At 37.6% G+C, this 72,089-nt stretch overlaps 2 protein-coding genes across 4 annotated transcripts; both read left to right on the forward strand.

The window, feature by feature from the left end:
- The first annotated feature begins 3,087 nt into the window (after positions 1–3,087).
- LOC113287107 (protein CHROMOSOME TRANSMISSION FIDELITY 7-like) lies at positions 3,088–5,617 on the forward strand. Of its 3 annotated transcripts, XM_026535790.1 has the most exons (7): positions 3,088–3,139; positions 3,631–3,898; positions 4,074–4,326; positions 4,433–4,522; positions 4,624–4,698; positions 4,797–5,143; positions 5,297–5,617. In XM_026535790.1, the coding sequence occupies exons 2-7, from the start codon at positions 3,723–3,725 to the stop codon at positions 5,427–5,429; spliced, it is 1,074 nt and encodes a 357-aa protein (XP_026391575.1). In that variant the 5' UTR covers positions 3,088–3,139; positions 3,631–3,722; the 3' UTR covers positions 5,430–5,617. The 3 variants fall into 3 exon arrangements, with proteins under 3 accessions (XP_026391575.1, XP_026391571.1, XP_026391584.1); XM_026535786.1 differs by lacking the exon at positions 3,088–3,139 and having other exon boundaries at positions 3,346–3,898; XM_026535799.1 differs by lacking the exon at positions 3,088–3,139 and having other exon boundaries at positions 3,346–3,898; positions 5,352–5,617.
- A 21,929-nt stretch (positions 5,618–27,546) lies between these two features.
- On the forward strand, positions 27,547–29,476 carry LOC113287126 (U-box domain-containing protein 4-like). The gene is made up of 2 exons (XM_026535809.1): positions 27,547–28,695; positions 28,901–29,476. Exons 1-2 carry the CDS (start codon positions 27,715–27,717, stop codon positions 28,988–28,990), a joined length of 1,071 nt encoding a protein of 356 aa, XP_026391594.1. The 5' UTR covers positions 27,547–27,714; the 3' UTR covers positions 28,991–29,476.
- Positions 29,477–72,089: the final 42,613 nt, after the last annotated feature.

The raw sequence follows: 72,089 nt of genomic DNA on the forward strand, positions 1-72,089 counted from the left end.
CAATGGAGGAGAACCATCAGCTAGCTCTTGCATCAGACATACCCATGACTGATCCTGCTCGTTATAGACGGTTGGTGGGGCGACTGATTTATCTAAATCCTACACGGGCGGATCTGTGTTACTCTGTTCATATTTTGTCTCAGTTTATGCAACATCCAACTCAATCTCAGTGGGATGTTGCACTTCGAGTTGTGCGTTATTTGAAATCTAGTCCTGGACAAGGTATTTTACTTCGGGCTGATTCCAATTTAGTTCTTGACGCTTATTGTGATGCAGATTGGGCTAGTTGTCCACTTAGTCGTCGTTCGCTTATGACACACTTTATCTTTCTCGGGGGTTCTCCTGTATCTTGGAAAACGAAGAAACAAACCATAGTTTCTCGCTCCTCAGCTGAAGCAGAATATCGTGCTTTGGTTTCAACAACTTGTGAGATTATATGGTTAAAAGGATTGCTCCGCAGCTTTGGTATAGGACATCCGAAACCAGTTTCGCTTCACTGTGATAGTCAAGCTGCGTTGCATATTGCTAATAATCCGGTCTTTCATGAGCGTATGAAACATATCGTGATTGATTGTCACTTTGTGCGTGATGAAATACTTCGAGGTACTATCGTTCCATCTTATATTCATACTACTTCTCAGCTAGCTGATATTTTGACTAAAGCTTTGGGACGCCGGCAGTTTCAAACTCTTCTTCTCAAGTTGGGCATTTCGACTCTTCATGCTCCAACTTGAGGGGGGTATTAGATGTATATTCTCGTATATTTTGTAATTACTTTCTTACCTAGTTTGAGAGATATTTACCTCTGTTAGCATATCACATAATATATATTTTGTAATCAAACTCCCCTATATAGGGGTCCTTTGGTAATGAAACAAGGTAGTAAGATCAAACATATTTCTCATCTTCTTGTCTCGTCTCGTGTCTAAAACCTACACTAACGCTTTGAAAATATTTCCTGCTTCACTGCAGGAAAAGATCATTGGCTCTGGTAAGGAGGTCCAAGAAAAGAAGGAAATCTATACTCCATACAACATTCTTCCATTGGATGTTGCTGGGGCATCACAGTCCATCATGCAGCTTGAGGAGGTAGGTACTACCACTATGCTTCAGTTGTGCATGCTAATGTTTGTTTAGGGGGTCGGAGAAAAATGGATGTGGCAGTGGAATAGTAGTAGCATTTTAAGTCTTTGATTCACAGTTTACTTTATGCTCATTCCATTTGACCAGGTTAAAGCTTCCGTGGCTGCTCTCTGGAACATCATGTCTTGCTTGGCCTTATTCGTTTGAGCAGCAAAGACAAAAGGGAGGAGACTTGAACATACTAGATTGACTTTGGGAAATGTTCGGCTTTCAGGTCAGATCTAACTAAGGAAGTATATATAATAGTTTAGCGGCTAGTCATTGTTGAGAGCATAATTTTTTTATCCACGATGGTCTTTGCAGAAAGACATTGTTAGGAATCAAAGGGAACATGATTCTAATGCTTGCAAATAGTCATATGCGACTCCTACCCAAGGCTGAACCCCTTAACAAGGTATACGAATGAATCTTTTCCTACTCACGTGGTTAGCTTTGCAGTGGTGACTTAGCTTGATGATGTTAGCATAATGCTTTGGATTTGGTCTAAATATCCAGATAAACTTTGTTATTCCACAAGAATGGTTGGTAATGTTACTAATGTATCTTACCTGCATTTCTGTATTACATGGTTATAAATCTTGTGATTATGCACAAGAAACACTCAAAAGTTCGATAGCGTTAGTAGTTGAAAGGCTTCAAGGGCCATCCTCTGCATCTCAATTGTGCTACGATGTTTATTTAAAGTACAGATACCTGATACCGAAGTTGCTGGGTTAGTTTGACATAATCCTTAAAGATGCCTTGTTTGAACCTGTTACCCATCTGCTTTCAGTTAATAATAAATATAATCATCTCAAAACTTGTAACCAATGTAGAACAAAAAGATCATTTAAGTGGAGTAGTTCACCTGTTATCTAACCTGGGTCACAATAGCATATAAAGGTAAAACAGTAGTGTATAATCTTCTGGTACTGTTAAATTATCATGGTCACAATTGTCTTTGTATCTTACTTTCCAACACTTTACTTTGCAGCGGTGGTGTAAGTGGTGCTGAACTATCACAATCTGAGTGCTCGAAATGGGCAAGGTGTGATTGCAGCAGCCTTATTTTTACAACGACAGCCAAGAAAAATCTGATTTATATGAGAAGAAGGATTAGGTAGTAGGAAATGGTGCAAAGTCAACCTCAAAACCAAACTGGCATAGGCAGCCAAACTCGAAGTGTGCCACTCATGCGTAATCCCGTGCTTACTCATTCACAATCAGAAAGAGGACGTTTATATCTTTGTGGTCATCTTTTACCAATCATACATATCTTCTGTGCTAATGCTCTTTTTTGAAACTAGAATAAGTTAGGCTCTTTTTTAAAACGGTGATGGCAAATAACACGCCTTTAGTCGTTTTTAAATTGCAGTTACAACAACAGCGAAGTTATATTTGTGGTCAGTAAGAAGAAAGTAGCAGAACACAAGGAAGGGACAGTTGAAGAAACAAATTTTGGTGACTGTAAAAAGTCTAAAGCACAAAATGTAATTTCTTTTTAATTTTTACAATTTCAGAATGTTTTCTCCCTTTTATGATTGTACTTAAGGCCAGAAACAAGTTATGATTGTGCTTTAGCCCCAAAATGAAAGCACAAAATGTGAACTTTTTGGGTTAATTAAAGAATTTACGGCAGGAAAAAGTTTCCTCCAATTTTGATGTTCCTGAGGATTTTTTTGAATGTCAGAATAACTTCCTTCCAATCTTTTTTATTAATAAAGAATTTGGCACCGAAAGGTTTTAAACTCAGGTCTTGTATTACAGTAACACCGGCAACGGGCAATCTCCTTCCGAATCGAAGTTCCTTTCCGGAACTGCTTTCTCATTTTAAGTTACATTTTTAACTTTCCCGAAGACGGGGAGGGTGCCCAAGCCAAATTTTGAGTGCGGTAATCGCTAAAATCCAAATAACCCGCGAAAGTTCCCGCTTATCTCTTATTTCTTCATCTTTTCACCATTGTACTCTCCCTCCTCCCTCCCTCAGTTTTTTCCCAGTGGTGAAGAAAATTAGCAGGTATTCTTCTTTCTTTGTTTCTTTCCTCATCATCTCTTCTTGCTTAACTTTGTTTTCCTCTAACCTAGAACTGATTTATCACTTCGATTTATATAGAATCTATAAATAATTTTCATCTTGATAGACACATAAACCTAATTCCTTTTTAAGTATTTGTTAATCCCTAATTCTTTTGAGCTTTCTCATACTTGAATTCCAAAAAGAAATATTACCTAATTATTCATCTTTAACTTAGGATTTGAATGTTGAACTGATCCATGGAGTGGATTGATTAAATGGATTTATATGTTTGTGGGAGATTCAATAAAGCTGTTTTTCATTTTCTCGTCTATTTATGTTTGGTTCACTGATCTATGTTTTTCTTCCAACTTGATTTTAGGGTTTGGTTTACTGATATGCAGGCTAAATGTTTGCTTTAATTTTCATCTCAGAGACGAATACTACTCCTGTTGGTTTGAGTAAAGTGCTGAAGTTCGAAACTCTTTTTGCAGGCTGATTTGGATATGCAAAGAGCCTAAGACTAGAACGTTATCAAAAGTTTGTCCCTGGCTAGGCACCTTAAAATCAGAAAGCAGTCTGTTGAATGCACTCAGCTTCAATGCAACCCAAAATCAGTTCTTTCTTTAAGCGCTCCGCAGCCAGAACCTTTGACCCATCTGAAGTTTCTGCTCCCGTTGAAGATACCACACACTTTGATATTCAAGAGCCAGAGATTCGAATAACATACAAGCGTCGAACACCTAAAGAGGAACCAGACAGGTATGGAATTTAATCCTGTTACTTTTAAGCTCCAAATTGCTTTTGCTTAAGCTCCAATAGATATCTCAGTCATAGTTGTTTCATCTCCGAGATAGCAAATCTACATTGTTGTAACAATTTTTATTTTCCTCGAATTCTCACACTCAATGAACAAATTATTGGTTTTCCTGCACAGAAATGGTGAATTCACTAGTACAGACATTATAGAAAGACCTCAAGTTGCCCCACCCAAACTGCTACCTTCTGGTTCAAGCAAAAGTTTGAACAAAAAGAGAACTTACGCGCAGTTTCATTTGGAGTTGGGGCAGTCAGATTTTCTTTTGCATACCTGCTCTACATGTGGGTTTAACTTTGCTATAGGAGATGAAGGGGATGAGAAGGTTCACAAAGAGTTTCACAAGACCTACACCCATGGAATCCAATTTAAGGTATTTTACTCGAAGTCAAGTTGCTATTATTGTTTAATCAGCAGTAATATCCGTTTACCCTTTTCTGGCCGTTGTATCTCACTTTCTCATGTTTTATCATGGACAGGGTTGGCGCAATGAAAGAGTAATTTTAGCAAGTGAGGGTGCTCGTGTTATTTCAGTGTTAGACGGTGACCCACCAGGTCAAATGAAAAAGGTTCCACTTCTTTCTCATAGTTATTTCTGTCTACCAGATTAGTTAAAGGAAAATTGGTCTATTAGAATTTGATTTTTATGAGGGAGATCGTCTACTGTCAGGTTCAAGAGGTTGTAAAGATGGTGGAGGATGAGCTTGGTTTGGGTGAGGGGTGGCTTCTCCACAAACTCTGCAAGGTACAAACCATGAGTCTTTTTATGGAAAAGCCGCCTCCTATGTATACATCAGATGTTGTATAGAAAATCCCAACTCCTTCATATCATCTTGTTTTCAGGTATATCTGTTCGTATTGAACCAGAGAATTGCTGGTTGTCTAGTTGTAGAACCAATAAAAACTGCGCACAGAGTTATTTCAAAATCTGTAGTGCAGAGAAGCTCCACTTCAAATGAAAAAGCAGCTAGACCAAACTCTGTTGTACTGCGTTTTGGGAATGTTAACTTTAAGCAGGAAATAGTAAAGCATATGTCTTCTGTCGATGGACTTGATGTGTCAGAAGACCCAAGTGGAGTAATTCTGTGCGATAAGGATGCTGTTTCAGCCGTCTGTGGAATAAGAGCTATCTGGGTCGCACCCTTTCATAGAATGAAACATGTTGGCACCAAATTACTTGATGCTGCAAGGTTAGTATTTTCTCAATCACCCATCATCAATATTCCTTATTATTTAAGTACACATCTGTCATCGTCTTCCGGTCTTTGAACTCGAGCAGGGAAGGGCCTAAAGCTTCATGGTTCACAGCTTTATAGTGTTTCATTTTCCTCTTATTTATGTAGGAAGAGTTTCTCCAAGGGTTACACTATTGAAGCCTCACAAGTTGCATTTTCTCAGCCTACTACTGCAGGAAAGGTGTTTGCATCGAAATACAGCGGCACTAACACTTTCCTGGTGTACCATACACAAGCCTGAGCACCATACCGGCCTGGTCGGCTGGGTATGACTCCTTAAGTTTTTTTCTTATCCATTGAAATAGAAGTTACAATGTTGTGACTTTTTCAGAGTCTAGGGATAAAAGCTGACTTATTTTTTGTCCAAAGTGTAATTATTAGGGACTAATATGCAGTTGTGGAATTACAGACTAGTACATTATATTGGCACTTCAGCTTTTTCTTCTATGCTGGTAACCAGGTATTACAAATTAATACAGAAATGGCATGCATCATCATTCTAACTCTGAGATTAAAGAGTACATTCGCCATTTTCTTGATAACAAATGTGAAGGTGTTGCCACTCCTTCAGCAGCATGGGCTTCAGAAGGTGTTGCCATTCCTTCAGCAGCACGGCCTTCAATTTGTGACATGTACTAAAACAAAACCGACTTAATAGTGTAGGTATTACATTAACTCCCATAACTGGAATCAATCCGCAGTCAGAAAAGCAAGACCAAATTTCGTTTGTTCAGGGTGGAGGTAATTGACTTGACACCCAGTTCAACTCGAGAAGATAAGAAGCTATAATCTAGTTTCTGCAGAACCCAATCGAAGGTGGGGGAGAAAAGCCTTCAAAACCTCTTCATAGATAAGTTTCTTGAACTCCACTCCAAATCATGAGTCACTCACCAATGTACCAATGCATGGCAGGAAAGCAAGTTGGTGAATTGCAAAACATAATCGGCAGATTTAAGATTTTCTAAGTTTGAAAGCAAAGTTCAACCGTGGTCTAATGAGCTTAACCCATAAACCTCTGGAAGCAGTCCTGACAATTGCATGTGAGGAAGCAAGGCCTGTTACCTTGTACAGAGGATATCAAAAAAAAAAAAAAAAAAAAAAAAAAAAAAAAAAAGAAAAAAAGAAAGAAAGAAAGCATGTACAGAGGATGCAACCAAACCACATGATGCCGGTCCCAGCAATCAAAACCCGTCTACCTAACGAGTGTATATACATATCTCTGCTTGCATTCCTTGGATAAGGTGATGTTGCTTGGCGCAAATAGTACTAAAAGCACTAGTGTACGTAAAACCGTTAGGTAAACAGATCTTGGTGGGAAAGAACTTTTTGAGCAAGATTTACTCTACAGCATGATGGGAAAGAACTTTTTGAGATTGGCAACTGGAGTACGATCAATGACAGAGATAACCACAAAGCAGTCAACTTAGCTAATCTCAGCTCAAACTGCAATTTTCACAGACAATGGGATCAATCTTCTATTCGGAACCTGTTCCCAGTTATCTCAGGCGACATAAATAGTAGTAGAATTAATCTTTTGAACAACAGCTTTCCCTATCTGAACAATTGAAATGTACAAATGAACCATGAGAGGACTGGAAGTCTGCTCAGCAGCACCAGCTCTCAATTTCTGTAGGCTTTGAGGTCTCTTTTACCTCTTATAAAAAAATAACAGATCTTGGTGCATCAGATACACAATTATGTAGGAAAATGTCAGCTGTCCTACAGTACTGATGATTTGCCGATATGACTTATGAATGATGTATAATGTACCTTGTGTTTGTTGGCAATTCATCAATCTGTGTTTACGACAACCCCATATTCTCAAATTTAATGGGCATTAAAGTAAAGTGGATGGTTATGGTCCTTATGGACTGACTACATGTTGCGTGGATGGCCAGTGCTAAGGACTCGTGTCTTTGAACATATGCTCATTACTATTGCTGGTGTCCACTTTTTGATACTAATCCCTGTGGAGGAGGGCATTGTTTAACCACTAATTCACTCCCAATTTTATCACTTTAGCTCCTACCATACGCTAGCACACTCGGTTTGAGATCCTCAAGGCCCGAGAGAAGTCATGATTATGCCTTGGCCTTCAAGCCCCGGAATAAAAGCAGAAAATGCTGGAAAAAAAGTTTTCTCCAATTTTTGCTATGAATTCTTTCGATGAAAAAATTTGTTTCTGATGAATTTCGAACTCTGGTCACTCACACTATCACCCAATGACTTTAAGTACTATAGCAATACCGCTAACCTCCATTCAAATTGAGGTTCCTTTTCCGAGCTGCGTTTACCTCTTATTTAGAGCTGCAACTGCAGCTGCCCAAAGGTGCGCGACGGAGTTAACTGACGAAAAAGATAACAAATAGTATATTACAACACTTATTTGGGGCCCTGGAAAATAATTGGGGGCCTCACCAAATTTATACCCACACCAAAAAAGTTAGGGGGCTTCCAAATGATGGTGAAAATACCATTTTAACCTTCTCTAAAAACTAACCCTAAAATCCTATTAACACTTAAGATAGGCCCCCAATTTTCATTCGAACCCAAAACTCTTCTTTTTCTCCTCCCCTCCCTCTCCATATCGTCCCCATTTTCTCCATTAACGATTGTCGAGAATTTTTTTTTATCCGATTTATAATTGCAATTTCAGAAAAAAAAAAAGGTCGTTAACATCGAAGTTTTGTTGCTTAACGATTTTTGATATGCACGTGGAATTTATGAAAAATTGTTAACCATTAGTGTGGAGGTGAAAACGACCCTACCAATAATTTTTGCCCTAGTTTTGAGTCGTTAATTACGAAGTTTTCTTCTTAACGATTCTTGAACTACATGTTTCATTCATGATAAGTCGTTAACCATTAGGTGCAGGTGAAAACAATTCTTTCGACGACTCTTTTTAATCATCGAACCACCTATGTTAACCATTAAGTCGTTAACCATTAGGTGCAGCCAAACCACCTCTCTGTTTGAAAAAAAAATGAAAGGGTCGTCAATTAATAATAATGTGTTAACGATCCTATGTTGACGACCAATTTATGAAATTAACGACTCAGTACCCTTCATATACAACTCCTCTGTTAACAAAAGTGTAAGGGTCATCAATTGAAAGCAATTGAATCGTCAATTTTACTTTGAGAATCGTCAACGAATAATCAGAGTCGTCAATTATTTCTAAGTGTCGTTTTAGCTTCTTTTTTTTTCCCTAACGACTCTCATTTAACATGAAATGGTCGTCAGTACATAATAATGCTAAACTGACGACCCTTAGAGTGATATCTACAGAGAGTAAAAGGTTTTTTAGTCGTTTGGTTCTAAATATATTGAACTAACGACTCTAGATGACCTAAAAGATGGAGTCTTCAACTTTTTCAAACTTGATTAACGATTTTTCATAACTGCTTTCAAACTTGATTGACGATTTTTCATAATTGAAGATTGGAGTCGTTTATTTTTGTGCCAAGTAACGGACGACTCATAAGGGTCGTTAGTTTATTAACTCCCGACCTAACGACACTCACTCTGAGTAGTTACATATTGACCTCGAATCGACCACTTGGAGCACCATTCATACAATTACAAGAGTATAAGAAGTTTATCTTATTGTTTTGAGCTTCGAATTCTTCATTTTGAGGAATGGTTCCTTCATTTTGAACAATAGGATCTTCATTTCCACCATTATTCAAGGCTTCCTCTATTAACATGTCTTCATCAAACATCCAATCCATATAATTAGTTGACACAATCTTACCATCAACACAATCATGTATGTTGTTTGAATCTTCACCTACATCATTACCTCCACTAGAATCATTTCAAATAACCCTAAAATTTTCCCCAAAACTCACTTTCTTTCTCTTTCCAACACAAAAACACAATTTTTTTGTTATCAAAATTTAATCCTTAAATCTGATTTTAACCTAATTAAATTAATTACTTAACTTAATTTCTAATTACCACTAATGATTTGGAGTAGTTTAGCCATTTGAAAAATTGGGAATAAGGGATAACCCCAACTATTATTGCATGACCTTTTCTGTCCTGTAGCTAGGGGTCCCCAATTATTTCCGGGGCCTCCAATTCAGGGGTGATATATTATCGTAAAACCTTTGCTAATTTCTCGACATAGATCATAACAATGTCATATCCTGTTTCAAGATTATGGTATGCACGTTGTAGTTCGCACCAAAAAAAAGAAAAGACGGTGAAAAACATACATGTGCAGTTACCGGTTCGCGAGTTATAACCCCAAAGGAGTCACTATCCAACCACAAAAAATCCGCCAAAACAAAAGTAACACAAAAATCCCAAAAAAACAAAATTTTGATGAAACCAAAATTTGGTTTCATCATAAAATTTGATGAAACCTCATAAAATTTGACGAAACCAATTTTTGGTTTCATCATAAAATTTGATGAAACCTCATAAAATTTGACGAAACCAATTTTTGGTTTCATCATAAAATTTGATGAAACCAATTTTGAAATTTGGGGTTTTTGTATCAATTTTTTTAAATTTTGGGATTTTTGTATAATTTAGTTTAAGATAGAGTTTTAATGAATCCCAACATTTGAGTGGGGTTTTTGTACCACAATTTTGGTCACCTAAGATTTTTATGACTAGTTTTGATTAAAAAAATAAAAAGAAATCTAAAAGCTGAAGATAATAACTCCAATTTCCTTTTCTACATCCCAACGTCACTTAATTCCAATTCAATTTAAATATCTCCGGCACAAAAAAAAAAAAGATTGGCGCCAAATTCACTGTTTGGGACTATTTCACGCTCCATAACTCTTTATTCGAAATATGATCAAAATAAAAGATAGTCAACACAAAATAAAAAGAAAACGACGATAAGGTTGTTGGTGAGAAATAGAGGCTGAAAATTCAATACATAGTTTGTAACAAACGCATCGTAAGCCCTCAAAAGCTGAAAATTGTTTTCAAAAATCTTATTCGAAATGAATTTTCCTGATCATGACGAAACGGAATGATGGCCTGATAGGGAAATAGATTCAATATTGGATGACTCACGACTATTTCTGAAGTTGATAGTTCATAATTTTCGTAGCCACAAATAATTTTGATAACCGGAAGCATGATGTATGCAGCAGTGGCACCTTTTATTTTCCACCGACCAGACAAATCAGTCTGGACAATATCATAAAGCCTGACGGTAAAGACTAAAGAGTACACTATGCATTGCCATTCCCCATGTCACCAAATGAGCATTCACTGTGTTTTTTTACCGAAGATAATTTCAGAAATTTTATGCAAGATCACGATGACGAAGGTTTGGCATATGAATCTTGCAAGGTCGCATCTAGTGGTGTAAAACGTGTCGGACCGGCCCGGCCCAGCCCACGAAGTCACATGCTTAGCGTGCTGCGTGTCGTGCTGGGCTGTGCCAGAGATTCAGACGTGCTGTGTTGGGCTGTGCTAAATGGCGTGTTGTGCCAGAAAAATAAACGTGTTGTGCCATGCTGTGCCGGGCTAGCACATTTATTTTACGTTCTCCAAAATAAATATTTTTAAGATATTTTAGTTCGTACATGTATTATTACAGAAATAAATTAGCATAACGAAAATATAATGTCAGAAATTGGCTAAAACAATGATTTCTTTGTGAAATACGCATCAAATGTGATGTATTGTGTAGTATTTTATGCATGACGTGGCGTGCTTTCTTCGCGTGCTGTGCTGTGCCGCTGTGCCTATTTGTCTGACACAGCACAGCACATTAAACAAACGTGTTGTGCCGGGGCTGGGCCGGTCACGTGTTGTGCCGGTGCTGGGCCAGTCACGTGTTGTGCCGTGTTGTGCTCAAATTTTAACGTCCTGTGTTGTGCCATTAACATGCTGGTCCGTCCCAATTTACACCTCTAGTCGCATCCAAGTTGCATGCTATCATGTGAGACGCCTCGAGTATTCATATGCCTCAAAATCCCCAAACTAGCTAGTTATCTCATTTTGGTGAATATTATGATCTGAAAATGAAGACGGCACAGTATCATGTATCCCAAATCTATTCCTTTTTTATTTTCTTTTGAAGAACAATCCTTGTAAAAGTAAATTATCTGGTGACAAGTAACAACAACAACCACTAGCCATATAAATCTGTGGCAAGCACTGCCACAATATATATGACACGGTTACGTACTATTCAATCTAACATAGTTGATGACAGCTAATCTAACCCATTTTCTCTCTCCTATTTACTTGTTTTTTACTCAAAAAAGATCTCCCTCTCCTTTACAACTCGAATGACTATTTATAAGGAAATACATAGTGGATGACAGCTAATCTGTCATTTATTTTCAGATATGGTTTGCGACATTCTCGCAACCTTACAAATGTTAATTTCGCAAGCTCTCTAATTTTCGCAGGACTATCACATCTTTCTCATGATCCTTGCTGACGTCGTTTCTGAAATTGTTCAGCGACGCTATTGTGCTATACCATTGATAATTTCGCTGAGACATAATTGTTGCGAGATTCTGATCCTACACCAAATGAGCATTCACTGTGTTTTTTTTACCGAAGATAATTTCAGAAATTTTATGCAAGATCACGATGACGAAGATTTGGCATATGAATCTTGCAAGGTCGCATCTAGAGGTGTAAAACGTGTCGGCCCGGCCCAGCCCACGAAGTCACGTGCTTAGCGTGCTGCGTGCTGTGCTGGGCTGTGCCAGAGATTCAGACGTGATGTGCTGTGCTGTGCTAAATGGCGTGATGTGCTGGGCTGTGCCAGAAAAATAAACGTGCTGTGACGTGCTGTGCTGGGCTAGCACACTTATTTTATGTTCTCCAAAATAAATATTTTTAAGATATTTTAGTTAGTACATGTATTATTACACAAATAAATTAGCATAACGAAAATAAAATGTCAGAAATTGGCTAAAACAATGATTTCTTTGTGAAATATGCATCAAATGTGATGTATTGTGTAGTATTTTACGCATGACGTGCCGTGCTTTCTTCTCGTGTTGTGCTGTGTTGTGCCGCGTGCTGTGTTGTGCCGCTGTGCCTATTTTCTGACACAACACGGCACATTAAACAAACGTGTTGTGCCCGTGCTGGGACGGTCACGTGTTGTGCAGTGCTGTGCTCAAATTTTAACGTGCTGTGTTGTGCCATTAACGTGCTGGCCCGTCCCAATTTACACCTCTAGTCGCATCCAAGTTGCATGCTATCATGTGAGACGCCTCGAGTATTCAGATGCCTCAAATCCCCAAACTAGCTTGTTATCTCATTTTGGTGAATATTATGATCTGAAAATGAAGACGGCACAGTATCATGTATCCTAAATCTATTCCTTTCTTATTTTCTTTTGAAGAACAATCCTTGTAAAAGCAAATTATCTGGTGACAAGTAACAACAACAACCACTAGCCATATAAATCTGTGGCAAGCACTGCCACAATATATATGACACGGTTACCTACTATTCAATCTAACATTTTTGAAAACAGTTTCGGTTACATGAAACCGCAGACAAAATCGATAATTTCATATTATGAGTCCACCTCCTATCTTACCTAAAATCTTTTAACAAAATACTTAAAGTTGATAGACCTAACTCATAATGCAGCTTCCAAAAACGATGGTCCCAAACTGATCCCCACACTCTATATAGAACATAAAGATCGATTCTGATTTTTAAAATAAATTAGTGTGAACAATATTATGTCCTTGACATATTTTTCTCCCTTGATATTTCAGATATTCTTCTTCTTTCCTTCTATGCATGTGTAAAATTTTACTCCCAAATTATATGACCTAAACTAAAGGACTATGGTATATCTAAATAGCTAATCATTTTTTGGCACAAGAAAATTAATGCAGAAGACAAGTATATCACATGTTTTGATTATGGTGTCACATGGAAGTAAATTTTATTTTGATATGGTTGTCTGTCTTTTTGATACTCTCTCTGTTCTTTAATTATATGCTGGTTTCATGTACAAGAACGGACGGAGTAGTAAAAAAGAATGAAATCTTGTAAGGGTTTGTATATGTGATAAAATGTAGTTTATGTTTCTTGTTCAAAATCGTATGTTTGTGAACCATACTAAATTGACAAGCCATGCCAAAAACAATCACGTACTCACCTGCAAAAAGATAGTGAAAATGTTCCATATCTTTGTTTCCACTTACCGGAGACCTTTTTTAAAGAGACCGCAAACTAAGAGGGACTTTTGAAGAAATTTCAATGGCAAGAAAGAAGAGATAAATCGAATAATCAACTGTCAGCTAGCAGCATAGTTTAACAAATATTTCCTCCGTTCTACTGTTAAGTGGTTTAGTTCAAATTTTCACAATTTTTAAGACAAGTAATGGAAAAGAGTATTTTTAATCATATTTTACAATTATAACCTTATGGATAATAATTAGTGAAATTTTGAAATGATTTATCTCTCAAACTACACCATGGATGCTCGCAAACTTTATACCATTGAAAAACATTTTAAAACACCAGCTAACTAATATAAATATGCCTATCAAATTATATATATTTCATATATTTCTTATAATCAATTAAAAGAATAATTTAAGAAATATCTTCTTATTTAGTGATATAGATCACTTAACAATGAGACAAAATCTAAAAGAAGATAGGTCACTTAATAGGGAGACGGAGGGAGCATAAGAATACTTGATTTGGATCTATTTTTGACCCATCCAGAGCTGCAACTGAAACTGCTCGTCACAAATCCTTTCCATCTGAAACAACAAGGTATGTAACAGAGTTGACTCTGGAAATCCACGAAAAAGGTAAGAAATATTTTATCGGACAAGGCAAAACCTTTGCAAATTTCTCGATATAGATCACAGCAATGTCATATCCTGTTTCAAGATTATGGTATGCACGTTGTAGTTCGCACCGAAGAAGGCGAAAAACATACACTTGCAGCTACTTATTCGTCATCATTATCTTATCTTTAACTCACTTATAGCTTGATTAATCCAACTAATTAGGAGTTAAAATGTGCTTTGATTAATTATAAGCTTTTTGAAAAAATCCCGTTATTTGATTTTTGAAAGTGATTTTTCAACTCCGGAAGATTATGAAGCTACCACGTGTAACTCAATCGTAAGGCCTGAAAATGGCTTAGAAACGTCCAATCGCTAGTACCATCTTATACACGTAAGCGTCCTATCAGTAGTTCAAAAGTTCCAACACTATGAGAGCCAACCACCACTAAATAAACCAAGTCTCAGAAAATTTGAATTAAAAATTGAGCTAAAAGCTTAAGATATTGCCTCCAATTTCATTTTTTATAAGTATATGCTAAACGTCACTTAATTTCCCATACATTAAACCTAAATATCTTAAGCACAGCGCGTCCAAAAAAAAAGGAAAATGGGTCATTTATTCAAATATTTTTAATTCACGATTTAAATGGACGATTAAAAATAGTTTGGGTGAAATGGCCAAAAAAAATTAGTAAGGATGAAATTGGTTTCATCCTAGCTTAAATTTAAAAAATAACAAGGATGAAACTGGATACATCCTGTGTAAATTAAAAATAAGAAAAAATATTTGAAAATGGGCATGATGAAACTGGTTACATCCTGCCTATTTTTACATTTTCGTCCATTTAAACAGTATCAAAATCTAACTGTCCATTTCACCCAGAAATTGTTGATTTTGGTTTTTTTAACCAATTTTGTGGAAAAAAAAAGGTATATATTAATACAAATTTATTGGCTAAAAGTAGTATATTAAAATTAACAATCATTCTTAACAGACCAAGATCAAAATTATCAAAAGAAGAGACCTAAATTTCTGTAACTTGTAGCTCTAGTAGCAGCTAACATATGGCGAAATTCCCCGTTTTGATTGTTAAAGAAAATGGAGAAACATTTTGAAGTTATTAAGGAGTTAGTTTGGTTAGGACAGTTTCACTCGTACCATAACTCTTTGTCACACAAACAAATTTGAAATATGATCAAGATAGAAGATAGATCAAAACCAAAAGAAACTCAACGATAAGGTTGTTGGTGAGAATCTAGAGGCTAAAATTCAATTAGATAGTTTGTACTCCCTCTGTCCTAAAATTTATGTCCTCTATTCTATTTTCGTCTGTCCTAAAATACTGTCCAGCTTCCGTTTATACTCATATTTTTTAGTAAAACTCTTAAATATATCCTTCCAACTTTTACAATTATAAAATTATTTTAAATATCATCAATCTAAATATTAAATGATATCTTCCTCAATAGGGAAACAAATCTAATAAATTAATCCATAAAGATTTTTATTTTTATCTTCTATTTAAATATTTCTATATATATTATAATTACCAATATATTTTTCTTACATACTCCATATACTCCTTTTAATTTTAGTAAAAATGTTTCATATAATAGGGGTAGTTTTGTACACTCATACGGTCTTTTTAATATCTTGACTTAGTCAAAGCGGACTAATAATTTAGGACGGAGGGAGTAATAAACGCATCGTATGCCCTAAAAAGCTGAAAATTGTTTTCAAAATCTTATTTTCATGATCATGACAAAACAAAATGATGGCCTGGGAAATAGATTCAATGTTGGATGACTCACGACTATTTTTGAAGTTGATAGTTCACAATTTTCGTAGCCACAAATATATTTTGCGTCTATTTGTATGACTAGAAGCATGATGTATGCAGCAGTAGCGCCTCTTATTTTTCCACCGACCAGACAAAGCCGTTTGGATATATTATAAAAAAGCCTGACGGTATAGAGCACACTATACATACCCATGTTACCAAATGCTCTGCGAAGATAATTTCAAAAAAAAAAAAAATGTTATGCAACTGAGCATTGAGCATGCGCTCTTTGGATCATGATGAAGGTTTGGCGTTTGAATCATGCTAGGTTGCATTGCGTGCCACATACAAGTTACATGCTAGTACCTTAGATACACTGAATAATCAAATGCCTTAAATCTCGGAAGGAATAGTTACTATTTGAATGAATGTTATGATTTGAAGATGAAAATTGTACCCTAGTACAAAACAAGAACAACCTTGCATTTGGTAAGACAGATTTAGAGACGAGTAACTCAATTCGCAGTAATTTAAGTACCGTACTCACCTTCGACGAATATAAGAAAAAGAAGAAAAAAACCTAATGACCCCAAATCTATTTCTTTTATTTGTTTCAGGAACAATCCTGGCGAAAGTATCCGTTAACAAGTAACAACAACCACTAAATAACACGGTTACATACCTGAGAGTAGACCTAAATCAACCTCACATTTTAAAAACAGTTTCGATTATACGAAACCGCAGACAAAATCGATATTTCATATTATGAGTCCACCAATTAGCCACCTAAGATCTTTTAACAAGAATACTTAAAAGTTGACCACCAAACTCATTGTTTGTTTTCTTTTGATAGACCTAACTCTTAATTTAGCTTCCAAGAAGGATGGTCCCAAACGGACCCCCACACTCTATGTCTCTATATATCATAAAGAAAGACTGATTTTGATTTTATTAAGTGTGAAAAAGATGTCCTTTGAGCAACTACAGTCGACGACTAAACCCAAATTTGGTGTCGAGTGGGCTGGCGTAGTGGGACGAATCATCGATTAAAATTTGATCAAAGAGTAAAACCCAGACCAAATTTGGTCAGCGATCAAGACCAAACCCAAATATAGTCGGGCGTTTATATAATGTCCGCCCACCCGACGGGCGTTGGTATAATGTCCGCATGTAGCCGCGCGTTCGTAAAGTTAACGCCTGATGCAGGGGCGTTGGTATAATGTCCGCCTGGATGGGGCGTTGGTATAATGTCCGCCTGGATGGGGCGTACGTAAAGTTAACGCCGGACACCCAGGCGTACATAAAGTTAACGCCTCTCTTGGGGCGTTGATATAGTCATGATCCCACCATTAACTAGTTTTGAAAACTTTGCTTGGGGCGTTGTCTTTATCAACGCCCCTTTTTTTTTTTTTATGAATCCGGGCGAACGTATAATCTTCGTCCCACACACCAGGCGTTGCTATAGTTCACGCCCCATACCAGGCGTTATCTTTATCAACGCCCTATACCAGGCGTTATCTTTATCAACGCCCCATGCCAGGCGTAATCTTTATCTACGCTGGACGATAAAGCGGACTTTATATCAACGCGCGACCAAATTTACTCGTCACCCGCTACGCCACAGGACGGACTAAACCCAAATTTGATCTTTTTTTTAGTCTTTGGTCTTTAGTTATACTCGCACCACTGTGGACGCTCTTAATAAATAAAATTTGGGTCTCATTTCCTTCTACTTTCCCGCTTACGCATGTGTAAAATTTTACTCCTAATTAACATGGCTGCTAATGGGAACCAGAATTAACAGGGATACCGTTTGAGTGATCCGACGATTAGGATTGGATATAATTCTTTTGTCTCATATGAAACGGTACCTCCTATTGATTTCGGTCCCCCCACTAACAGTCATGCTAATTAACATGACCTAAATGAAGGACTATGGTATATTAGCTAATCATTTTTAGCTGAAGAAAAATAATGTAAAAGACAAGTATACCACATGTCTGATTATGGTGTCACATGGAAGTAAATTTCATTCTGATATGGTTATCTCTTAATAGCAAAAAAAAACACTCTTGGAAATTATTGAAATTCTTGTAAGGATTGTGTTGGAAAACGATTAATAAAAAAATAATTTTTTAAAGTTTTAATAAAAAATTATAATTTATTGTTTTTCTTTTGTGAATGAAACCTTTTAGTCCCACATTGTGGAGTTTCCAATTTTTAATAGTTTTAAGAAACTATATAAACTTATTAGTCCCACATTGTGGAGTTTCCACTTCTTAAATTGTTTTATTCCATTATATAAAGAAATTCACTACTTTTGTAAAATATATGGGAAAGGGGTTGCTCTATATTTTAGAGGGACCCTTAAGGGAAAATATTTTATAGCGTTTCTTAAGAGTTCGTGATTTTCCTTAACAGTTTTTTCGGAGTTGCCAAGCTCAAGTTGAGCATCTACTACATATGCTAGTAGTAGGTGTAGTAGGGTGTTTTATCCTGGAGATATCCGTCCTGTGAGGGCTATAGCATCACTATTGAGTGTAGCCGGGCGCTAATGTCTTAAGGGCAACGTGTTGAACACGTGGCTCACTCTGTTTTTCCAAAGTTTTGCCTTGTTGCTGTTGCGGAGATATAGGGAGCTCATTCGTTTCATTAAATCGATCACTTCCATTATAAAGGAGCTAAGTATCAATAACTTTTACTTATTTGATTTTTCCTTGTTTTTTATTATTGCACCCAACAATCTTAAGACATTATAATTTGTAATAATCGAAAATGGTTGGTTGGTTTGTGAATCATGGATGTTAATTGTGGAGTGAAAAACAAAAACAATTTTTTGGTCAGATGTAGAGTTTCGAGATTATCTCTTAAACTAGAAGGAATTTCGATGAACCCTTTTGACACAACGTATTAGACATCCTGATAGTTACCCACGTAAAATTTAAGAATTTTTGGAGTTGTAAAAGTATTTTTTTGATATTTTACAAAACAGACTAATGTTCCTGAAAAATTCTGACGGACAAACTTTTGTTGTTAACTAAAGTATTTTTTATGGGGTAATCATGAGTTTTTTGATATGGTGGTTCAAATGAAGTTTGTAAATATAGATATTTTCTTCAAAACTTATACTTTATCTTCCGTTTCGGAACTAAGGTTTGTGAGATGTGGTGTATTAGGTGATTGGGAAATTACCGTGTCCGTGGTCAGAGTATAAAAGAAGATTGTGACATGAAATTGAAAAGGAACATGGCTACCAGGCGCATGTGCATGAACACAAGTCTTCCAAAGCTGACAAAGGCGGGAATATCAAACACAACTCTAACCGTAGTCTTCATAAGAAAGGTATGTTTCGTAAAACTGAATCCGGCGTTACTTTAATTAAGGGTGATTGTTATGTTTGTAAAATTCCGGGCCATACGGTAGTAAAGTGTAGACAACATAAAACCTTAATAAGTAGAAAGTTAATGCTAATTTAGTTGAAACAAATTAGAACGAGTTCATTGACATGATGCCGGAAGTTATTTTAACAACCAATGTGAGAGACCAGAAGGTGGACTCTGGAGCCACCAAGAATGTTTGTTGAAACAGAGACCTGTTCACCTCCTATCAGAGGATAGGGGATGTCGAGAAACTCTTTTTGAGTAACTCATCTGCAATAGAGGTTGCATAAAAGGAAAAGGTCGAGCAGAAGCTCATATCTGTAATACTCTCACATTGAATGAAGTTTTCATGTTCCAAGCATATGCAAGAATCTTGTATCTTGTTTTATTGTAGATGGAAAAAGATTTAAGATCTTAATTTTTTCTGGAAAACTTGTTGTAACAAGGCAGTTATTTTTTTAAGCAAGAGTTATAGGACTTTGGGTCTATATAAGCTTAACGGAAAAAACTGATGATGTGAACATAGTTGATTCTTGTGCTTTCTTTATGTGATTGATTGTTTTATGTGGTAAGCTTGTAACCGTAAAATTATAAGTCAATGCTTAACTGGATAGCATAGGATGCGTACCCAAATTTAGTTTGGACTTTGAACACAAAAGTGAAATCTGTGAAGAATCAAATTTGCTTTAAAACCTTTTAGCACAAATGTTCAGAGTAATTCTAAGCCTTTAGAATTAATTCAGTTAGGCATAGATGACATGAGTTCAACCTAAAGTCACTGTGGTAAAAGATGGTTTATAACTTCCTTAGATGATTGTACGAGGTATTGTCTTGTATACTTGCTTAGGGATAAGGATGATGCCTTAGAAGCCTTAAGATGTATAAACTTGAAGTTCAAAACCAATTACAAGCCTTGAACATAACAACTGTATCCTTAAGAAGATGATAATTGTCATGTTGATTAGTTCAGGATTACCTGCGGCCTTGTGGGGGGAGGCAGTCATGTTAACTAGTATATCCTGAATAGAGTACCCTTAAGGATCAGATAAAACTCCATATGATTTATGGATAGGAAGATGACCTTCTTATGAATGTGTCAAAGTTTGGGGGTGTTTGACTAAGATTGTCATTCCTCTTCCTAGAAGAACTAGATAGAAACCAAAAATGGTGATTGTGTCTTCATATAAGGTATGTTGAGAATACTTCTACATATAGATTTTTGGTTGTGTGTTCTGATTTTTCATACTTCTGGTGTGATTTTTCTGACTTTGTTTTGAATACTCTTACATAATCTAGGGATGCTGAGTTCTTTGAACATGTTTATTCTTAAACTTGTACCTCATTAGAGATGTGTTGTTGATCCCTAGATTTATTTTCAAATAGTCAGAACTTATCTTAAAGGAAGATGAAGTTAAGGTTGAGCCTAAGATAAGTAAAACAATTAGACTTGAGACTTCTTATGAAGCCGACTTCATAACATGCCTACCGTAGTCTAAGCCCTGGACTTGTAAAGAAGGCTTGATATCTATTGAAACCCCATTCTGGTAAGAAGCTTCATTTAGTGAAATGGACTCAGTCCGTCGGAACCTGACTTGGGAGGTTTACAGTTTACCTCCAGAGAGTAAGACCATGAGATGTAAATGAGTCTTTAAGAGGAAACATTAGGTATATGGAACTGTAGAAAAATATTAGGCTAAGTTGGTAGATAAAAGCTATAAACTAAAAGAAGGTGTATATTTCCTTGATTCTTATTCACATGTGACGAGATTTACTTACGTTGAGATGCTAATTGTTATTGCTGTCATAAAAAAATTAGAGATACATCAGATGGATGTTAAGACAGCTTTTCTAAAATCGTGAATTAGATAAAGAAATTTACATAGACCAACCTGAGGACTTTGTAGTGAAAGGTTATGATGACAAAGTTTGTAAGTTGAACAAAATTTTGTATGGTTTATAAAATAAACACGTAAACAGTGACATGGAAAATTTGATCATGTGATAATGTGTAGTGGATTTAAGTTAATGAATCTGACAAGTATATTTACAAGTAACTTGTTAAGGATGCCTGTGTGACTGTATGCTTGTATGTTAATGATATGCTTATACTTGATTCAAACATAGATGTGATTAATTCCACTAAAAACATGCGTTGAATGAGAACGTTGACTTGAAAGACTTAGGCCATGTTGATGTAATCTTAGGGATGAGGATTAGAAAATAATCTAACATATGTAGTCTTAGTCATTCTCATTATTTTGAATTTGTGCTTAAAAGATACAATCAGTGTGATTGTAAGCCTTCTTGTACTCCGTACGATTATTCTTGTAGACTCAAGAAAAAAGGGTGATGGAGTATCTTAACTTGAATACTCAAGAGTTATAGGATGTATGTTGAATTTAATGAACTGTAAGTCCAGACATTGCCTATATTGTGAGTAAGTTAAGTAGATATAATTTTAGTCCAGAGCAATAGCATTCAGATGCACTGAATAGAGTATTATGGTACCTAAAATACTCTATTACCTTTTATTTGATTTATCAAAGGTATCTTGCTGTACTTGAGGGACTTTGTGACGTAAACTGGATAGTTGACTCAGAGGAGTCTAAGTCTACAAGTGGATATGTTTCACTCTAGCATCAGGGTTTTTTTTGGAAGATTTACAAACAAACATATATTGCTCAATTCATTATGGAATCTGAGAGTATTGAGTTAGATAAAGCACGAGAGGGGGTCGAGTGCCTAAGATGTTTTTTAGAAGACATTCCTCTCTGGCATAGGCCTGTGCCAGCTATATCTATAAATTGTGTTAGCCAAGATATAATAGCTAAATCTGAAAATAACTAATCTCAATCGGCGTTATTTCCATTGATTGGATAAAGTCCAAGGAGAATATCGCGCAATCTTTGACGAAAGGTTTATCCCAAGAGATAGTTAGAAATGCGTCGAGGGGGAAGGGGCTTAAGCTCATATATTAAACTTGCCATGAAGGATACTCAACCTTGCTGACTGGAGATCCCAAGATCAAGGTTTCGAATGAGACAACTAATTTGTGGTGGGTAAAGGTAAACACTATCAGAGAATTTTATTCTCTGTCCCTTCCCTATGGTGTAGACGTGATAGTGTGACTGCATGTGAAGGATGACTTTTAAGAAGTCTTAACGAGTTCTATAGTTTCAATTTAAGATTGAAGTGGGGTGTAGCAGTAACACTCTTTATGGAAACTCACCTATCTGAATGAGGAAGTGGGCCGCTTCCTATGAGAATATGTGCTTTGATTCTCTAGAGCATTCTGAGAAACAGGATATGTCCAGGGCCAAATTGGACAAAACGGCACGAGCTTGGCAGCAATCTTGGAGATATCACCCGTGGTTGTTATCGCGAATTACATCAAATGCTAGCAGTTCAAGACATAGTTCACTGTCTCTAGCAATTAATTCCGGTAATATCTCACTAAGCAAAGGTTCAAGACCTCATGGACACCTCTGCCTAAAATGGTATTTCCTGCGCTTTTTATGTGATTTTCGTTTTGATGGTTTTGGTATTACTGGAACTTAGGACCTAAAGGTCACTAAGGGTTCACTAGTTCATGCTTTTTCACTTTGGTGAAAGATACCTATAGTCTCACCATGTGAGAACTAAAGATGAAATCTCTCAATATTATTATGATTTATGCAATCCATAGTATGACCCTGGGGTCAACACACTTTTGTGTGAGGGAGAGGACGTCGAAATGACTAGTATGATTTCAACACTTGCACGATCAGTCTGTTTGGATCGTGAGGTTGGGATGTTGATTTACCAAGATCTATCTGTGTTTTCATGTTTTATTGAGTTTTCATTCATGTGGGGGATCAAGTTGAGCATCTACTACATATGCTAGTAGTAGGTGTAGTAGGGTCTTTTATCCTGGAGATATCCGTCCTGTGAGGGCTATAGCATCACTATTGAGTGTAGCCGGGCGCTAATGTCTTAAGGGCAACGTGTTGAACACGTGACTCACTCTGTTTTTCCAAAGTTTTGCCTTGTTGCTGTTGCGGAGATATAGGGAGCTCATTCGTTTCATCAAGTCGATCACTTCCATTATAAAGGAGCCAAGTATCATTAACTTTTACTTATTTGATTTTTCCTTGTTTTTTATTATTGCTAATCGTTTTCCAACAGATTGCATATGCAATTAAATGTAGTTTCTGTTTTCTTGTACAAAATCGTATGTTTGGGCTATAATTTGGAAACCGTACTAAATTGACAAGCCATTGCCAGAAATAAAATGGACTTGCAAAAAGATAGGGAAATGTTCCATATCTTTGGTTCCACTTATCTGTAATCTTTTTAAAAGAGACGGCAAACTGAGAGGGACCTTCTAAGAAACTTCCTGACTAACAAAGAAACAGAGATATGGAACAATCAGCTAGCCGCATAGTTTGACAAATATTAGTATACTTGATTTGGATGTGATCACTGCATTCCAAAAATCATTAGTGCAAATGATAGTTTGGGAATAATTGTTTGTAAGCCGAATTGTCAAAGTGATAACGGATTATTCCGGCAATGGATGCACATGAAAACTCATGTATAGCGCAAGCGAGAGCAGTTGATAACTTGAAATCAATACGAAATCACTTTTTTCTTTTGTTTCTTTTTTTTGCTGTCAACTCCTTGAGTCCGTCACTGAGATACACCTCCAATTCTGGCCATATAATCGGAAAAAGCTAGTAGAAATCTAAATGTAATGTTATCATGTGTTCGGGGTCCATATCTTGTTTGTATTTGTCTAAATGTCTAAAGTTTGTGCAGTTTGGATTTGTATAGTACATAACATTCAACAAAAATATAAAATCAAAATGTCTATTTTTTGTGCGGTTTGGATTTGGACATAAGGCGATTTTGACCTCCATTTAATAGCGTATCGTTAGACAAACATGACTGCATAATTTGATATTCAAACCAAGTGTATCTCTCATTTGTCGCAATCCAAAATCCATAACATAACAAAATTCACCTCATAGACTCTATAAGTTCATAACGAAGACTTCGAAGGTAAGTAGATAACTTTTTTTTAAGGTAATTAGTTAACTTTTTTTTTTTTTTTTTTTTAAGGTAAGAGAAAAATTTTGTATTGAAAAGAAAACAGCAAAAGACAGATCACAAAAGCAGTGTCACAATTAACACTGAATCCACAAAACAGACTAGTTCTGTAATATAACTGGCTGCTATCTGCATACTTAAAAGTATTCGTATCACAGCTCCAAAGAACCAAAGATTGTTTAACATGAACAATGACTTCTTCCACATCCTTAGGTCTTCCGCCAAAAATTCTATGATTCCGTTCATTCCAAACGTTCCATATAATAACAAAATGCAGCAGATTCCAAATATGTTTACACTTCCCAGTCAACGCATCGCTATCCCAGGCTTCAAACAAGAGTAAAACTGTGGTAGGCATTGTCCAGGGAATGCGCAAAGACTTTAAGAAATAATCTCACAGTCGAAAGGTGTAGGAGCAGTGCAACAATTAGTGATCGTACGTCTCCAATTCTTAGTTGCTGAGTGGGCAAACAGTGATGTCCAAGTTAACTCCTCGATGCGTAAGCATTGCTCTTGTAGGCAGTGAATCGTGAAAGACATCCCAAAGAAAAAACTTGCTTTCGGAGGGATGTAATTTTTCCATAGAAATTTGGAAATTGACAGTCCGGAATAGGTCCAGCAAGAGTATCATAACAAAACTTGTTATTGTAGTTGGGATTAAAAACTACCTCATCATCTCCTTCCACAAGAGTAGGTACAGCACCAAGATCTCGACACATCAAGTCCCATTCCAACTGTTCGTTGGCGTTCAGCTGATGCTTAAAGTTTCCATGCCAATGTCCGCTTCTAATCATCTGTGCAATTGAAGCATTCTTCTGAGAACAAGCTCTGAAAATTACCGGAAACAAATCTTTTCGACAGCCCCTATCCATCCAACGGTCCATCCAATCTCGCCCCCTTTCCACTTCTAATTTTGAAAGAAATCATGATGTAAATTTCTGGAACCATCCTGGTCACGTTTCTCCATAAGCTCCTCCCTTGAATTGTGTTTTCATCAACCAACATGATCAAAGCAGCATCCGCCTGAGCCTTCTGATGAACAATAGTTCTCCACAAAGCCCGTCTTTCCTTAGTATACCGCCAAATCCATTTAACCAACAATGTCTTGTTAGTTATGCGAAAATTCTTCACACCTAAGCCACCTTGTGCCTTAGTCAAATTGATCTTGTCCCATTTAACCCAGGCCATTTTCGTTCGCCCTTCAACAACACCCAAAAGAAAATTTCTCATCAACTTTATCATCTTCTTCTCTACACAAACTGGCAAGTGAAAAAGATATAAGAAATAAACCGGTAAGCTTGATAGACAACTCTTGATAAGCACAAGCCGACCTGCTTTGTTCAAAAATTTCTTCTCCAAGACGCTAACTTTTGTGCCATCTTTTCCAAAACTGTATCCCAAATTGAAGTACTTCTCGAGGTTGCACCAATTGGCATGCCAAGATATTTGATTGGCAAAGTCTATGTTTTACAGCCAAGCCAAGTTCCTTTGCCAAATCACCAATAATCCTATCCGCACCAACACTTATCATAGTACTTTTATCCAATTTAAGCTTCATACCAGTAATGGACTCAAACATTACCAAAATAATAAAAAGTCTAGTTACCTCATTCACATTTGCGTCGATGAAGATGATGGTATCATTCTCAAATTGTAAATGAGAGATCATGCTCCCATTTTCTGCAACTTTAAGGCGGTAATTTGACCTCTTTGCACAACATCATTCATCAACTTTCCCAAAATTTCAACCACAAGAAGAAAGAGATAAGGAGAAAGCGAATCGCCCTGTCTTAAGCCTTTAGATGACTTGAACCTTTCCGTAGAGCCTCCATTCACCAGAACCGACAGTTGAGAAGTCGTGACACACCACTTTATCCAGGAAATCCATTTATCACCGAAACCATGCTTATGAAGAATACACAAGAGACAATGCCAATTAATATTGCCTGAAACTTTCTCTGTGTCGATTTTGCACAAAATTCCAGGCTTCTTCTACTTAAGTATACTGTCAACACATTCTTTAGCGATTAGGACACCATCCAAAATTTGCTTTTCATGGATAAAAGCTCCTTGGAAATCCAAAATAAGCTCTGACATTACAGTTTTCAGCCTCTCAGCTAGAACCTTCGAGAGAATTTTATACTGCCGATTAGACTTAACGGTCTAAAATCCTTTGGAGTACACGAATATTCTTTCTTTGGGATGAGAGTAAGAAACGAGAAGTTTAACCTCCAATCTAACGACCCAAAATGATGAAAAACATTAAGCATATTCATGAAATCTACTTTGATGATATCCCAACACTTATTATAAAATTCAGATGTTAAACCATCTTGACCTGCGGCTTTGTTTGAACCCATTTTCTTCACAACATCTCAAACTTAATCTTGTGTGAAACTCCTCTCCATCCAAACTTTATCATGTTCTCCAACTACCGGAAAAGGCAACTCCTCAAGAGAAGAGTTGATATCATTATGAGACGAGAAAATATTGATGTAGTAATTCCGTATCTCCTCTTTGATTAAATTCTGATCCAGACAACACCATTGATTTGAAGTTTAGCAATTGTGTTTCTTTTCTTCCGTGCGCTTGCAATTCTATGAAATAGCCTGTGTTGGAGTCACCTCATCTAAATCCGTTTTGTTTCGCCCATAATTGCCATTTCCTGGCCTCCATTCTTTCGATATCTCGAAGCTTCGTCTTGCATTGAAGTCTTAGAACTTGTTGGTCAGGTTGCAGCACCGTAGTTTCTTCAATAATGTTTAACTCACCTATCTTCTCTGTTAAGACAAGTTTTTCTCGTTTTACACCTCCAAACAAGTTTTTCTCTGGTAAGTAGATAACCCATAACTTCGTATAGTCAGAAGTTTATATCTTTTTTTCTCGCAGCCTTTTTTAGACATTATTTAGAAAGTTACTTTTCGATTTTTAGTAGCAAAAGAATTACTTTTCATGAAATAAGTTATCTTTGTTCCTGATTTTTGAAATTGACTTCTACTTCTAGCACACTTTTATTTCTAATATCCAAACACCATCATAATATTCCGGTGTAAACAACAACTAGATTTGCATTTTCTCTCTATCTGCCCTAACATATGCTAGTTTACTGGAGCTAAAATCTTCAAGATCACACTTTACAGAAATCCTTGAGACTGTTTGCACAAACCGAGTTAATCCCCTAAATTGACAAATTCCCCCCTCTTCCGCTGTATTGCCGTCAAGAATTTCCACCAGCACGCGTCGTCCCACACGTGCTCTCACGCAACTGAGATTCTTTCTACTAGTAAATCCTGCAGTATATATGCACGTGTCGGCTCCAACTCCGATTCTCTCAAGTCTCATCTCTTCTCTCCTTTTTACTTTAGTTTCTCCCCATCAGAAGTAATAAAGCTATAGAGAGAGTACATGGAATAGAATAGAAGAGACCAGAAACAGAATAAAAGAAGAAGAAGAAGCCCGTCCCTAAATCTAAAATCAGTACCTTCTTCCTTACCAAATTCAATTCAGGGTTCGTCATGGCAACTGAAAATCCGACAAGTTATAGGTATATGGGAAGAAGTTTCGGTGATATAGTAGGAGATCATTCTTCATCAGCTTTCAGTGATTGTAACAGTGATAGATCTGGTGAATTCCCGACAACATCATCTCAAAGTAGAAGATTGTTGATTTCTTGTGCGTCTGATAATTCTGATGAATTAATCCGTCAATTCATTTCTGATCTTGAATCTTGTTCTATTGATATTCAAAAACAAGCAGCTATGGAATTGAGGTTATTAGCTAAGAATAAACAAGAGAATCGGTTGAAGATTGCTGAGAACGGAGCTGTGAAACCATTGATTTCGTTGATTTCATCGTCAGATTTGCAGCTGCAAGAATATGGAGTTACAGCGATTTTGAATTTGTCTCTGTGTGATGAGAATAAAGATTTGATTGCTAGTTCAGGAGCGATTAAACCGTTGATTAGAGCTTTGAGGATGGGTACAGCAACAGCTAGAGAGAATTCAGCTTGTGCTTTACTTAGATTATCACAGATTGAAGATAACAAAATCACAATCGGACGATCAGGAGCTGTTCCTTATTTAGTTAATTTATTAGAAAATGGTGGTTTCCGTGGGAAGAAAGATGCATCAACGGCTTTATTTACACTGTGTTCGTTGAAAGAGAATAAAATTAGAGCAATTCAATCTGGTATTATGAAACCACTAGTGGAATTAATGGCGGATTTTGGTTCAGGTATGGTTGACAAAGCTGCTTTTGTATTGAACTTGTTAGTTTCAATACCAGAAGGCAAAACCGCTGTTGTTGAAGAAGGTGGTATTCCAGTACTAGTTGAAATTGTTGAAGTTGGTTTACAACGGCAGAAAGAAATCGCCGCCGTAATCTTATTGCAGATCTGTGAAGACAGTACAGTTTATCGTACTTTGGTTGCTCGTGAAGGTGCAATCCCGCCGTTAATTGCTTTATCACAGTCCGGCACCACTAAAGCTAAACAAAAGGTCGGTTTTCTAAAACTTCATTTTTCCGTTATGCAGTTCCGGTTTTCTGTTGATTTTCTCCGGTTTACCGTTAAACCTTCATTTTCATGATTAGAACCAAAAAAAAAAAAGAAAACTTAATTAATTAATTTTGGCATATTATTTTGTGTATTAATAATTTTTGTATTCTGATGGCGGCTTTTGTCGTGTTTTGTTGTATACACAGGCAGAAGCACTAATTGATATTCTGAGGCAACCAAGATCTGGCAATGCCAATAATGCATACTCGAGGACGACATCTGATGTGGCAGGGTAGTGTACTGTTTTGGGTTGAACCCATGTACACATGTTTTTGCCAGTTTATTTATTTATAGATGATACGTGATGAAGATTTGAACACTGTGGGTATGTGTGGCATGTGCCCCCACCTACCGGTTTGCTAATCTCATCCTTTCACATTCCAAAGGGCAGCTGAAGATATGGAGAAGGGAAGAAGAGGTTTGTGGGAAATTTGTGGTTTGGTTGGTTGGTCTTGTTGTTGGTTGTACCTATTAAAGTGAGATTGGGGTTTTACAAGTTGAACAAAGAAAGCAAAAGAAAAATGTAAATAACTTTTCATTTCATGACAAAGTTTGTATAATTGAGTCATAACGGTTCTTTTAATTTATCTTCTTTTGTTGTCTATTTTTTGGTGTAAGAGTTTGGTGAGGTTTTGGGTGGACCTTATAGTTTTCTTTTGGTTTGTAAATATAGGTCTGCCATTTTTTTGGTTTTCCTTTGAAAGATACGTTTGCATTTGGGAGGGAGTTTTTTTCAAGACCCCTAAGAGCATCCACATTGGGCGAGTATAACCAAATTTATGGGATGAGATCGTAACACAGTGGGACGGAGTAAAGATCAAATTTGGACCAAAGATCAAATTTCAGACCAAATATGGTCGCGACCAAATCCCAAATTCTATTATAGTCGGGCGTAAATTTAAAATACGTTTGTTGTTGGGCGTAAATTTAAAGTACGCTTGTTAACAGGCGGAGATTTAAATTACGCCCGACGAAATTTTAATTAAATAAAAAAAAAAGGAATGAGGCGGACTTTTAAAGTCCGCCTGTTAAAATTTGCAAAGAGAGGGGCGGACTTTTAAAGTCTGCCTGATGGAATTTTAGTGAGGCGGACTTTTAAAGTCCGCCTGTTAAAATTTATAAAGGATGGGGCGGACTTTTAAAGTCCGCCTGATGGAATTTTAATGGGGCGGACTTTTAAAGTCCGCCTGTCGAAATTTTGATCATGTACCGTTGCGTCACACCACGGACTAAACCCAAATTTTGGTCTTTTTTTTGATCTTTGATCTTTGGTTTTGATCGCACCACTGCAGTTGCTCTAATAGGGGTACCGGATTGAGGGGGGTGTATCAAAATCAAGATAAGATAAAATAGGTTTTTCATATCACAAAATTGGTTAAAAAGATCGAAATCAACAATTCCTGGGTGAAAAGGACATTTAGATTTTGATACTGTAAATGTAAAAATAGTCAGGATGTAAACAGTTTTATTCTACCCATTTTCAAATACTTTTTCTTATTTTTAATTTACATCAGGATGTATCCAGTTTCATCCTTACTATTTTTTAAGTTTAAGTCAGGATGAATCCAGTTTCATCCTTGTTATTTTTTAGTGTCCATTTCGCCCATACTAATTTTTACTCGTCCATTTGAACCATTTTTTAAAAATATTTAGACAAATGATCCATTTTTCCGTTTTCATATAGGACAAAACAAGTTTTTTCTTGGCTTGATACACCCCACTTAACCTGACACCCCCGTTAACAGCCTTGGTTTTTCTTCCATTTTTTTTTTTGGTGGAAGGTGAAGAAGTTGGCTCGACCCATTAACAGCCTTGGTTTTTCTTCCATTTTTTTTTGGTGGAAGGTGAAGAAGCTGGCTCGAGGTCAGGAGTCCAAACAAGAGTACTATTTCTATGGATAGGCCTTAGAATAAAAGAATAATAAAATGTTGTCCCATGAGCTATAAACTGTATCACAGAAAGGAAGAAAGTTTTTTTCTCCGTGGCGAATGTTGGAATACGGGTTGTTGAAAGAGGGATGAAACACAAACAGGAAATTGGTGTAGTACTGATCTCAAAGCCTTTCGAATTTTTCGATAAATATTTCGACTATTTTCAATCAATTGACGAGTACAATATGTCAATGAAACATTGTTTTCAGGATACAATGAAATTTGAATTCAAATTTGTACACCCTTGATCCATCCAAGAACACATAGTAGAAGTTTTAGATAATGCTTAGAGAAAATAGAAACACAATTTTGATGTAGTTGAATGAGATTGAATTCAATCTTTACTGAAAACCCTAAAACCTTCTCTTTCTCTTTTCTAAGAAAACCCAACGAAAACCCTAAAAGATTGATCGATGCTTGCTCAGATCGGCTCCTTTGGAGCAGGTCTGAGCAGATCGAACAACACTATAAGCCAGTTACCCTCTATCACTCTTCCATGTTCTTTTTTGCAACCTTTAATTTTTGGATTTTGGTTTTTATTGGCTCTGTTCTTTGGTCTGTTTAAGATTTTCTTTGGTGGGTTTTGGTGGGCTAGTGCGAGTACGTCTCTTCACCTGATGAAGAACAAAAAACAAGGTATTCAATCTTTTCCACGACTGACCTCCAACAAAGTCGAAGAAACATCATTAGCTCCGGTAAATCCGAATAAATCATCTTGTGTAATTGTTTTCGACTATGTTTTTGTTTCACTTGATTTAGGCTTACTGTATTATGATTCTCTTCATAGTGTAACTGTTTATTTTTTGCCCGGTAGACTAGATCTAGTATTCCTTTTGTGGAACAACTTGTCCGGTTGTTTTAATTTAGTTTTGGTTTTTGCTAGTGCCGATGTTAAGATTTCAATTTATCCTGATTTCTGTTTTGCTTGTAAGGCTAACAATTCAGTCATTGTTTTAGATTTAGAATTTAATGTTTTAGGATTAGTAATTAAGGAAAAGACAGCAACAATTCAATCAAGATTATCATCAAGTTCATCTACAATTGTTACCACATCTCCAATGCCGAGTCAGCCACCCTATTTGTTCTAATACAGGCACCTAATGACCGATTCAGATTACCACTGTTACTTAAGACACCTTGGATACTATGTGAGACACTTTGGTTACTTTGTGGCTACTGTTGCTACTAGTTGGGTCACTGATACCTTGATTGTATTAGGAAATCTAAACTTAAAGAACTCTAGTTCACACTACACCATTTTTTTCCGATTCGAAACGGGTTTTCAGTGTTACGAATCGGGGTTGTAACGGTTGCTGACCGTTATGAAAAGGGGTGCTACCATTTTTCGCAAAGGTCCACTAGCCGTTACGAATTTTTTTCGTAACGGCCCTTGTAACAGCTTGGAGCCGTTATTACGTGGCATTGTTGTAACATGCTCAAGCCGTTACGAATTTATTTAGTAACAGGACGTTGTAACAAGTTGAAGCCGTTACGAATTTTTTTGTAACTGTAAACTGTAAAAAAAAATACTGCCGGTCAACCTTGACCTGGTCAAAATCAGTCAGCAATGACCAATTTTGACCGGGTCAAGGTTGACCGGCAGCTCATTCTTGGCCGGAATACGCCGGAATTCCATATCTACACATTTCATTCTACCGATCATCCATATATAACAATAGTTTCAATCAATTCATACTATACTCAATCAAATTCATATCTATACATTCATATAAAAAACACTTGTTAAGTATCAAATTCTGAGGGAATACATAGATAGAAATTTACTAAGTTCCAAAGTTCAGTTCATAGAAATTTAAAAAAATTTCTAAGTTCACAACTTATATCTAAGTTTTCCCATGTTACAGGCTAACAAAAATAGAAACACGACTCACATAAAAGCCTTCTCATGCCGCAGACTGCTGCATCTGTAGGATTGGAAAAGCTGATGGAATCCAACGCGACAACAGCTATGCATCTTCAACCCAATGGCTATTGCTCTTACAGGATCTCTCTACCAAGAAAGAAGCAGCTACACAGTACTTCACCTACAGGCACAAAACACTGTTAACAACGGTTTAACAGCGACGTTGTTAGACATGAAAATTAGGCAAATGCAAGAGTGTAAACCAAATTTAGTTGGTTAGAGATAGCACATAACATCACGCATAGGAAAATACAAAAAGGATAACAGAATCAAAAATCAGAGACTGGTGGAACATGAAATCATGGAAACATGTATAAAGAGCTCGAGGGATTACCAAGCTTACAAAGAGGGGAACTAAAGCTATCCAGAAATATGTATGCAACCTGCACATTGAAAGGAAAAAAAAAGGATTTTAAGACAGTTTGTAAGATCAATATGCCAGGAAAATAATTAGCAGGTTGAATTTTAAAATCAAAGACTTTTAGTTGTTTGTAACTTACTAATACAGATTTATCTTCTTGGTGATTTCGTACTAGATTGCTTTGTGCTTCTTGTTGTTTGATCACATATCCTTGCTGATAAAAATACAGTAGAAATTTAATAAAGAAACTCGTATCCAAGACTTCATCATGTCGTACGCCTTGAATACAATATCTATTGAAGGAACAATATGCACAGAAAAAAAACAAAAGAAAGCAAGTTTACGTTGAGTAATAAAGAAAGAAAATTTAAACTGAAGGCCTTTATGAATACTTAAGATAGAATATGCGGACACATAAAAACCAACAGGTACCTGCATCCGCCTCCTAACAACATATAGCCGGTATGTAAATGTGTGACCAAACAACCCAGTTACACCCCCACAAGATAGACGCAAGATATGCTGAGAATATAAACTACACAAACAATGACATATACTCTTTTTAGGACTTGTAACCTACAAATCTTCACAAACATGACTCACATAACATCACGAGATCCAATTTCAATTATTAAAGGAACATCCTGATGACAAGAAAATTCATTTCTAAATATTATGAGAAGAAAATACTAAGAATATGAAGGAGAAACAACTGGCATGTTCAGCCAAACCACGCAGAGAAAGCAAACATTTGAAGACTGAAACTCAGACACATCAAACATTGGAAGATTACAATACCTTTAATTTTTTTTCCACAAAAGCATATTGTAATTACAAAAGTAAGAATTAAAAAAAAATACTATTATGAAAAAGCATTCAACATATATCTTTGATTGATCATCTGAAATGTATATGGAACTGCATTCATATACTTTGGCAATATGCGACTTGAGAGATCGAGTACCTTTTTAATTTTTATCAGCACCTTCATCAAACACATCAGAACTTCCAACTCTGAAATCCAGTTGCTTCTGATGCTTTAATCTACAACGCTCATTAAAACTTTCCCACCCTTCAAACTGCTTGTGTGACATAATACTTGGATACATAAGACTATCACCTCTTGCACAAGTTTTAGATAAAAAAAAAACAAAAAGAATCAAAAGTCAATATCTGACTGAGAATATCAACTGTGATTTCTGTATTATGAAGATCAAGAGTCGAGAGCTGGGTGCACAGTTTGAATAGCGTCGAAGGAAGGGATTTGAGGCCATTATTACTGAGATGCAGAGCCTACATAAACATGCGACTAAGTAAATGATGATATGATTCAGATAATTGAAAATGGTAGGAAAAAATAAGATTGGAGTACCTTAAGATTCCGTAAACTCCCAACTGTGTCAGGCAAGTCTACCAAGAGATTTGATGCAAGATCAACCTGCACCAAGAATTTTTTTCGGATCACAAATCCAAGTTATATATATATTTTACTTGTAACAAATACGAATTTTTGGATAGTAAAGTAAGATCAGAATACCACCTCGACTAGGGAGACACAATTCCCTATATACGGCGGAATTAAGCTTATCCTGCCACCAAAGAAATAACATGAATAATTTAGAGAGAGCAATTACTTTAACTATGGTAAAATTCACAAAGTGAAAATGTTATAAACGTGAGTATTACCTGTTGTTATTTACTTTCAATATTTCCAGACGAGTTAGAAGTCCAATTTCAACTGGAAAGTTATTCAGCTTGTTGTTTGCAACATGAAGTTGCTTTAGAGAGACCAAACCACCCAATCAAGATGGTAATGAAGTTAAACTACACAAGATACATATCGCACCACAAATTACAAACATAATAAAATTACAATCCCCTTCAAATCGAATAAAACCATTAGTATATGCTAAAGCGTATACCTGATTGAGTTTAAAGAACCAATCTGAGAAGGCATTTCATGAATAGAATTTTTACTTATATCCAACACTCTTAAGGAAGACTCGCAACCCCACACTTTTTCAGGTATGACCTTCAATTTAAGAGATCTCCTCAGCAACAAACTGCTGCTCCTCACCCTTGTATGATACCTCAATCATGGGCTTGTCAGCTGGACCGGATAGAACCTTGAATGGCCATTGCTTCATATCACCCTAGACAGTTGTGTTACTGAATCTCCTACCAATCAAAATCTTGGCATCTGTAAAGCCAAACAATACATTAGCAAAAATTTTGACAACACACATATTTGGCAAACTACCATCAAAAAAAATATAACTAAACTCATGTATTATCATATCAGTGCAATTGACTGGATTTATGAATACATGTGCAAAAAATATTGATACTTGATTCATACACTTAAAGATGAGTTACATGAAAAGATTTAAACTTAAGCAATGAACCCTACCTATCATGTATAATTATTAAAGACATAAACTTTACACTAAACCCTATTTATGCAATGAACAATACATACCACAACTAAAATTGTAAATCAAAATCAGAAATCTAATATGCTCTCAGTTCAGATTGACTAATCATAAATAATAACTATGTATATCATATTGAGAAGGTTTATAATCTGTTTACAATGATTCAAATCAAACCCTAACTAAATATGGCTTCGTCTGCAGAGAATTAAACCTAACCCGAAGAATTTCAATACCAAATCAAACGAGTAACAAGAAACCCTAAAATCGATTAAAATACTAAAAACTTAAAATATAATTTACAAACTGAAATCCTATAGATGATAAATGTTTACAGAGAACTGTGAAATCGAAAACCTAAACTCGTGTAACAGATGATTGAAGATCAATTCTTCAAAGATCGGATGATTTGATAACAGAATAGATAAAACCCTAAAACTGATGATGACGAAATTGAAATCGAAACCCTAAACTAACTGATGATGATGATTAATAGATGATTGAAAAACTAGAATCTTCAGTTGAGAAGACTTAAAATCAGATGTGGTAATCTGCACATCTGAATATTCAGGGGGGAGATAAGAGATGGGTTTACTCGATGAGAAGGGGGAGAGAAAAAGAGAGAGAATGGAAAAAGAGAAATGGGGTTTACTCGATGGTAATGAGGAGAAAAATATTTATTCAAGGGTGAAATTATCCTCTAGTGTAATCCATGTTAAGTGGAAAAAAATGGCAAACGGCTGAATGGCACACACGCAAATACACCTGTTACCCGACTCTAGTGTGACCAAGCATGTGACTAGCACACGTAAATAATTATCCTGTTACGATTCGTAACAGCTGACACCTGTTACGAATCACAAAAAAAAATTCGTAAAAGCTTCAACCTGTTACAACTAGGTTGTAACGGCTTTTTGTAACTAACAATTTTATAACGTTTGCTGGGCCGTTATTAATTTTAGTTACTATTCGGGAAAAATGGTGTAGTGTTATGTAATATACATGTTTTGATGAACATTGGGTTGGATTTTCTCCAATCATTGCCTTGTGCTTCCACTCATATTGGTTTTGCTTACAAAATCAATTCGTCCCTAATTGTTTGGAACTCTCTAACGCGAGAGAGAAGGTCTCCTGAAACTGTTTTTAGCTCTGTATGGATAGATTTGTTAGGCAAGAATTTGTGGAGATACTACAACATGTATGAATGCAGTCTGATCATGAAAAATATCTGTAAGGTTTTCGATTTCCTAAATCGGATTTCCATGTAATGTATCGAGGTTAGACTCTTTTTCGGAAAAAAATTTAATCTTTACTACTTATAAGGAAATTTTCGTGTTTATGTCCCCTAGACCCCCCACCCCACCACGCACACACACACCCGTCACCTCCCCGACGTAGCGGTAAATATATTTGAAAAATATCCAACATTGAAGAGAGATTTACTTTATGGAGAACAAGTTAAAATTTGTTAATAAAAGAAAAGAAAAAAAAAGATGAGGAACACTGAGGCGATACAAAAAGAGACACAAGCTGACTAGAAACACATCAAAGAAAAAATACAAGACTATAAAAACCAACTGCAAGGCAAGAAAAGCCTAGCAAACTCTAATAAAAATAGAAAACTAGTTGTAGTTACCTAAAATCGGTGAGAGCTAAAGTGAGATTCTAGGGTTTTTGAAAGTGGGTTACGGGAGGTTTAGCACGAACAATCTTCGCCTAAACCACGCACAATGGCCGTTCAAAGGCTGCTTCAGTCACATGAGAGGTTAGGGTTGGTCTTAGGAAGGGAAGCAGATGAAGAGATAGATCAGATAATTCTAAGTTTTTAAGAAAAATTGATCTGAGGGTTTATGAGAAAATTGTGTTAGATAGCTTGGAGAAATATAAGACATTTTTATAGTTGAATTCTCTAATATCAGGTCGGTGATGATAAGAGTTTCTTTTCGTGCCGTGTGGAGCACTTATCCTGTCTCTTCATAAATCGATAGAGATAAACTAGGTTTAGTTTATCTCATTATTCCACAACCCTTACTCTCTTCTGTGGTGAGAAATAGGCATGGTATTTGTCACACGTGTCGTAGACCGTTAGACCAAAACCCTAATTGATATCCCCCAGTTGTGTGAAGTTGAGTCAGCCTTTGTGATGATGTGTTGAGAGAGACGGAAAAAGAGAGATAAAAATATTCTCTTTAGCCGAGTTGGCCAAGATTGAGAGGTATTCTCTGATTTGTGAGAATGACTAGCATGAGTCACGTGAAAAGGCATGGAATGCCTCAAAAATCGTGTGTAGAGTGTGAAAGAAGCTGAGGGTGAGCTCCCTCTCTCCATAGTTGGTCACATATGTCATGTAGAGACCCTATTATTGCTTGTGGGCCCCTTTGTTGATCGTGAGAAGCTCAAGAGAGATTATCCACGTTTTTTAATAGACATGTATAGTTCAGGCTCAATTTACTAGCCGTGAGTGTGTTTGAGAGGCTGAGAAATAAACTTGAGCCCTAGGTAAGGCGCGTGTGCCTGAGTTCATGCGTATATAAAACTCTTTAGACGATATGGCTCAGTTTAGATGAGGCCACCTGAGATTTGACTGATGCGACTGAGGCTGTCAGAGATTTATCGACGGGTTTGAGGTCGTCAGAGATTTGGCCGACGGGTTTGAGGCCGTCAGAGATTTGGTTGACGATTTTGAGACCGTCATATATTTATCCAACGAGATGGGGTCTATTCAATACTTGGCCAACACAATGGAATCTCTCTAAAGTCAGCTTGGACATGTTTGGGAGAGAAAAGAATGCTTGTACGCCTAATAATGTCTCTGCGAGGCTTCGACCCACTTGTCTTTGACTAGCCTATATTGTATATATGTGCTAGGAATCAATTGTGTCTGTATTTATGGGTCCGAAATGACCATTGTATCTCGAAAGGATGTTCTAGGAGTCCTTAGAAACCCAAGAGGCATAATAACCAGCATATCTCACGAGAATGTCATAGTAATTATTGTGAAGCCTCGATAAGCCGAGTCAGAGCCTAAAGTAGACATGACCAGTGTATCTCGCGATGATGTACTGGGAATCAGTCCTTGATCTCAAATAGGGTGAGTCGTTCTTACATGAGACATGAAATTCCCCGCTCTGGTTCATAAGTCCGCCGGGAACGTTTTTACGCATCTACATAGCCTACATGACCAGAAATATCTCGTCGAGGATGTATACAAAGAATCAATGCATCACAATCAGCTACATATCGTGAAGACATGATGAAATTGTGTCTATTCTGGTTCATAAGTCTGCCAGGGACGTTTTACGCTCTACAGAACCTACGTGACCAGCAGTGTCTCGAGGGGATATATGCTAGGAATCACAACATTACGACCAGCAGTGTCTCAAAAGGACATATACTAGAAATCGTGGCTATGGGTGCCTTGACGACCAAGGTATTAATCTCTCCCTTGAGAGTTAATTTTTCTCTATGGTCTTGAAATGACACTTTTCCCCTTATCCAAATTTCACCATCTACACTAGCATTCTAGCAAACAAAAAAAAACTACAATTCTAAAATGATATGAGGCTAAGAGATGCACTTTTTAGTTTGATATATCTTTTCCATCACCCAGGTTTTCTTGTTAGGATTTCCATTCCATTGTTCCAAATAAGCCTTTTATCTTTGAGTTCGTGTCATAAGACATAGTATGAGGCTTCTCTTAAATTCAATGTCTTCAAATCACCACAATCGTCTTCTATTCATCAACAATTACTTTGTCTTCTAACTTTCTTACAGGATCCTCAATTTGGCTTCTGTAGATTGGAAATCTGCTACCTTCTTTAAAATCACTTAAAATAAAAAAGGGATTCTGTTTTGGAGAAATCACCTGTTTAACAAATTATTTTTTTTTTGGGTGGGGGGGACTTAGCCTGTTTAATTTTATGTTGGCAATAGTCTTTCCTTTAGCAGAGATCTAATTATCATGTGAGGCAACTGAGTTATTTGACTTCCCTCCACCAATGCCAGCCTTCAAGTCCAATCCAGATGGATTAATAACTAGAGGTCTCAAATTAACTGCTCCATATTTTTCCATTTATCATCATCCAAATCACCAATAGACTTTGAGGATGTGTTAACCCCATTCCAGATATCCCTTGCATCTTGTTTTCTCCCCACCTCCATCATTCTGATACTTAGTGTTTTCACAAGCAACTATCCTTCCAAACCTGATACCAAATCAGTTGAAATACCATTTGTGCCAGCTTCACATGTGATAATACTACTCTTTCATCTCATTTATTTTCTTTGTTGATGAAATTTCTGCAATACCAACATGCAAACCCTTCCTTACATCCAAGGTATCCATTTCAACTAAGCTGTTAGTGATTCCTATCTCAAAATTGACCTTCTTAGGGTCTCACTTTGTCTTTTTCTACCTTGGGAAATTCTTAGTTGTACGCCCCAAAACCAAACAATCCTCAATTATATTCTATCAGGAAAATGTTTCATGATTTTTTTTTGTAAGTTGGCCTATAAACGAGACTAGACAGAAATTCTAACAAGCATTGGTGAGAAACACCCATTACATTTATAGATGAGGAAGAGGGTTAGAATTTAATGTGAGTGCAGGAGGAAGATTACGAACAATTGTTACCTAAACCAAGAAAATAGTTGTGAAAGGGCTACTTCAGTCGTAGATTGAGACATAAGATTGGTTTAGGTAGAGAATATGAAAGAGATGAGTTCAGAGCTCTTAATTGTAGAAAGTTATAGACGAGTAGTCTCTGGTAGATATTCTGTAGAAGTTTATTGTTCACCGTGAGTTTTTTTTCTTCTTAGAATGAACGATAGTTGTTCTATTTATAGCTCTGCAAAACCCTAATCTCTAGTCGGTGGGATAAGGCTGAGGAGTAAGGATAAGCACTTCCTCTTTAATCTCAGGAGTAACTAAGGATATATCAAGAATTTAGTCTATCATCTGCAGCTGATTCTTGTGACCGACTATTCTCTTTCTATTTGAATAGGTTTATACCCACGCTTGACGTGGACCGCTAGACTAAATCATAAGTTTATCCCCTAATTTATGACGTAATCAACCTTTATGTGGGAGGTATCATATGACTTCGTAGTACTCTCCAGAGTTTCCGTAACTTTCGTGAAGTTTAATGTACATGTTTGTGTGTGGAGGGCGCCATCCTGAGTCATGTGAAGAGCTATAAGAGGATTTACATAGTTGTGTGTGTCATAAGGAGAGCATAAGCATGGATGAGGTCAAGCATGACCCTAGTTCTATGAAGAGGCCTAGGAAAAGGCCGGTCATGAAGAGACGTTATGACCTGATACTGATCAAGTGTTGACCTTGGATGCATGAATGTTTGTCGACATATAAGCAGAGGCATGGCCATCAATGTAGAAAGTTTAAAACCTGATATTGCTTGTCTAGTCAGAGGAGCAAGTCAAGCCCTTGTTCAATCGTAAGAGCAAATCCGAGGCTAAGGTTGAGCATCAACCTAGCGTGACCGTACATCGAGTGAAGAACGAAGGAATGATCATGTGTCTATGACGGGACGAATCATGGCCGAGCCGGAAGAGGCGTTATGGAAATTCCGGTCTTAAAGAGCAGAGGCTTATCATCTGTAATAATGTTTCATAGTACCAAACCACCAAAGATTCGGGGTGAAATTAAAGGATCTTGAGTTTGACGAGATACTCGGGGTCACGTTTTAAAATCTTTATATTGATAGAAAGACCTGAATAAAGCCGCTTATAAGAAAGGAATAAATCAGCTAAGTGATGAAGGATTTCTTCGGAATGACAAAGGTTTTTCTCTTTGAAGTGAAGTGACAAAATATTTTAATTAGTTTAGGACGACCGAACCTCTCCCCCTTATGCTGACCCAGCTTCTCCGGCTTAGGAAATCTTTTGTTGTTTGAAATTCGAACTTCTTCATGTACATCATTTTAGCTGGAGTTTGAGTTTCATCTTGGGTAAAGCTTTACCTTATGTTTAGGCTCAAATACTTAATCTTATAGATTTAATAACTAGCCGTATTTAGGAAACTCTGGTACGTTTGACTGAGTAATTTGACTTGTACCAGGCTACTTGTTTTTGCATCATGACTATTTTTCTCTTAATAAAAAATCACAATTTGCATCCTTATGAAAAAAGTTGGTAAAAAGCTTGGCATATTTCTTATTCAACTGCTTTCATGTACCATGTCTGCTACAACTTTTACCAATTTTATCAGCAACATTATCTGCTTCTCTATATCTTTGTGATAACTTTATTTATCTTAACGGAGCTTTCAAGTTTGAAGGGAGATCTATTCACAATTCTACTCTCACATTATCACACACTTTGAGAACCATTTTCTTTAATAAATTTCGTGGATATGTTCATCTTACAAAACTCTACATATCTGCTAAAAATGAGTACATTCTGACATGACAACTTTCACTATCTATAAATCATATTTTTCAAAGGTTGAAAATCTGATAATTTTTAACGACAAATTTTCAAAGCAACGGATGGACTTCCTTGATGAGCCCAAAAACATCCCAATTTTTAGAATTGCTATATCTAAACTACTAATCACAACTAAAAAATTAGGAAGGAGATGCACCCAAATCAAGAAGCTTAATTATATCCGTTGACCGCGCGGCATACAATATATAGGCAGATCCTCTGTGACAGAAATATACCTGTCCCTTTGTCCCTACTAATCAAGGAATGCCATGTCTCATTATTCCTTTAATGGTTACCGAAGTTTATTTGCTCATAATTAGTTCAATTTATTTATGTGAAATGCACAGTAATTAAAAAAAAAAACAAGATTCGTCTTCTTCTTCTCTCCATTTTTCTAATCTCAAGAGTTACAAGTTAATTTCACAAACTTTGTGCATAAGATATAATACAAGCAGTCAAGCAAACCCCATTATTATCCACATCCTTATATTTTTATAAGACTTTTGATCCCCAAATAACTTACAAAGGGTAATGAATTAACAACCACGAATTTCTGCAATTTGTAAGATTAATCGAAAGAAAAAAAGAACGAAATAAACCTTGATAGTTGTTAATAAAAACCGAGCTCTGAGATAAACTTAAGAATAAAAAAAAATCCGTAATTGTTATTCTCTGAAGTGATCGGTGATCCTGTTGGTGATGAATCATTGTTCTTCCATAATATGTGTCAAATAGGGATTCGACGGATCATTTCTTCAGTCATCTATGATAACAAAATGAAGAAAAGCGTTCTCAGTGTTAGATTATCACGGAAAACTCGTTTGGATTATATTTACTAGCAAGACCACGTGTGCGATGCACATTCTTGAATTTGATTCTTTAAATAACACGAAATTCGATGATGATTAAAAAAAAATTCTTAAAATAAAAATTTAATATTCTTGTTTGTACTCATTGCGCAAGTAATTCAAAGAGCTTTCCAAATATACAAATTTTGTAAAAATCTTATGTGTATTTTGGAAGATATCTAAATTTAAATTTTTTTTACCTATTTTTAAAACAATGGTATTCCTATGAATATACAAACATCAATTCAATATACATTTTCACCTTTGAATACATATACATAGTAGTGGTTGACACCAAAAATAAGGCTTCACCAAAAAGGAGTCTTTTCTTTATTATAGTAAGATATTTCCATTAAATAATATTTATCACAAAATTAATCACATAGAGTGATGGACGGCAAATTGAACGGTGTTAGTATTTTATCCACGTGGGGTCGTTTGATAGGTAGGGATAGAGGGACAGGTAAATTCACGGTACAGAGGATCTGCTCCCCAGTGGAAGTGTAGAATATACCGAGTCATATGATGCATAATCATTTCTTCTAGTCATCAAGTGTTACGACCTAAACGCTGCTTAAAACACGGATCAAGAGTGCAGCCATATACTTTTAGAATTACACTGGACTGGACCATAAGGTTACAAAAGCATTGCACATCTTCGGGATTCAGTCTTCTTCTAGTCCCAAATGGTAGATAAATATCATTTTCCGTCCAAAAGTGTAGCAGTAGTGCTAGCGCTATTTTTCACTCTTTTAAGCTGAGAAGTAAAAAGAGCTTTGACTGCAAGTCGACTAAAAACCAACTCTTACTCTGCTTAAGAGGAAAAGCTACTCTTTTGGATGAGTCTGTCTGGACTCTGGAGATGATGTGGGCAACGCGTAATACTACATTTCAAAGGTCAAAAACATGCAGCATGACGGAAAATATGGCCTACGAATGAGCTTTTTAGTTTGCTTTTCTTTTGTACTAGTCCGTATTTGTTAGTAGTTGACTAAAAGGATTACAACTGAAAAAGGGGGGAAAAGGTTGTGTATCATTCATTGCTAGCAGAACAGATTCTTCGGTTTTGGGCAATCGTACTGGACCAACATTTATTTCTGGATAATTTTGGAAAATTACAAAATTCTGATTTTGGATATATTGATGATGCAGCAATAAAGATATAGAACACAAATGTTCTGATTTCCTTTGAGATACAATGTATCAAATAGTGTCAATTCATCTTGTTTGAAAAATTCACTCAGTGTTGAGTTTTCGATCTTTTATTTTAGTGTTATTTTTGTTTGTAAAATCGGACGGAATCTGCATTCAAAAGTAATTAGGATGTCTATAGACGGTTCAGGTCACACTACAAAACAAGTAGCTTCGGCTGTCTTGAAAAAACCGTCCCTAAGGATGGATATTTGGGACTATGATGGCCTTAACGTCCCTAATACATAAAATATTTAGATGAAGGGTAAACTATGACCGCCCCAAAAAGAAAACATGGCCAATTAGTATTAGTGACGGTGAAACAGGAGACGGTACACAAACCGTCCCTAATACCTCTTGGGACGGTTTTTTGTCCTCTTGGGATGCTATTTGGCGTTTCCAAGAAGCCTTCTGTTTTGTAGTGTCATGTACGGTAAATCACTTGCATACATCCTTTACCTCTGGAGTCTGGACAATTTGTTCCAGATTTTTTTCTTCTGGAAATGTCCATCGAATATAAAATTGATATGCCGGCCAGAACAAAAAGTGATAGAGCCCCTAATGAACCTGGCATATTTAGGGGCGACCCAAAAGGAATTAGGGGCGATACAAAAGACAAAATAGATTGAAAATACTGTTATGTCCCTTCATAATCAGTAGGTTAGTTCATAATCGGTAGGATTTTTGCAAAATCTCATTTTTTGGGCAGTTATATATTCGGTAGTTATATGAACTATTTTGACTACCGATTATAAGCTTAACCAAATTAGAAAAATAGAGGATTTTTGCAAAATCTCATTTTGGGGCAACTTTATATTCGGTAGTTATATGAACTATCATGACTACCGATTATGCCAGGATACTTTCATTTACTGTCGATTATAGGCTCAACCAATGCAGTTGAAAAAGCTCGATGGCGGCATGGACGCGGGATAACTACTATGACGGTACGCTATACATGGGGTCTGGGGGGCGTAGCCCCTCCAGGAATTTTTTTTTCTATGAGAAAATTGATTTTTAGTCCGTTTTGAATTTTTTTCTGTTTTCAGTCCACTGCCGGCACAATCATTTAATTCTCGAGAATAATTGAATGGGGGGTAAAGATAACTTTATTTACTACCGATTATAGGATAATCGAAATTCGAAAGATAGTGAGTATTTGCAAAATCTCATTTTGGGGCAACTCTATATTCAGTAGTCAAGATAACTTTATTGACTACCGATTAGGTAAGATTTCGGCAAAGAGTCACTGTATAATCGGAAGGCATGATAACTCTTCCTTTCCTACCGATTATCAGCTCTACCAAAATTCAAAAAACAGAGGAATTTTGCAAAATATAATTTTGGGGCTACTCTATATTCGGTAGCATGAACTATCTTGACTACCGATTATGATAAGATTTCAGCAAAGAGTCACTGTATAATCGGAAGTCATGATAACTCTTCCTTTCCTACCGATTATCGGCTCGACCAAAGTTCAAAAAATTGAGAATTTTTGCAAAATCACATTTTGGGGCAACTCTATATTCGGTAGTTATATGAACTATCTTGACTACCGATTATGGTAAGATTTCAGCAAAGAGTCATTGTATAATCGGAAGTCAGGATAACTTCCTTTCTTACCGATTATAAGCTTAACCAAAATTCAAAAAATTGAGAATTTTTTCAAAATCACATTTTGGGGCAACTCTATATTCGGTAGTTATATGAACTATCTTGACCACCGATTATGATAAGATTTCGGCAAAGAGAACTATTGTATAATCGAAAGTCATGATAACTTCATTTACTACCGATTATAGGCTCGACCAAAATTCAAAAAAAAAAAAGAGGATTTTTTTTGCAAAATCTCATTTTGGGGCTACTCTATATTCGGTAGTTAAACTATCTTGACCACCGATTATAATAAAACTTCCGATTTCAAAGGGTAGTTTGGCCATTAAAAAAACGCGATTTTAAGTTATCTAACAATTGTAGATTAACCTCCCGATAATGACCTATTTTGTCCTTTTGTCTCGTCCCTAATTCTTTAGGGTCGCCCCTAAAAATGCTAGGCTAATGAATGAGAATTGTATTGACTAAATTAATTTGGATTTGAAGGTTGAACAACTAATTTCAATGTCTGATTAGCGCCGGTACCATCTTCTAATGTGACATCTATCTTTTTTTTTTAATGCAAACCACAACTTGTATTACTAAAGGAAAATTACATATAACTTAAGTTGGCACTATGATCAAAAAAATCTTCAGGAATGTTACAAGTATGATCAAAAGAGTGTCTTCTTAATCTAGCATGTTTCGATATTACATGAGCAACTGTGTTAGATTGTATTTTGACATAATTTACATTATAGCAAGATAAAGAGGATACATGATGCCTTATTTCATTTACAATCCCTTCATTCTCCCAGTGAACTGAAGATTTGGCATACTTAACCGAGTTGAAAACATTTATACAATCGCCTTCAAAAGTTACTTTCTGTAGATTTTTTTTCCATTGCCCATTTGACTGCCTCTTGAAATGCTAGGCATTCTGCATTCTCTGGATCTAGTCATGCATGGATGAATCGCCCCCTGATGGATTTACAGGTTCCTGCAGAATTGCGGATTATCAGGCCAATACCAACACAAGTAGAATTATGATAAAATGAAGCATCTATATTAATCTTGAGTTCTCCAGGAGCAGGTGGTGTCCAACAAGTAACGTATTGTGAGGCACGGTGATTAGATTGATCTGTGCATTATTTTAGCATATGATAAATAGAAAGTATTGTAGTATGTAGATTCTGGTTTTTATTTTCAAATTCCTTGAGACACCTGTTCTTCCACAAGAACCAAGTTGTGATCATTGCAATTGAAATCCAGTCCTTAGAAGTTTGCACCTTTTCTGTATTTTCAGAAGTGAACCAGGATATAATCCAATCCTTTACTGGGATGTTTTGAGATTGCAGTGTTGAGATATTAACATTTAATCTTAGCCAGACAGATCTAGAATAATCACATTAAAATATAAGATGATCTAAAGTTTCATTTGACTGCATACATCTCGAACAAGTGGGTGTAATTTCACTATTAATACTATGTAACTTGGCTTTGGTGGGAACAATTCCTTTAAAACATTTCCATATAAAAAATTTTACTTTATGTGGAACATCCATCTTCCACATTTGTTTCCAGACTGAGCTTGATACTTCAGTATTCCTGTTTGCTATAGGGCCTCGAGATTGTTTTACCAACTCTTTATAAGTAGATTTAACAGTGAATTCTCCCGACCTACTAAGCTCCCAGATTAACTTATTTGTTCCAAACTGCACTAGATGCATGTTTAAAATGAGTTTAGCAGTATCTGGTGGGAACACTCTGTGAATCAGTTGAGCATTCCATCTTTTTGGGTTTTGAAGCATAAGATCGGAGACCTGAACAATTTGAACAGAGTCTGAGTAATTGTCTTTTGGAACTTGTGGAGTATCTAGGCCTCTCACCCATTTGTCATACCAAACTAGGGTTTTGGTTCCACATCTGACATCCCATCTCGAAAACTGTCTAACATATTGAAGACCGATTTCTATCCCTTTCCAGACCCATGATGATTTTTTATGTGACTCTTGCAGGTGAAGGAAGTGGCAGTGTGGTGAGTATTTAGATCTCAATAACTGAGTCCAAAGTTTATCCTCTTGTACACATAATATCCAAGCAAGTTTAGTAATAAGAGCAATATTGTAAAGTTCTAAATTTCTAAAAGCTAGACCCCCTTCCTCTTTAGAACAACAAAGTGAATTCCATGCAATGGGAGTATATCCTTTATGTGTAGTCCGTCCCCACCAAAATTTCCTTTGGATCAGATCTAGCTTAGTGATGATACACTTAGGAAGCTTAAAATTGCTCAGATAGTGCGCCGGTATTGAGTTAAGAACTGATCTAACCATAGTGGTTCTTGCTGCTGAATTTAGTTCGAGCTCCAACCTTGGAGTTTATGCTCATAAGAATTTTTAATGGAAGAAAAGGCAGAAACTTTAGATTTTCCTAATAGTATTGGTAGTCCTAAGTATTTGTCAGAGGAGGAAAGCTGTTTAACTTCTAGTTGAGTTTGAATAAAATTCTTCTGATCAGCTGAAATGTCACCTGTAACAAAAGCTGATGATTTATTGAAGTTAATCATCTGACCAGATATTTCTCCAAAAGTTTGCAAAATAGCTTTCACATTATTAAGACCATCATTATCAGCTTGAAAAAATAACATACAGTCATCTGCAAATAACAGATGATTGATAGTTATTGAGTTATGAGCCACGTTGATGCCTCTTAACTTTTCTAGAGGTTCTGCCTGCATTAAAGACCTTGTAAGATATTCCATTGATATTATGAACAAGTAGGGAGATAGGGGATCTCCCTGACGAAGCCCACGAGAAGGAATATAAGATTTACAGAGGCTCCCATTAAGCCTCACAGAAATAGAAGTTGTAGAGATACATTGTTGGATTAACTTCCTCCAATCATCACAAAATCCTAAAGATAGAAGCATTTTATCTAGAAAAGACCACTCAATTCTATCGAAATCCTTAGATATATCCAACTTAAGTGCAACTTGACCCGTTTTTTTCTTTGATTTTTCATAGAATGGACTATTTCATGTGCCACTACAATGTTATCATTTATGTAACTTTTTGGCACATAAGTTGCCTATGTGGGGGAAATAATTCTTTCCATCAGTGGCTTCATCCTGGAAACAAGAAGCTTAGAGATGATATTGTAAGTGATATTACAAAGACCAATTGGCCTGTAGTCACTAGGTGTTGCAGGATGATGAACTTTTGGAATGAGGAACGTGGTAGTTTGATTAATTTGGGTTGGCATCTGTTTTGTATGAAAGAAAGATTGGACTAACTTTATTATATCAGCTCTAACAGTGGACCAATGGGTTTGATAGAATCCCGCTGGAAAGCCATCTGGGCCTGGTGCATTCCAACTTGGCAACGTTTTTAACACATTGTATATTTCTTCTTCAGATGGAATAAAGGTTAGCTGGTAGTTCTGTTCACTAGTAACAACCGGTTGGATGATATTAAAAGAGTCAGGTTTGAATATAGGGTGAGTGGAAGTTGCAATTGAAACGAAATGAGATGTGAGAAGGTTCTCTAAATTAGGATGTGTGTAATGCCATCTTCCATTAGAATCCCTTAGGTCAGATATATGGTTCCTAGTTCGCCTTCTGTTTTCTTTTGCATGGAAATAAGTTGTGTTATTATCCACCTCTTTGACCCAATGATCTCCAGATCTTTGATGCCAAAAATTAGATTCCACTCGTTTCCAATGGTCAAGCTTTTGTATAGTGTGGAAAATTTCATAAGAAATTTGATCACTATAAGGTAAAGCTTGCAAATGAGACAAATGCTGATGAAGTTCTTGAACCTGAGTTCTTATATTACCGAAATGTTGTTTATTCCACCTTGATAGATTCTTCCTAAACATCACTAGTTTAGAGTTGATATCCACCCTATCATGCAGAGAATTCCAAGAGCAGTTGATTAATTCTGAGCAAGAAGAATCTCTTAACCAACATATATAAAATTTCCATGCATACTTAGGTGTCACCATTGTAGTTTCAGTGTCAAGAAGTAACGGGAAATGATCTGATCCTAAAAAAGGTAGATGAACCACCTTTGAATAAGGATAATCAGTAAACCAAAAGGAATTGCTCAAGGCCATATCTATTCTAGATCTCTTATAGACTTTTCCATTAGTTCTGTTTGACCAAGTATGCTTCGACCCTACATATCCCATATCCATCAGTCCAGCACTATTAATAACATTACAAGCCCAGTTGTCTAGAGAGGTACTACTTGTAGAAGATCCTTGTTTGTCTAGGTGTACATTAAGGTCTCCTAAAACAATCCAAGGTTGAAAAACATTGTCACTAAGATCTTTTAAAAATTCCCAATGCCTTTGTTTCAACTCGTAGTGAGTCGAACCATAGACACACGAGAGTATCCATTCCTGCTGTAAGGCATTAGTCGAGATGAGTAAATGAATCATATTATCATTACTACAAGCAACTTCACAGGGAAACCCCTATTTCCACAATAGCACTAAGCCTCCGGAAAGCCCTATAGAACTGATAAATAAGGATTTTGGATAACAATATTGTTGGGTTAGGACCCGAGCTCTTGCATCAGATACTTTTGTTTCCATTAAGAACACTATATCAGGATTATGCTTCTGTATTATATCTCTTAGATGATCTATAGTTTGTCTAGATTCTAAGCCTTGTACGTTCCAAGATAATATTTTCATGATTTCGTTTAACTGATTATCACGAAATAATATGAGTAAAAGTAAAGGCAAAAAATATTTGGAAAATTCTGAATAGTGAGAGAATGACAAACGTACCTGAATACCAGCGCCTGAGGTTGAGGCTTTGAAACGTTTGGATAGGTTTTTCTCAGAAACTGTCCCATGAAAGGAATGATAAGAGTTAGGCGATTGCGAAGTATCATCGAGATTGACACGAGCACTAGCAGAGGACTCTTCATCAGAAGTCTCAGAAAGATGGGTTGAGATATTGGCTTCAAAATGAGCAAAATGGGTTGAGGACTCTTGAAGCGGCTTTTTATATGATCTAGTTGGATGAAAATCATCTGGGTATATATTACTGGTGTTAAGGTATTCAAAAGAGACCTCAAAGTCGCCTAATGCAATGTATGAACGCAGAATATCTATATTAGATCCATACTCAGATTGATGACCCATATGTGAACTAGAACCATGTTGATGTTGTTCCATATTGGCTTCTGCATTTACTGCTAAATGAACACCACTTCCTAGACCATACCCAGAGTTATCATCTATGTCATTAGTACCACTAGGACCACCTTCTTCAAATCTAATTCTTTTCCCTTATCTGTGGACCATCTGTTGTTTAAAAAATGAATGTTGAAAGTTTGTTCTTGACATACCTTGGTTATCCAATCCAACAACATTAGCTGGTACAGAAGACTCCAAACGAATATTTAAGACAGTATCAGCTGCTTCCTGCTGAATCAGCAAACCGCTATGCCTGGATAATGGCATTGCAGTTGATACCGGAGCCTCATTAATTGCTGGTGCAAGCATGCAAACATCCTCATTTAAGTCTTCATCTTCATGCAAATTTTCATGAACTAAAGCTTGAGAACTTTCTCCTTCTCGATTGACTTGATGAAGATTAGTATGGATATTTTTGACTCCTCTCATATCTGGGTTAGTCCATGCTGGAGGATCTAAAATAGAATTTGTAGATAGAAATCCACGTTGTTGGTGGAGTAAGAAACTTGAAATAACAACACATTCCTCTTACTTATGATCTATGGTATAGCAATATCCACATAAGTTAAAAGGTTGCTTTTCATAAAAAGACGAATCCATATGTCTTCTCCTGCAACATTTTTCATCCAGAAACCTCTTCTCAATGGATTGCGAACATCAACCAACACTTGCGCTTTTTGGACTTTCCCTTTTGGAACAACACAATCAGGTGGATCTAGTGCTCGAACTTGACCCATAGCAGCAGCAATTCCTTCCACAATAGCAGGGCGTGCGAAACCAGGCTGCATGTTGTAAAGGTGTAATCAGAATAACTGTTTGGTTAAATCTACTTGGATTTTTGGTATTCTTGGATTCCATGGCTCTAATATTAGCATATCTCCTTCTGTGAACCATGGTCGAAATTTAAGAACAATCTCATATTCATCTGAAGTTTGAAGTTTAATCAGCCAGACATCATTATCTTCTTTCTTGATGAATATCTCTTTGGTTCTCGACCATAATTTCTTCAGCTCTTTATCAAGTTCACCGACTGTAAATATTTTAGACGAGTATACTTTTCCCAAAAATCTAAACTTGTATTGATCAGCACCTTGTAATAAGATTTCCGGAGATATCTCAGGTTCTTTAGAGCTTTGAGTCTGTCTGTAATCGCGGTATATTCCATTCTTTGTAGAACGTTTCCTATCTCTTTTTCCATTGCAGAGAAAAAGAAAGAAAAAGCAAAGATTTGGGAGAAGCAAACGAGGAAAGTAAAGGATATAAACAAGTTTACACCTCCTACTTGATGGATGAATGATAAACACTTGGCATATTTCCTCCGATATCTGAGTGAATAAAATATAGGGGAAACAGTTAGGCGGCTTGAATGTCAGAAGGTATGAGAATTGAGATTGCAGATGAATAGTTTAATTGATTGAAGAAACCCAAAAGATGAAAAGCACTGCAAAGTGAAAATTTGATCCATCTCGTGTAATCGAACTATCCAAGGATTAAAGATAATCGTATAGGAAGAAGGAGACAGAATATTAGGAAAAGCCACTCAAACATTCCAATTCTCCCCAAGCGCTAGTACCAGGACCTAAAAAAGACAAACAAGGAATATGTGAGCATCAACATCGAAAGATAATCAGAAGACGAAATTAAGCTAAAGTAATCATAAGAGTATCAATATTGAAGAGAATTTTTTTAGTGAGTTGAAAGTGATTTTCGACTGAGTCAGTCGCCCGATTTTTCTCTAGATAGTTCTCTCTCTCGAATGTATTCCTTTAATGTGACATCTATCTAATATAATAGGATTGTAATTGGACCTGCTGCCTGTCGTTTCAGTTTTTACTATTCTTTTTTTTTGAAGCATTCAGTCGGGTAATTTCAGTCTTTACTAGAAGAAGCTTTTAAACATTTGTTTCCTTTTCTATTTTCTAAATTGTGGTATTTTTCTCAAGAAACAATATCAATTGCTCAACCAAATGCCACTATTATTATGTAAAGTTGTTGGAGAAAACGAGTTTTTAAATATGTTTTACTTTTTTGTCTTGGTTAGAATTGATATAATGACCTAAAGGTCTAAGGATGCTTACTCATTTTCTATGCGTGAATGAAATGCAATTGATCTAACGAGCTAAAGGTCTAAGGATGCTTGCTCATTTTCTATGAGTAAATGAAATGCAAGTATAGGTGGGCATGAAACACTTTCCATGCACAATGTATGTATGCACATGCATAAGTTAACAAAGATTAAAATTAAAACAAGTTTTCGTTCCTAAACGGATAAAACAATCTTTTAATTTTTCAAGCGATTATTTAAAGAAGTTTTAAATTCCTTAACAGAATAACGAATTTTTTTTTTTTAATTCCTATCGTTCTTTTTATTAAAATTAAAATGTTTTAATTCCTTACATGCTTTTATGTTTATGAAGAAAGTTATCAAAAGTAATATATGTCAAATTCATTTTCACTTCCTATAAAAGAAAAGGATTTCTTCATTTGAAGATGTACCAGAGCAGGATAATATCCCTAGCTATTTTCACCTCTTGTCGCTTTGTTGTGCACTTCGGTGTTTATTTCTCCTCCTAATCCTTGTTGTTGAGTTCGTAAGTGGGCAAGTGATGTAGTGCTTATAGTACTTGCAACGGGAAGTTTTATCCTGAATACGACTTCACCACTGGGTATAAGCATCACTCATTTTGAGGTGTACCGGTGAACTGTCGTGTTAAGGACAACTTGATGATCAAGTGACTCTGTCCTTAGTGTGCTGTTAAATATTTGAGTGATTTATTTCATTTTCAGAAATTTACTTTTAACATCATTTTTCAGTATTTAATTGTTGCAAATCCAACAATCTTAACACGATAGACTTTTCTGTAACAATTAAAAATGATGTTGAAAGACCAGAAAAATTTAGAGGGGAAGGACTTCAAGATATGTTTCTGGGTTAACATAATCTAGATGAATTTGTACGGAAACAATTGGATGATTCGGTTAGGCTGAATTATATGGCTAGAAATCATATATTGAATTGTTTTGAGGATTCATTGTAACCATACAATGCAAGAAGAATTTTACTACTTATGATTTGTGGGTTGTTAGTCAGAGTTTCAAGCGTTTAGGTGATGAATAAATTACCATCTTCCTAGTCAAAGTACAGATGGAGATTGTAACATGAAACTGTGAGGTCAGTATGGTTGAATCGAGTAAGATCTATGATTCAAGTGGAAGAATTGTTTTGCACCGAAGACAAAGATGTGTTATCTGCAAGGGGCATGGCTAACAAGGCACATGCTGCTGAACACAAATCTTCGAAAGCTAGCAAAGGTGAGATTATCAAATGCAACTCTAAGTATGGTCCTCACAAGAAAGGTATGTTTCGTAAACCTGAATCCACCAATACTTTAATTAAGGGTGATTGTTATGTTTGTAAAATTCCTGGCCATTTGGAAGTAAATTGGAAAGAACATAAAAAAAAAACCTTAAAGTTGATGCTAATTAATTGAAACAAACTAGGACGGGTTTTCTGCAAAGGTGTCATAAGCTCCTGTAATAACCAATGTGAGAGACTAGCCGGTGGACTCTAGATCACCTAGCATGTCTGTAGAAACAAAGATCTGCTCACCTCCTATCTGGGGATAAGGGATGTCGAGAAACTCTATATGGGTAACTCATATGCAATAAAGGTTGCATGAAAGGGAAAGGTCGAGTAGAAGCTCATATTAGTAAGAGACTCTGAATGAAGTTCTTCACGTTCCGGACTTATACAAGAGTCATGTATCTTATTCTGTTATAGGTGGTAAAAGATTTAATAAAATAGTAACTAGATATGGAAAACTTGTTGTAGGTAAGGGCACTGATTTTAGGAAAGAGTTATAAGACTTGGGGTCTATACAAGCTTAACAATAAATCTGATAAAGTGAGCATATTTGATTCTTGTGATATCTTTTGTGTGTCATAGAATTTTTTGCATGGTAGACTTGGACATGTAAATTATAAGTCAATGCATAAACTAGCTAATGTAGACTACATATCCAAATTTAGTGTGGAAAAAGAACACAAATGTGAAATATGCGTAGAATCAAAATATGCTAGAAAACCTTTTAGCAAAAATGTTCATAGAAATTCTAAACCCTTAGAGTTAATTCACTCAGACCTAGTTGACATGAAATCGGTTCAAACTAGAGGTGGTAAGAAATGGTTTGTTGCTTTTATAGACGACTGTACGAGGTATTGTCATATATTTTTGCTTAGAGGTAAGGATGATTCCTTAAAAGCCTTTAAGATGTATAAACTAGAAGTTGAAAACCAATTGAATGCTACCATTAAAACAATAAGGTCTGACCGTGGTGGTGAGTACAATGTTCCAATAGGAGATTATTGTGCAGAACATGGCATAATACACGAGGTTACCCCTCCTTATTCACCTCAGTCTAATGGTGTAGCTGAACGTAAGAACCGTACCCTTAAGGAGATGATGAATGCCATGTTAATTAGTTCAGGATTACCTTCCAACTTGTAGGGGGAAGCTGTCCTCTCAGCCTGTTATATCCTGAATAGAGTACCCTTTAAAGGATCAGATAAAACTCCATATGAATTGTGGAAAGGTAGACAACCTTCTTTTGCATACTTCAAAGTGTGGGGGTGTTTGGCTAAGGTTCAGATACCTAAACCTAAAACAACCTAGATAGGACCCAAAACGGTTGACTGTGTCTTCATAGGGTATCCTGAGCATACTCCTGCATATAGATTTATGGTTGTGAGTTCTGAAATTTGTGAAATTGGTGTGAATACTATCATGGAGTCTAGGGATGCTGTGTTTTTTGAAAATATTTTTCCATTAAAATCTGACTCTCGTAAGAGAGGTATTGATTCCATAGATGTCCCTTCAGCCAGTCAGACCTTACCTTTAGATGAAGATGAATTAGAAACTGAGCCTAGGATAAGTAAAATGGCTAGAACCAAAACCTCCTTTGGACCTGACTTCGTAACACTAGCCGAGACTGATCCTCAGACGTATAGAGAAGCCATGACTTCTTCTGAAGCTCCATGGTGCAAAGAGTCTTCTATTAATGAAATGGAATCCATCAAAGAAAATGATACGTGGGAGATAGTAGATTTACCTCCAGGGTGCAAGACCATAGGATGTAAATGGATCTTCAGGAGGAAACGTAACATATATGGAACTATTGAAACATACAAGGCTAGGTTAGTAGTTAAAGGCTATAAACAAAATGAAGGTGTAGATTTCTTTGATACATACTCACCTGTTACGAGAATTACTTCCATTAGGATGTTAATTGCTATAGCTGCGGTTCATAACCTAGAGGTACATCAAATGGATGTAAAGACATCTTTTCTAAATGGTGAATTAGATGAAGAAATTTACATGGAACAACCTGAGGGCTTTGTAGTGAAAGGTTGTGAAAACAAAGTTTGTAAACTGAAAAAATCTTTGTATGGATTGAAACAAGCACCTAAACAATGGCATGCAAAAATTTTAAATATGAAAAAATCTCATGGACTCCTCTTGCCTATAGTGGTATTTCTCGCTTTCCGTTTTTCGATTTTTATCGGTATTTCATTCATGTGGGGGATTGTTGGAGAAAATGAGTTTTTAAATATGTTTTACTTTTTTTTGTCTTGGTTAGAATCGATCTAATGACCTAAAGGTCTAAGGATGCTTACTCATTTTCTATGAGTAAATGAAATGCAAATATAAGTGGTATGCACATGCATAAGTTAACAAAGATTAAAATTAAAACAAGTTTTCATTCCTAAACGGATAAAACAATCTTTTAATTTTTCAAGGGATTATTTAAAGAAGTTTTAAATTCCTTAACAGAATAAGGAAAACAAAATTTTAATTCCTATCGTTCTTTTTATTAAAATTAAATTGTTTTAATTCCTTACATGCTTTTATGTTTATGAAGGAAGTTATCAAAAGTAATTTATGTCAAATTCATTTTCACTTCCTAAAAAAGAAAAGGATTTCTTCATTTGAAGATGTACCAGAGCAGGATAATATCCCTAGCTATTTTCACCTCTTGTCGCTTTGTTGTGCACTTCGATGTTTATTTTTCCTCCTAATCCTTGCCGTTGAGTTCGTAAGTGGGCAAGTGATGTAGTGCTTATAGTACTTGCAACAGACAGTTTTATCCTGGATACGACTTCACCACTGGGTATAAGCATCACTCATTTTGAGGCGTACCAGTGAACTGTCGTGTTAAGGACAACTTGATGATCAAGTGACTCTGTCCTCAGTGTGTTGTTAAATATTTGAGTGATTTATTTCATTTTCAGAAATTTACTTTTAATATCATTTTTCAGTATTTAATTGTTGCAGATCCAACAAAGTACGATTGGTTTCCTCTTACGCATGCATCCCTCGGATCATTTACAAATTACCCGACAAATGCATCATCTCTATCTCATGGCTTTTAACCAATATTTGATTAACAAAAGCCGTCACCGCAAACTCTGTCATAGCCATACCAGCTCGAAGTTGGACTCTTTTTCTAGGAAGCTTGCTGATGAAGTCGGGATCTCATTTTTGGAGATAATTGCCAGAATCTGACCAACGTGGAGAAGGTATCCATGGACGTTCGTACCTAACCTAGCTTCTCTCGATCACCTCTCGCCATTAAGAATGAATTTAGCCGTCTTTTATGTTTTCTCAGGGTGTCCCAAAAATTAGTTGATCGTTAGTAGTTTCTGTGTTGCAAAGTGTAATTTTATTTTCAGAACTGTTGCAAAATACAAGGACGTACACGCAAGTGCTAGTTGCGTGCATACGAGCAGAGGACTTATCATTGTAGATTAGATGTCGCCAACTTTTGCAGACCAACGAGCATTCCGAAACTGATTCAGTAAGTAAACTTGATAGTATGTTTATTATGATCTCTTCCGGTAAAGAATCGGCCATGACGAACAAAACACACAAAACCCTAATTGAGTAGCCTTGGGAAGAGATAAAACGAGATACTACTTATTGCTTACAAACGTGATATATGGCGCCCAGTTTCCGTGCACCAAATGCACCCAACCTGAGGTGGCATGCACACATGGGGTTTTTGTTTGAGATATATTTTTTTGACTTTTACTTCATTTTATCAACCGTTCATCAGTATTTGACGGTTTAGATTAGATATGTGGTATTTCTCTTACTAGCTAAAGTATTAAATTTTGAGAACGAAAATGGTATATAGCTAGCTGAATGACCGCTCGTTAACAGCATTGTCTGATGTGATTGATAGAGTGTCTTTTTATTCTTCCCACGTCACTTAAAACCAAAATGCTTCTGAATTTTTTTTGGTTTTGTCGCAATCATGCACCCTCACATCATCGATTGTTTATGAAACATGAATTAACTAGATAACCTAGGTGTTATTGAACAAAAATTGAAAAATCTTCCTGCCGTGAGATGTTGATCAAATTTAACATCATGAACAACAAGCAACCCTTTGTGCGTCTTTTATTTGATTCTCATCTCCTCCCAAAATATTCCATATTCATTACTGATTATTGTTTTCCACAAAACCACAACATCTTATTGTTTATGGTTGTCCAAAACATTTAAGTCATCTTGATTGAGATAGTTATAAAAATCTATAAAAATAAAAATCAATATGAAAAACCTTTGATCCCCGATCGGAATGACTAATTGCTGACAACCTTTGATCTATCTACAAAAGTATTTCTAAACCTAATTAATTGGTCATTTAGCATTGTTCATTAACAATAATCCTCAAAAATAACAAATTTAAGACAAGGAATCTCAAGGGCCATGAACGACCTTCGGATATTAGTGAGTCCTAGAAATCAGATCTAGGATTTCAAACGATTTGTTTACTTGTAACCATAATATCTCGGTTGTTATATGTTTAGGATTTTAAACGTTTATCCATAAAAATTTTTTTGAAGAAGAACTATATTCTTCTGTTCGGAAGAAGAAGAGCAAAAGAAGATCGAAAATTTAGTTTTAGTTTTTATAATTATTATGACGTGTTGTAGCATTAGATTCCTCTCTCCGCCAGGTCGTTGCCACGTCAGAAAACGCTGTCAACCAGCTGTTACTCAGCTGGTCAAGTAGCAGGATTGTTTAGAGAAAATACAGTTGAAAACAGAAGCGAAATAGTGCTTCTTCAGCAATTTGTTACTCTCTTCGTCATCTTAGATCTGTGTTAATCCATAATTCCACTTATTTTCAGTATGGTCATGGTAAGGTTCACAAATAAACAAACCTCAAGCAAAGCAAAGATCACACAACCGATGAAATAACCCAAAAATGAATACTTCGTACCCAGTAACTTATGAGATTGTTTCGAATCCAACTCCATTGCATGAGTTTGTGGCTTAACATCACCAACGACCCTATGTTCCTCTAATCCAATTAATTTATAAGCACAAAAACTTACTGATGCATTGTTTTGATTATGTTTTAAACGGATTGTACTCGGATAATCAAAACCCAAGAATTACTTTACTCTGACCTCCTCTCTTCTTCTTTAATAATAGATCTGTTATCGATTCATAAGATTTCACTTCACTTTCCTCTACTACAACGATTGCAACGATGAGAAGAGGATCCTCAACATCAACGATGTGGAATCAATGATTCATCAAAAAAATAAAAACTTCACCTAAATATAAAAAAATAATAAAGTTAAATTAAATTGAATTCAAGGTATTTATGGCTTTTACTGTAGTTGCAGGAAATCCCACAACTAACACCCCATTAATAATTTCTAAATCTAAACTTATTTAACATAAAAATGAAGATAAAAATGATGGAAATGTAAAATAAGAAACAATATTTACGTGGTTCGATCTATGTGATCTACATTCACGGGGTTAGGGTTCACTATGATTGTTGAAATTACATTTGGATTACGTTGAGACTCCATTAATGAGTATTTGGAGATCTAACTTGGTGAAGGAAGAAGGAGATAATATAATACAAATTCTTTTTTCTTTTTTTTTTTTGAAGATAAATATATTGATAAAAAAGAGAGTGACTAATCATTTGATTCGGTCTCATTTGTAGCCAATTCGATATGAATTGTTAGTCTAATGACTGAATCTCTCGGATTAGCTTCTTCTGGAACGATTACAGCAGAGTTATTAAGGTTACATAATGCATAAGCTTTTTCAGTACCAAAAGCAATTGAAGGAATTAAAAACTGAGGGGATTGTTCAAGCCAAGACTGATGTCTATTGTTCTTTCTCTCATGCTTTGCTAAGAGATCAGCTACTCTGTTAGCTTTTCTGTCTATGAAATTGAAACCCAAAAAGTGTGTTAAGTTTGCTGTGTTCTTCCTTACTTCTGCCAAAATTGCCAGACTTTGCCATTGGATTGTTGAATTTTCTCCTTGTAAGTGATTTATAATTACTTGGTTGTCTCCCTCGATGACATATGTTGTAAGTTATTTGTGATGGCCCAATTTGTAGCTTGTAGAAGAGTTAGAGCTTCTGCTTCTTCAGCAGTGGAAGTTCTGAAGATTCCTGATTCAACCCCTTTGAAGTTTCATGTCCAGTTGCGAATCACAAAACCAAAGCCTGCATTAGTATGTTCTGAAATCCAAGAAGCATCACAGTTTATCTTAACAGTGTTCACTCTTGGGAATTGCCGGTAAGGTATATGTTTGATGTGTCTGACCTTTGCTTGAGCTGTGTTATGCAGATGTGTTGGATGCCAATAGTCATAGTGTCTTATTATGTCTAAGGAAAGTTGTTCAGGGGTTCTAGATTTATCCTCAAAGATTCTAAGGCATCGCTCTTTCCAAATAAACCAACATTTGGCTGCAGCAAGAGCCATTGAAATTGAATTCATAACCCCTGCTAACCATTCATTATATTTATGCAAGAAAGTATTATTCAAATTATGAGAGTTTAGAGATTGAGATACTCCATGTGAGGCCATTGGCTGAAGATTCCAAATCTCCTTTGCATAATCACATTCAAAAAAGAGATGGTAAGTAGTTTCAACGACGCTATTACAGAAGACACACTTGTTATCAATAGATCTGATCTTTTGTCTAGTTGGTAATGCATCTTGTATTCCATATAAACAATTTGATCCTTTGGGAAGTATCCATTGGCCATAGTCTTTTCCAAAAAAAAAATAGTTTTGGAAGGAGTTGAACTAGAAGGATCAGAGAGTTTTTCATAAAGGGTTTTAACAGAGAATTCTCCATTCTTTGTTAATGTCCACCTAAGTTTGTCCATTTTCAAGGTACCTTCATTTGTAGTGTAAAGTCTAATGTTTCTAATTTCCTGTTGTTTATGGGTGAAAACCGTTTCTGCCAATTTCAGTAATTTTGGTAGGTGGGTGAGAAACGAATCTAAACCCTAAACAAATGTACTGCACGGGAGTACTTTAGATTCGAGAGATCAATCTGTATGGTTGTTCCAGACTTGCTTCGGTCACAAAGTGGAGGAGAAGGGTTGGTTTAGGGAGGGAAGCGAAGAGAGTGTTGAGACCATAACATTTCTGGAAGAGTAGTGTTCGACTTGAATCAGAAGATGAAAGCTTGAGAAGCTTGCAAGAATTGAAAGCTTTGAGAAAGCTAGCAAAGTTGCCTTTATGGGTATTGTATTTCTGCGTGACCAAAAACTTGTCCTCTTGTGGAAATAGGTAAGACCTATTTATACAAGTAGAAGTGAAGCGTACCCTGGTCTCATTAAGGAAGAGAGTAAAGGGTGAGTAAATGTGAGGAGGTGGTAACCGTTAACGCATGTAATTGATGTTCCGTAAAAAGAAAAGTGTTTCACCATTATTTCCCTATTTACTTAACTGCTTCATCCTTATTACACTTTCCTATTGCGAGCGTAGTGTACGGTGCACGCTGTAAACCGCCAAACCAAAACCCCAAAGAGCATCCCCCAGTTTGAGACATGTGTTGATGTCTCGAGTGTTTTCGTGGAAAACGTGTAGCATGTTACTGGTTACACGATGGGTGCAAGCGGCAATGCCAGGCTGCAAGTGGCGCATGGCATGCCTTGGTTGCAGGTTGCACATCAGGTGCAAGTGGCAATGCCAGGCTGCAAGCGGCGCGTGACATCTGCCAATGGCATGTGTGGAATGCCTTGGTTGCAGGTTGCACATCGGGTGCAAGTGGAAATGTCAGGATGCAAGTGGCGCATGGCATGTGTGGCATGCCTTGGTTGTAGGTTGCACATCGGGTGCAAGTGGCAATGCTAGGCTGCAAGTGGCGCATGACATGCGTTGGTTGCAGGTTGCACATCGGGTGCAAGTGGCAATGCCAGGCTGCAAGCGCCGCATGGCATGTGTGGCATGCCTTGGTTGCAGGTTGCACATCGGGTGCAAGTGGCAATGCCAGGCTGCAAGTGGCGCATGGCATGTGCCAATGGCATGTGTGGCATTCCCTGGTTGCAGGTTGCACATCGGGTGCAAGTGGAAATGCTAGGCTGCAAGTGGCGCATGGCATGTGTGGCATGCCTTGGTTGCAGGTTGCACATTGGTTGGCAAGTTAGGTTTGCAAGCGCCACTTTTGGCATGTGCCAATGGCATGTGGCGGCTTTGGCCCTTGGTTGCACGGTTGGCAAGTCAGGTTGGCAAGCGTCACTTTTGGCATGTGCCAATGGCATGTGGCGGCTTTGGCCCTTGGTTGCACGGTTGGCAAGTCAGGTTTGCAAGCGCCACTTTTGGCATGTGCCAATGGCATGTGGCGGCTTTGGCCCTAGGTTGCAGGGTTTGGGAAGCTAGGCTACCAGCGCCACTTTTTGGCAGGGTTGCCATGGTGCGCAGTGTGCGGCTTGGATTTTGCATGGTTTCCATGGTGCGCAGTGTGCGACTTGGTTTTGTCATGGTTGCCATGGTGGCGCAGTGTGCGTCTTGGTTTTGGCATGGTTGCCAGGTGCGCAGTGTGCGGCTTGGTTTTGGCATGGTTGTCATGGTGCGCAGTGTGCGGCTCGGGTTTGGCAGGGTTGCCATGGTGCGCAGTGTGCGGCTCGGTTTTGGCAGGGTTGCCATGGTGCGCAGTGTGCGGCTTGGTTTTGGCATGGTTGCCATGATGCGCAGACTTAGGGTTTCGTGTGTCGAAACCCTTGTCTGTTATTTGAAAAAAGATACCCTGTTAATTATTACATAAGCTTTAATAAATGTGCTCAGTGTCACCGGTGACGTCATAATATATGTAAGGTTTTACGATTTTACCCTTTGTCTAAAAACCACCATCAACATTAAGTCCCATGCTTAGCTTGGAACAGGAGCCTTGTTGCGAGGTAAGCATAAGATGGTGACAGACGAGTGACAGTAAGTCGTAATAGAAGGTTGAGGAGGCTTGTCTGATATTTTTCGAGACGTAAATAGAATCACAATCCGGACATATGGTAGCTTTGCACAAATCCTAGTGTAACCAGGTGTCTTTGGAGTCGGGCTGACTGACATGGCGTTCGTCAAGGAAATCCTGGTGCGGCGCGGATTGGCAGCTAGCACGGTTTGGGAAGCTAGCAAGGATTGAGAAGATGGCGCGCGTTGGGAAGTTGGCAAGGATTGGGAAGCTGGCGCGCTTGGGAAGCTGGCACGTATTGGGAAGCTGACACGATATTGGGAAGCTGGCACGATTGGGAAGATGACGTACTTGGGAAGCTGGCAAGGATCGGGAAGCGCTCTGGAAGGGAAGCGCTTGCAAAGGGGGACGCTTGCGGTTTAGGGTTTGACACCCCGAAACTCTAATTAGCGCTCTTTACTAAAATCGATGTATAATTATCATACGAACTCGGATTTTGACGGTCCGCCCCTCCATCTGACCGGAAATAATTTCCCATACCCGTACGCGGGAGTATTTCAGTTTTGATATCGTTTAGGATGTGAAAACGGCCCGACAATGAAACTCAGGAAGAATCCAGGAGGGATGTTGCGGGCCCGTGGAATGATGTCGACCGGCTCCAGTTCCGTGGAAGAGCGATGACTGGATTCAGTTCAGTGGAAAGATGGTAACTGGTTTTGGAACTGCTGCTACGAAACGGTGGTGATGACGCCTGGCGACTTTGTCTAAATTAGGGTTTGACATGGAAAACCCTAATTAGCGCCATTTAGTAAAATTGCTGTAGAATTCTCATACGAACTCGGATTTTGACGGTCCTCCCTCCATCTGACCGGAAAAGAATTTCCCATACCCGTACGCGGGAGTATTTCGGTTTTGAGGTCATGCAGGATGTGAAAACGTCCCGACAATGAAACTCAGGAAGAAACCAGGAGGGACGTTGCAGGCCCGGGGTTGCATAGTCGCGCGCCAGTCACCTATTCTTGTTCATGGAGTAAGAAGGAATCTCCATTCTGTTTAAGCTCTAAAACTCTGTCTGCATGAAAAGAGGTATCGACCCTTTTCTGTTTTTCTGTTGTTCGTCTGTAGTGTTTCTCCGGTGGATTCTAAAGATTTACCAAAACTCCGTTGTATTCTTGGGAAGAATGGTTGAAATATATGCTCGTAAGCGATCACGTCAGGGATAATCTTGGAGATTGTGGTTGCGTTGTCGGTCCATCCTTGATCTTAGGTTGTTCAGTGGACCCTATGATCGTGATGATGATGTGTTGTGAATGCTTGCATGGTCGAAAACTTCTGGCACCCATGGATAAAATAAGGAGATGTTCCATTGCCGATGCGCTTCTATCAAGTCTCCCGGGACTCTGTTCCAAGTTATATCCTTTGAACCATTTCTGGATCTTGGACTATTGCACGGAATGGGACGCGACAAGAAGTCCCCAGTTATACTTCAGTTTGATATGATGGCATGGATGGATATGTGAACGTAACCTTCTGGCGTGCTTTTTGATCCTTTGGTGCACGTGTACGGCTTCATGTTGAGAGATTCCCGTGGCTCATAAAACCTTGACAGTGATGATGTTGAAATCAGTAATAACCTGGTTGAGGGGAGTGAAAGCGTCTCATGATGGTAGTCCCCATGTAACCTACTTTAATTACATCTCCTTGAATCCCCGTCCAAGGGATTCGATATGAGCCTATCGTACTCTTCTGGATGTGACACTGGGATGCTCAGAAATTACATGATGAAATATTCTGGATAGTGCAGGCTTGGGACCCTCCGCGGCCTCGTAAAGTGTTGAAGGTGTCTTATAGACAGAGAGCTGATGATATTCTTGTGCTGCACTTTTGAAGAGTAGATGACTTTGTTGTGAGTACGGCTTTTTGGTTGACCGTGTCTTCTGAGATTTGACAGTGAAGGGATTCCGTGTATATCCTCAGTCCTCAAGTATGGTTTACATGTTTCCATCTTTTTAGTAATTGCTGCTGTGGTGAGGTTCTGGTTGGTATCAACGAATGAGCGAAAACATTTCTTGGTAGGAGATGTAATCAGAAGATACTACATTGTCGTGGTAACAAAGTAGGTTGGCTGGAATTGTATGGGCTTCCGTGGAAGTAAAAGGATTGGCTGGCTGTGACTTTGATCCTTGACATGGGGAGTGTGGTGGTGCGGCCCTTTGGCAGGAAGAAGCGGCGTTGAAGTAGATTCGTCTCTTGGTGAGGATGTTGAAACTCAGGAAGCTAAACGCTAAAGTTTCAACTTCGGGTCCTGGAGCAGCTTATGAAGAGAACACTTAAGCGGAGCGGTTGCTGGAGCGAGCGTTGAAGAGAAGCGGCTGTCGGGTTGAATGTTAAAGCGGAGTGGATGCGTCAATTAGTGTGTTGTCAAACCGGACACCCTTCAAGCGAATAATGGTTAGGAATCCCAGGTTCCTTCTATCAACCGTGCTTTGGTTTGGGAGTGGCTTCTCTGGCTGGAAACAACTGCTTCCCTGATGCAGTGCGGTTGAGTGCTGCAGATATGTCTTGATGTTGTGCCTTGGGGAAACATAGAATCTCACATAAATGTTTCATAGTGGACCGCACAGTTTTGTGGGCGAAGTCCCCAGAAATCATACGTCTCTTGATAGGAAGAAAGTCTTCGTGAACCCAAGGGGTTTGCTGATGTTCCTTGCTTCGATTTTGGAGAAGTCATTCCTGATCTTTACATGTGATGAAATCAGATTGATGATTCCCTACGGGGCCTTCAAGTGCAATGCTAGAAGGATGCAAGTTGCCAGCGCTGGGAAGATGCAAGCTGCTGGGAAGATGCAAGATGGAAGTGCAAGTGTGACGCTGAAAAGATGCAATCTGTCAGCCCTGGAAAAGATGCAAGCTTCCGGCGCTGGAAAGATGTTAGCTACCGGTGTCGGAAGGACGCCAGCTGTCAGTGCTGGAAAACACAAATTGGCGGTGCTGGAAGGACGCAAGCTGTCAGTGTTGACATACACAAGTTGCCGATGCTGGAATGACGCAATATTCCAGCGCGCTGGAAAATATGCAAGCTACCGACGCTGGAAAGATGCAAGTTGTTAGCGTTGCATCTTGTTGGAACGAGCGTTGGCTTGACATGGATGCTGGCTTGGCAAGGCGCTGGCTTGGCATGGCGCTGGCTAGGCGTGGGCGTGGTAGCAATAAAAATGGGCCAGCATATTCCAGGTATGTATTCCAGCGTTTCTTGTGTTGGTGCAAACCCTAGCCATAGGTATGCCTCCCATAAATTTGTAGAAATATTGTTCTTGTCTTCGAATATTACTGTGGTAGCGTCAGCTACCTCATGAATAGCGACTGGTAATCGTTATGATGCAAAGTAGGTATACATGGGCATGAAACTGATTCCACGACGACTGGGTGTTAGGGTTTCTCTAAGATCCAAGGTTGCAGGCCAAGGTGACCAAAGGTCTTTCTACGGATGTGGTCAAACAACAAGAGGCGGAGGTTGGAAGGCTTTCCAAAGAGTTGGAGCTGAAACAGGCGGCCCTCCAAATGACGAAGGACTGCTTCTTCGAGAAGAGCAAACCACTGTTGAATGGCTTCCCTTGGATGTACTTCTGTCTTCTGAAATTCTTATGTTTTTTTTTTTGAAAGGCAAATGAAACACCTGGCTTATGGTTTTGATTTTCTGGATTTCTGGGTTGATAGACAAGTTTTATCTATGAGGGTTTTGGGTTATTAATCCGGATAAACCGATTTGTGATGATGTCATTTTTTGGTTATGATTGTAAGTGATACGAACATCCCAGGGAAGATATGGAATCGCAAACATTGCGTGTTGGTAGATGACATGGGATGAAACATAACATGGCTATTGGTTTTATCATTCCCGTAAAAACTTGAAATAGTAAACTATATATTCTGTCTAGGAAAGACTTACTCGGTTTCCCAGATCTCCTGATGAAAAAGGGATCCTCGTGTGTAAGATTGAGTTTTGCGGAAAGCATCACCGTGATTGTGGAAATTCGCCAGTCTTTTTGAGTTACTTGATGACTGGATCGTTTGCTTTCGGTTTCTGTGAAGTTCCCGGCCGTCTCTTGCGGTTTGCGACTGATAACCAGGTTGTATGGTAGTCGAGTTGTGGATCCCCGAATAGATCGCTTGCTTCTGCCGTCCTGATGTCTGGATCGCAGTATGAGATCGATTTTTGAAAGTTGATATTGTAACCGAAAGAACAATCTCCCACTTTGGTCGCCAATTGTTTATGGGTGAAAACCGTTTCTGCTGATTTCAGTAATTTCGGTAGGTGGGTGAGAAACGAATCTAAACCCTAAACAAATGTACTGCACGAGAGTACTTTAGATTCGAGATATCAATCTGTACAAATCTGGCCTAAACCAAGAAATGGCCGTTCCAGACTTGCTTCGGTCACAAAGTGGAGGAGAAGGGTTGGTTTATGGAGGGAAGCGAAGAGAGTGTTGAGACCAGAACAGTTCTGGAAGAGTAGTGTTCGACTTGTATTAGAAGATGAAAGCTTGAGAAGCTTGCAAGAGTTGAAATCTTTGAGAAAGCTAGCAAAGTTGCCTTTCTGAGTATTGTATTTCTCCGTGACCAAAAACTTGTCCTCTGGTGGAAATAGGTAAGACCTATTTATACAAGTCGAAGTGAAACGTACCCTGGTCTCATTAAGGAAGAGAGTAAAGGGTGAGTAAATGGCAGGAGGTGGTAACCGTTAACGCATGGAATTGATGTTCCTTAAAAGAAAAGAGTTTCACTATTATTTCCCTATTTACTTAACCGCTTCATCCTTATTACACTTTCTTATTGCGAGCGTAGTGTACGCTGCACGCTGTAAACCGCCAAACCAAAACCCCAAAGAGCATCCCCCAGTTTTTGACATGTGTTGATGTCTCGAGTGTTTTCGTGGAAAACGTGTTGCATGTTGCTGGTTACACAATGGGTGCAAGCGGCAATTCCAAGCTGCAAGTGGCACATGACATGTGCCAATGGCATGTGTGGCATGCCTTGGTTGCAGGTTGCACATCGGGTGCAAGTGGCAATGCCAGGATGCAAGTGGCGCATGGAATGTGCCAATGGCATGTGTGGCATGCCTTGGTTGCAGGTTGCACATCGGGTGCAAGTGGCAATGCTAGGCTGCAAGTGGTGCATGACATGTGTGGCATACCTTGGATGCAGGTTGCACATCGGGTGCAAGTGGCAATGCCAGGATGCAAGCGGTGCATGGAATGTGTGGCATGCCTTGGTTACAGGTTGCACATCGGGTGCAAGTGGCAATGCCAGGCTGCAAGTGGCGCATGGCATGTGCCAATGGCATGTGTGTCATGCCTTGGTTGCAGGTTGCACATCGGGTGCAAGTGGCAATGCTAGGCTACAAGTGGCGCATGGCATGTGTGGCATGCCTTGTTGCAGGTTGCACATTGGTTGGCAAGCTAGGTTTGCAAGCTTTGCAAGCGCCACTTTTGGCATGTGCCAATGGCATGTGGCGGCTTTGGCCCTTGGTTGCACGGTCGGCAAGTCAGGTTTGCAAGCGCCACTTTTGGCATGTGCCAATGGCATGTGGCGGCTTTGGCCCTTGGTTGCACGGTCGGCAAGTCAGGTTTGCAAGTGCCACTTTTGGCATGTGCCAACGGCATGTGGCGGCTTTGGCCCTTGGTTGCACGGTCGGCAAGTTAGGTTTGCAAGCGTCACTTTTGGCATGTGCCAATGGCATGTGGCGGCTTTGGCCCTAGGTTGCACGGTTTGGCAAGCTAGGCTACCAGCGCCACTTTTTGGCAGGGTTGCCATGGTGCGCAGTGTGCGGCTTGGTTTTGGAATGGTTGCCATGGTGCGTAGTGTGCGGCTTGGTTTTGGCAGGGTTGCCATGGTGTGCAATGTGCGACTTGGTTTTGATGGGTTTCCATGGTGCGAAGTGTGCGGCTCGGTTTTGGCATGGTTGCCATGGTGCTCAGTGTGCGTCTTGGTTTTGGCAGGGTTTCCATGGTGCTCAGTGTGCGTCTTGGTTTTGGCAGGGTTGCCATTAGGGTTTCGTGTGTCGAAACCCTAGTCTATTATTTGAAAAAAGATACCATGGTAATTATTACATAATGCTTTAATAAATGTGTCCAGTGTCACTGGTGACGTCATGCTATACGCAAGGTTTAACGATTTTACCCTTTGTCTAAAAACCACCATCAACACCTGCATAGTTGAGTTATCAAATAGTGAATGTAACAGATCAGTGTTCCACTTTTTTGTGTTTGAGTCAATGAGCTCAGACACAAGTGTTATAGTTGTGTTTCTGGAAGGAAAATACTCTGCCAAGATCTCTCTTCTAGCTGGGAGACAATTATCCTCCCAAATGTTTATCAGCAACCATTACCTACTTCCCAAATGCTATACTTTTTAATGTGTGCTATTCCTTGTAAAATACACTTCCAAATCCAAGAAGCTTGAGATTTCTACTTAGAGTGTAAGGCTCCTGATTTCTTAAAGTATTTACCTTTGAGGATTTGAGCCCATAGGTCATCAGGGTTACTAACTAGTCTCCAAGCTATTCTACTGATCATATCTTGATTGACCTTATTCTGTTTTCTCTCTCTACAAATGTGTCATCTTCTAAAGTGTGTCTCCTCTTTTTGATAATGCTTTCTCTCTCCTGCCATTCTCTTTATATATGTGTTTACATAGTAAATGACACCTAAGATGTAGTGGGATATAACTAATATTCCGCTTATTTTCGGATTCCTTGCTACATTCTCGCATGCTAAGGAAATGAATGAATCTCGCACACTAACAAAATGTGTTGTGCGACATCCTGTCCCTACATTTTGCCTTTTTTTTCTTGAATATTGCTTGAAGAGCGATTTTCAAGGAAAAATCCACCTTGTTGTAGTTGTTGGAGCGGGATGCATAATGTTGGAGTAGTCTTTGATCTTTGTTGATGAAGGAACTACGTGAAAGAATACTTTTCTTGATAAGTACGTACTTTCCTCTATTCTTTTGTGAAGTTCCGAAGCTTTGAGATGTATATATGAAGTATCATTTCTTGAAGTATGCGAAGTATGAAGTATCCTTGAAGAAGTATAAGAATTACGAAGTATCCTTTGAGAAGTATAAGAAGTACTAATCCTCGAAATATAAGAAGTATTTGTCCTTGAATGCGAATAAGAAGTATGCGAACAAATCATGCGAAATTGTTACTCCATGTTCTCTGCCTCATGTTATATTAGCTTTTATGTGATTTGATGTTGTTGTCGATCATGCGAAACTTATTGTGTGTGATTTCTATTACATGTCTTCTATTTCTCTTATTCCATTATTGGTGAGGATTCCTATTATTCACGAATGAGCGTCTTCTTTTGAAATGATTCTAACCGAGAAGATAAAGAAGAAAAAACGTTTTTTGGTAATCCATAGTTGCCTCGGTTCTTTATTTATGAGGGTAGAATCCTTGAGAAAGTGTTGGATGAGCGAGATAATGGCTCTGCCTCTGCTCTTCACTCTTATCTTTCCTCTGCCTTATGTTTTGTTGTCATGCATTGGTATAATTTCTTCAAGTTGCTTATGCGAAATAATTGAGCGAAAACACTTGTGCAATGAAATGTGCATGCGATGCTTATGCGAAATAACTGAGCGAAAACACTTGTGCGATGAAATGTGTATGTGATGCTTATGCCATGTAATGCTTATGCGATACTTATGCTATGAAATTCTTATGCAATACTTTCATGATGAGAATGCTTATCTATTGTTGATGCAATGTATAGATAATGTTGGTGTTACTTAGCTTATTTTTCCGCTCCAATGTTGATGTCACTTCAAATTGCTTCCATTCTTCATTTCTTTGGCTTTGTCTTTAGTATAAGCGTTCATCTTCGAGCACTTATTGTTTCTTCTCAATCACAATCATCATGTGATCTTCTTCGCGGCCTATCCACTCTTTATCAATTTCTCTTATTATATGTCTTGTAAGAAATAAATGCGTGAATTTACTTTTTCTACTTGTTTTCTGAATATTCTACAAAATAAATACTTAGTTAATCAAGCATATTTTACTTTTCTCTAGAGGTCTTATTGCGCCTTCTGAAGTAAAGATCTTATTTTTCCTGTCTGTGATTTTATGTGCGACGAAACCGCAGGACGTCTTTACATCATAGTGTACCGACCCATTGATCTCGCCTTATCTTATTCTCCATTTTTCTGTGCGACGAAATCGCAGGACGTCTTTACATTTTACTGTATCGACCCATTGATCTCTTCTTAACTTATTCTTGTATTATTACCTCTTCAGGTTTTCTCTCGTGCGTAAATATGACGAGCCTTAATACTCCCGTGAGTAAAAAGCCTCATGACATTTACGTCTTTGACACAATTCAGCTCGCTAATGGAGGGTGTCGTCCTTATCTTCCCCCTGGTTGCCCCTTCAAGGAATTTGACCTCTACCGGGTTAAGGTTTGCTCCTCTCATCTGGTAATTCAACAACCAGTTGTTTTCGCAGCCTCTTTTCCCTCCACCGATGAGGTTATGGTTACGAGACTACACCCTAAGTGGGGTATCTTCGGACCGAGTGCATCATAGCCAAGACTTGTCAAGAGTGGTAAAGAGGCTCCGACGCCCCTCGCACTCTTGACTCAACCGTGTACCTCGGCGCCTTGATCGAGTTCTGCACTCCTTGGGAGAGTCCATCAGTCTTTCGACTTTAGTGTATCTCCCGGATGGGATTTCACTCCAAATCTCCATGACTCAAGTTCCAGGGCTTGGTATATCTTTCCCTTGAGACATTCTTAACTAGCTTGCGAATTATAATGTGCTTTAGGTATTACTTTTTGCCTCTTCCATATATGCGAACTAGGATGCACGCCACAATCACATGGATAGGATACCGAATTGGAGTCTTTATCTCTGATGCCTTTTATCAATGTCTTATTTCTGTCTCTTAGTATATAATAGAATCTCTTAAGAAGAAGGAAATCTTCTTTCTTTGTTGCAGCGTTCTATTTCTCTTGATGTGAGTTTCTGTTGGTGCGATTGCGGTGGTGTGCTCCTTTAAAAAAATTTGCAAAAATAATATGCTTCTGGTGAGATTCGAACACGCGTTCTAATACTTGTTCAATACAACCGCAACCAACTGCTTCAGCTAGTATGTGAAAAAGTAA

Source organism: Papaver somniferum, chromosome 1, assembly GCF_003573695.1.
Source record: "Papaver somniferum cultivar HN1 chromosome 1, ASM357369v1, whole genome shotgun sequence".
NCBI classification, from domain to species: domain Eukaryota; kingdom Viridiplantae; phylum Streptophyta; class Magnoliopsida; order Ranunculales; family Papaveraceae; genus Papaver; species Papaver somniferum.

Excerpts from the sequence above, each read along its gene's own strand:
- LOC113287107 (XM_026535790.1), top strand. The coding sequence starts at position 3,723 with ATGCACTCAGCTTCAATGCAACCCAAAATCAGTTCTTTCTTTAAGCGC. Across the intron at positions 3,899-4,073 it reads CCTAAAGAGGAACCAGACAG|AAATGGTGAATTCACTAGTA; the intron begins GTATGGAATTTA and ends TTTCCTGCACAG. Across the intron at positions 4,699-4,796 it reads TTCTCCACAAACTCTGCAAG|GTATATCTGTTCGTATTGAA; the intron begins GTACAAACCATG and ends TCTTGTTTTCAG.
- LOC113287126 (XM_026535809.1), top strand. The coding sequence starts at position 27,715 with ATGGCAACTGAAAATCCGACAAGTTATAGGTATATGGGAAGAAGTTTC. Across the intron at positions 28,696-28,900 it reads CCACTAAAGCTAAACAAAAG|GCAGAAGCACTAATTGATAT; the intron begins GTCGGTTTTCTA and ends TTGTATACACAG.